This window comes from Myotis daubentonii, chromosome 1 (genome assembly GCF_963259705.1).
Source record: "Myotis daubentonii chromosome 1, mMyoDau2.1, whole genome shotgun sequence".
NCBI classification, from domain to species: Eukaryota; Metazoa; Chordata; class Mammalia; order Chiroptera; family Vespertilionidae; genus Myotis; species Myotis daubentonii.
The window spans coordinates 148,443,625-148,504,572 of NC_081840.1; the positions used below are offsets into that span (position 1 = coordinate 148,443,625).

At 38.9% G+C, this 60,948-nt stretch overlaps 1 protein-coding gene and 2 long non-coding RNA genes across 3 annotated transcripts; all 3 read right to left on the reverse strand.

Moving 5' to 3' along the window:
• Nucleotides 1-7,130: 7,130 nt before the first annotated feature.
• Nucleotides 7,131-32,072, reverse strand: LOC132214698 (collagen alpha-1(XXV) chain-like). Its single transcript, XM_059662050.1, has 11 exons — nucleotides 32,032-32,072; nucleotides 27,476-27,520; nucleotides 25,013-25,093; nucleotides 24,116-24,178; nucleotides 23,421-23,471; nucleotides 21,110-21,136; nucleotides 15,942-15,977; nucleotides 14,284-14,337; nucleotides 9,710-9,763; nucleotides 8,227-8,253; nucleotides 7,131-7,265 (listed from the first exon to the last, which is right to left on the reverse strand). Exons 3-11 carry the CDS (start codon nucleotides 25,052-25,054, stop codon nucleotides 7,179-7,181), a joined length of 441 nt encoding a protein of 146 aa, XP_059518033.1. The 5' UTR covers nucleotides 25,055-25,093; nucleotides 27,476-27,520; nucleotides 32,032-32,072; the 3' UTR covers nucleotides 7,131-7,178.
• Nucleotides 32,073-38,280: 6,208 nt separating this feature from the next.
• On the reverse strand, nucleotides 38,281-41,417 carry LOC132214710 (uncharacterized). The gene is made up of 3 exons (XR_009448336.1): nucleotides 41,391-41,417; nucleotides 39,285-39,329; nucleotides 38,281-38,358 (listed from the first exon to the last, which is right to left on the reverse strand). It is a non-coding gene; the product is annotated as an uncharacterized LOC132214710 (long non-coding RNA).
• Nucleotides 41,418-42,199: 782 nt separating this feature from the next.
• Nucleotides 42,200-60,320, reverse strand: LOC132214716 (uncharacterized). Its single transcript, XR_009448337.1, has 3 exons — nucleotides 60,274-60,320; nucleotides 46,687-46,749; nucleotides 42,200-42,269 (listed from the first exon to the last, which is right to left on the reverse strand). It is a non-coding gene; the product is annotated as an uncharacterized LOC132214716 (long non-coding RNA).
• Between the last annotated feature and the right edge of the window lie 628 nt (nucleotides 60,321-60,948).

The window sequence follows — 60,948 nt, forward strand, 5'->3', positions numbered from 1 at the left end:
ATAAACCACAAGGTTTTAGAGAAAAAAAAATCAAAATGATCAAAGCAGCATAGATGCTTCCGCCTGGCTTATTTTTACATCAGTGGAGTTCCCTCATCCTTCAGTAGCATACATGCACAGTCTTTTACAGGTTCACACCATTATTGTGTAAAGGTTTGGTACTCCCTCTGCACAGCAGGGACACAGCTTTTCCCTGCTTAAAGTCAGGCCATTGCTTCCCATCGTCTGTTTCTCGTTCTGTTACTTACTAGCTCTGTGCCTTGGAAGTTACTTAACCTCTCTGAATTTCAGCTTCCCCATCGGAACCATTGAGGATAACACCCTAGGGGGCTATTGTGACAATTAAATAAAATGATACCCCTTATGTAAAAGGGCTTGTCACATAGAAGGCTCTCTGTTAGGGTAAGTTCCTTTTCCTACACAACGGCTATAGGTAGCTATATGAAGAGGCTAGAATAAACTATTACAAAGGACACCAACTTAAATATAACCAGAGTCTCCTAAAGAACTCAAGATATCACTGCAGAAAAAAGATCATGCTTACATTTTCTGCTTTCTCAGCTTAGTGACTAATATTGACAGGGTTCTACCATGTATTTGCATGTTTACTTAAGTAGCAGTATACATAGAAAAACAATCACAGTCAAGAGTAGTTTTAAACATTAGGAGTATAAGGGGGTCACCGAGAGACAAGCAAACCATTCCGGAGATGCACGGCCTGCCCCTTTCCATCCAAAGGAAGGACTAGATAGGGGAAGCCCCCAAACTACAGCGTTTGTTAGGAACTGTTTCCACTCCTCAGTTCAGGAAGAAGTCAGCAGTAAACATAATGGAAAGATCTTCTGAAGGTGGTATCTTTTTCTTTTTAATAGCCAAACAACCTTTAGCAATGTCTCATTCAAAAGGTCTCCTCTAAATGGAAAAGGCTAGGCCAGGTGGAGAGAAAGGGAGAGTGCTTCTTTTAGAAATAATTCCATAAAGCCTACCTTTTGCCAACAGCCAGGCATGGGTAATCCATCTGGGCCCTGTTTTAAAGAGAAGAATAAGAATTCCTTAGCTCCACGAAAGTGATCATACTTCATAATTCACATGCTCAGAGATTTACAAGGTGGATTTCTACACATTAGTAGCTTTAGTCACAGGCATATTTTTCTAATTATTAACAATTAACTCCTAATATAATACCTAATGTTTAAATTCAAATGCTTCTTTTTTTTAAGGGAGCGTACACATTTTGGAAATACATAAAGTATAAAAAATATGCCTAATTTTGAAAAAGCAATTTACAAAGCATAGTGGTCTACTCAGTTCTACCTTGGGATAACAAATCTGTACTATTCATCTTAATTTCATTTACATATATTTCACAATTATCTTTAAGTAAACTGAAATAACTTCACTTCCTGGTCACAATGGTATATGGTTGAATGCATGATAATGATGAATAATCAATGATGAACCATTTCTATCTGAAGTTTATAGCTCTTCAGAGGCTATTTTTCACTTTTCTATATTGAAAGCAGATATATTGGAATATATTTAATCAACCAAATTAAAACATAGGCAGCCTATCTATATCTTTACAGTAAAATGTTATCCATCAATTTTTCTATTAAAGTTCTTCAGAAGCCGGTTAACAAATTCTGAATAAACCTGGGATTCCTAAATGCTGTAGCATTTATTTTTATTTAAAGTGTGAACACTCTTCAGATACAAATGGCATAAATAAAGCAGGGAGAGTTGGGGTGTGATGAGGCATGCTTGTGTTTCCACCCAACAAAATGATTGTAAACTATTATTTATTATCATTACCAAGCAAACAAAATAAAAGACTGGGCACTTCACATTGATATTTTCTAATTGTAATTATGAACTGAATACCATTTTTTCTATAAACACAATCTCTTAAAAGGCTTGAGAAACAAAGTTATCTTTATAGAAACATGCTTAGCATTAAAAAACAATATAAAAACATGCAGACCAAATATAACCATCAACACTACCATAAAATGTTTTCCTTTACACCTCAGAAAATATGAATATACTTTTTAAAACAATGTAAAAAAAAAACCCCACTTTGAAATAGCTTTATAAGATATTTGGGAAAAATTCGGTAATGCCAGATTGGTACAAGGAGAAGGATCACCCAGTAGAATTTTAGATTTTAGTAAAAGGAGGATTTTGGGTTCATGCCAATGGAGATAAGGGAGTTCTGTCTACTTTAGGAAAGTGAGTTTCAAAAGGAGAGGCCATTAAATCAAAAGGTTATGTGACAAAGAGGAGAGTTTGGGCTGTAGACTGTTATCTTTAGAAGCTCAAAGAAGCTTGGTTTACTTCCCTACCATCTCTTAACAGCATTCCCTAGAAATGGCTACTCCTGACTGTGGAGGCTTCACTCTGTAGGCTTGGCCTTACAGCCGGACAGAAATTTAGTGGAAGAGGCAAAAATGCCTTTATTTCCTTTAGAGGAAAAGAAAAAAAAGTTCAATTTAGGGGTAAACCCCAAAGTTATGGGCTAGCTGTGCCTTTACTAGTACATAGAAGCCTTTCGTGTAATGTTAATGTAATCTTTAACTATTTATTGAATAAATTAATATCCCCCAGAAGGCAGACCCGGCTCATGTCAGTTGTGAGAACGTTAGGAGATTAGTTTCCAGTCATTGGTAGACATGCATGCTAGCTCTCTTCACTCTGCAGAGTTGCGGAAGGAGCCGTTCATGCACATGCATGTAGTGTGTTTATCATGTAAAGCGTGGTATAGAAGCACCACTTTACACCCATAGAGATGAATATGTAATAAACAAAGGAACTGCATGCAGGGTAGTAGGAAAGAGAAATACTGTACCAATTGGCAAGGGGCATCCAGCCCATCCAGGCCAGGCTGGCCTGGCTCCCCTTTTTCCCCCTTAATGCCACGGAATCCCTGTTTGTAAAGATTAACTCATAACGTTACTAACAAGAAATCACTTATGCACAAATTCTGCTAAAGAAATAACCACAATAAGAAGAGCTGGGAGAGGAGCAACTCTGAAGTGAAAAGTAACATACGGTGAAGTTGGACAAAACTCCACATATCATGAGGGCTTGACTGGGAACCGGGACCTCTGTTGAGAATTACAGAACCACACTGGTTCCTCTTTGGATCCTCCATTCGTGTTGGATCAACACTTGAGTGTTAAGAAACCAGGCAGAGCTGGTGGCCAGACACAAGGTGTGGAACATGACGGGATTACCCAGATAGATCATTCTAGTACCTTGTCCATATTTAATGACCCCAGTCAGCACCCCAGCTTTTATGGGTCCCTCCAGCTTGCTCTTCTCCCAGCTTATCCCCTCACACATGACATCTGGAGTCAGAGTCTCATGAGTCAGACATACCAACGGGCAAGGTGCATCTAATCCAGGGGCACCCTGTTCTCCTTTCTCCCCTTTAGGCCCCTTTTTGCCTTTCTTTCCCTTTTCCCCCTGTGGATACAAGGGTTTAAATAAAAGACAGGTTTTATTGGAGGGGGGTAAATAATGGTGATTCAAAAGATGATTTAGCCAATAAAAGTCTGGAAGGGCATTTACCATTGTTTTCTGGTTTAGGTAAGGCATAATATTATAAAAATAACAGAGTGACAATGGATTCTGGGTAACGATATGTGGCATTTTATTTATGATACTCAATAATTTGATAGAAGGAGACCAAAGGCCAACTCATCACGAAGGGGGATCAGTGCTGACACAGAGCCTGGTGCAGTGGTCCTTTTGAAGGAGGTGTTTCTGCTATGATCTGGGGTATGTGTATGTTAGTGTGTGTGTGTGTGTGTGTGTGTGTGTGTGTGTGTGTGTGTGTGTGAGATACCAACTGTACTGTGAAGCCAGCCAGTGCAGGTGAGGTTCAGAGGAATAGTGGATACTTCGCACAATTTTCTATGCCTGTCAACTTGGTCCCCGCCCCCCGAATCCTGTAATAGGTGAAAGCTACATTGAGCCAGATTAAAGAATATTAACAGCGTCTACCTTTTTGAAATAGAGACAATTTTATGACATTATTTTTTGTAGCTCTCATTAAAAAATATTCAATGTATCAAAATATACTTCTATTTATTTTAACATTTGTTTTCAGGTAACTAAGAGCAAATAATTCCCTTATTAACTCAGACAAATAAAGTTAAAAAGTGCTAATACTTCTTAGCAATACCAATGGGAGAAATGGACTTATTTAAAAACCCAGGGATCTTCTTCAATTCACTCTTATTAATCTCATGCCAGGCACTCACAATGGTAAATGGGTTTCCAGCTTACTTGCAATTAAAGAAAAAATTCTGTTCAGGAGAGGAAAAGCAGTTTGGACTCAGCTGAGCTAACACTAAAAATGAGGTAGGCAGGATAATAACATAGTGGGGAGGTAGCCATGGAAATTAGTATTTAGGAATCGAGGTAAAGGTTGTGGAAATCTGCGTGGATCAGAGGGATGGAGGAATTTAGGAAAGGAGGCAAAAGGAGAAGGAAGGAATGCACCTCAGCTGTTTTACATTAACATAAATTCTGCATATTTATAGACAAGAAGTTGGTGAGTACAAAATACAATACATACTTGAATTAGCGTATTCATTCTGCAATCAGGATGGCAGTTACAATAAAATGGAATAATTTCAGAAGCAAAACAACATGAACAGTCAAAGGTAAAAAGACATACACATAACAGAAATATGAGATATGCAAATGAACGTATTCATTCTGACTGCGTGCGCGAAAGCTCCTCATTTCTGTCCTGTGAGCCAAAAAGGTTGCATCAGAAGGCTCAGAATCAAGAACACCCGGGTTGCTTTCACACTCAGAAAAGAGAAATTCTGTGTGGTTTAGTTGATCTTGATTAAAGACAAAGCCCTGAGAAGCCAGGGTGAAATGAGAGCAGGTGTGACAGGAAGTAAGCTGGGAGGCATTTTGGGGAGTAAATTGCTCACTCATGTGGATGAATCAATATACTTCCTCAGCAAATACCTTCAGTGCCGTGACATAAAATGGATGTAAACTTGTTTTTCGGTGCGTTCTCAGGAGGCAGTGGACTCTTCTTCACGTGGGTGTGACTGACACCAGGTGTGTTAGGTCTTATTAATTTAGAATTCACTTCAATGTTTGGTAAATCAACTCATATTAATAACTCAACCAAAAAGTGCTGTCATACGAATGTTGACTGAGGTTTTGGGAATAATTTCTCAGTAATATTTCTGTAAACTTCAAGCATTATGAAAAAGACACGATTTTTTTTTTTAATCCCCACCCGAGGAGATTTTTCCATTGATTTTTAGGGAGAGTGGAAGAGAGGGAAAGACAGAGAGAAATATTGATGAGAGAGAAACACACTGATTGGTTGCCTCCTGCATGTGCCCCTACCAGGGCTAGGTCGGGAGGAGCCTGCAATGAGGTATGTGCCCGGGACCCTTCAGTCTGCAGGCTGACACTCTATCTACTGAGCCAAACCAGCTAGGGCACAGACATGACTGTATAAAGAACAATGTATCAGTGTTATTATTAATCAACATAGTTTTATAACACAAAACCATCTGTCCATGTGGGTATGAGCACATTAAAAGTTCCTGCTAATATTTATCTCCCATGTCAAAGAATGCTATACATAAAGTGTTCACATTTAGAATCTAATTTTCCTATAGATAAAACTTCAATACGTGGAATCTGAAACATGAAAACATTTTGTATGGGTGACTAACATTACTCTGAGGATTAAATTTGTGGCTTAGTGTTTTCATAAGTTAAAATGCTGGTATTTTCTTCTTTGTTTAAAAGAGCATTAAAGTAAGTATCTTCATACTTTTGAGTAAGATTTTGCACTCATACTACCCACCAGGTAAATAGAAAATCAATAATCTTTAAAGCACACATACCTTGAGCTAAAATACCAGTACATTTATATTTTATAGTTAGAATTTGTAATTCAGAATAAAAGAATTATTTTTTGCCTCAGTTTCCTTACCTGTGAAATGGGAACAAAATAGCACCAACTTAGGGGGTTGTTATGAGGATCACATGTAAAGCTTTTGGGAAAACACTTAAGTGCTCAGTAAATGTAATCAGATTGATGGCGGTGGTGGTGGTGCTTTTTACATAACTGCTCACATGAACTCCCTTACCAATGGGAAGCTACTCTAAGTCATACTTAAGGCCTGTAGAATACAGAGCAGTCTCCACAGCTTTCTTTCTTTGACAACTCTCACTTGGCCTTGCTTTTCAAAAGCCATGAACTTCACTGTTAAAGAAAATTGCTAGGGTTTTGAAACAGTGTGTTGTTCAATAGATCAGGACAAGATTTAATCTTAGGAATATAACTGAACTGTGAAAGTGCAGTTTACATTTGAATTGTAAACGTGCAATTAAAATTGAACTGTGAAAGTGCAACTTTGGCCACTTTAAGATTTTCACTATTCTATTGAGGGGCTGGGGTTTTGTTTGCTTCCTTTGCTGTGTCCAGTGTAAAAAAATATTCTTCAAAGATCTACGCAAAGGGGAGAGAAAGGGAAAACATGATTTTAAAAATCCATCATCTAAATTTTACTTTCAGACAGAAAACCCTTTTGCCTGATCTTGGCTCCTATGTACTCTGGAGCTGAGGGTCCTGAGATAGAACCTAAACTCAACCTCATAAAATACACCAACATCGTCACTTAAAAATATCTACAGCACCCAAAAGCTGCCGAATGGACTCACGGGGGCTTATCAGTCACACTGCTTGTCTTCTATGTGTCCAGTTAAAGAATCAAGCTACAGAACGTATCTCCTGTCCCTTCCCCGGGAACGCTCTGAAGATAACTGAGGCTTTACTGGGTTAGGCGAGCTGGCCAGGAAATCACTACGGATTTGTGCTCTTTCAGTTTACGTTAATGTGTCATAAAAGTGTTGTTGTTGTTGTTTCACTTTCAAGAATCCCTGCACATTACATCTTTCAACACACTGGTGTCAGGTAGTTGAAAAATAGTAGCCTGGCTATGTGGGGATTATGTTTTCTTCCATACTAGACAGCGCTCTTATTTCTAGTGGCGCAGCCTTCTTCCCTCCCCTGTGAAGAGCTGAGTTCTCAGATCAGGCATCAGCGTGTTTTTGGAGCACAGGACGGAGCAGGGGTAGACGCAGGAAAGACCCGCATAGCGGAAGCAAAGCGGACAGCATGAGAGAGATCAGGCAGGCACAAGCTGAAAGGCAGAGGTCACCTTTTCTCCCTTTTCTCCTAGATCACCCTTCTCGCCTCGTGGACCAGGGAAGCCCTAGAGGACAAAAAGCAAACCAAAGAGATCTATTGATGTAACTGTGGCAAAATCAAATAGAAAAAAATACATTTAAAATTGCATGTTTCTGAAACAGATATACAGGGAAAAGGCATGCCAACAATCTCAAAACTTAGAGAAAGTAGCACTTAGGAATATCAGTTTACTAACATGTCAATGATCTACATACTATAGGTTTCTTGCCTCTTCTCCCAGGAAATGTGCAGTGGAGAGAGTATCAGGATCCTCGATTGAACCCTGGGGAGCTCACTGCTCTGTGTGGCCGTGTGCAGATCACTTGCCTCAGCATGTTAGTCCTTTGACTCTAAAATGGGGTTAATGATATCTACTACACAACTGTTGGTGTGAGCATTAAATGCGACGAAATAAAGTACCAGAATTCTGTCTGCACATACAGGCTGCTCAATAACTGAACAGTAACAAGCTGAACAGTAACTACTATTGCTTTTGCTATTGTTGTTATTCACCTAATACAGGATGAACAGTGCTCATTTAAGAGGCATTTACTTTTGAGATCCTTTATATTTATAGAATTGTAAGACAAATAGGGACTTTCAGCTAAAAAATATGGCATAAGAGCATTGAGAATAGATATACTACATCGTTACCTAAGGGTAGCATGTAAAAGATACTTGGATTTTATGCATATTTTAAAATAAGTGGTTCAAATACAAATGTTGAGAGTGTCCTTAATTTGGGAAAGTATTTTAAAGTGGCACTATCAACTATTAATTTTATATCAGATAATTACTTTTCCCCCTTTATGTTTACCTTATGCAAACACTCATGGTGTAGTTTAGGTGGCTGTTTACATGCATAGCAATTTTTGTTGTGCGCATGTCTCTGTGTACAGAAACAATAAGAAGTATTCTTGCTGTTACTGATGGAGACCATCAGCATCTATTATCGTAGGAAGATGTTCATTGCATGTATTACTTACATCAAGACCAGGCTCTCCATCTTTCCCCTGCCAAAGAACCACAGTAGCCATATTAGTGTTCCCAGGTTTCATGAATAGGTTACCGTTTTCATTAAGGCTGCCTGGACATGCAACACTGCTATTAGAACTACTTTACAGATGTGAAAAAGATCCCCTACTGATTAGTATTACACATTTTTTTTCACTAAATCAAGTAAAATGACTGTTAATGTTGCTGTTGCGAGTCATGAAAATGTTTTCTTATATATCAGGTTAAATAGTTTGCTTTTTTGCTGAAGTTGAATGCTTGGTATCCAAGTTATCAATTCAGGAGTTAAGTTGAAAGCAAAAACCATTTAGCTGATTTAAAAACACACCAGCGCTCATAAAGGAGGCAAATCAACGCTGCTTTAGTTCTCTGAGTAGTTAGCTCAGACACGAGTAAAAAATGTGGAAACTTTGTTGTTAAATATAGTTTGGATTTGGCTAGCGTGCACCTTGTCTATAAATACTGAGGGTGTGAAGGTCACACCTTAAAGCACCGTTTTTAAGTAAACTTTGTAAATGAATGATCCCCCAATATGAAAGGGGCCAGGAGGCTGTTGTGCGAGGAGGATAAACGCCCTCCCATGGCGCAGATGCCCGGGGCAGGGCCTATTGTGTCTCACAATGGATCCACCCAGAGTTCTTAAGAGGTTGCTTTGATTCTGTCAACTGAAATCTATTTTAAAAATCAGCCTTCGCTTTCAATCTATTTTAAAATCAGCCTCTCTTTCAGCATTGAAGTTATGATGGTTTTAGTTTATTATTTCAGTTCATAAAAACTGAAAGTCCAGGGTATGTGGACATGAATAGGGGTTAAAAACCTCAATGCAAGCCTACAGTTCTATTGTAGTCCTTCCCTACCCCATGGGATCATTTGTGATGATCCCAAAGATAATGTCCTACAGCAAACTCGAGGCCTCAATTTGAAGTCTGTGTCATTGAGAATTTTTATCCACATCCTATATTCCAGATCCCCTGTGATGACAGTAACAGAGGGATCAGAGACATCAAGTCATCGTAAACGTCAATTCGAGAAATGACTAATTAGCTAGAGTGGTTTTAGGAAGTAACGTATGAGAACAGATAAAATCTGCAAAAGTTGTTTTAAATAAAGCTCCTACACCCACTTCTGGTACAGTGACCTTCCAAAGAAGTGCCAATCATGGGCGTCCAGTCAGATGGTAGGGGCAAGGCGTCACTGGACAGGGGGAGTCGCACGTTAGGGTGACTCTGATCATCTCAGTCTTGTGACGTGTGAGGGCAGGTGTCTGTACGTGAGTGGGAGGATGACATGAATGTGACCTATCTCTGGAGGACATGGTGATACTGGGCTTGTAGAGAATCAGTGGACTGTTCTTGCTCCTGTAATGTGATTAGTTGGTCCCACAAGGGCAGGGTTAAGTGGCAGGTGGTCTGTGCATGCTGAAGGTGCAGACCGCACACCAGACAGAGGACTCACGGGCAGGCCGTAGGGCCCTCTGGGTCCGGGCTCTCCCACAGCTCCTTTTTCACCCTAAAATGAAAGGTAGAAAGTTCAAATCAGACACAAACACCAATATTCACACCTGTGCCCGAATGGCCTGTGTGTAAAACTCCTGTTTGAATTATCATTCTATCAAAATACCAAAGATTCAGGCTCTTCCAGAATTTCTGTCAATGATACAGTAAAAGTAATCTACAGAAGATGATTTTCTTAAATCACCTTAGAAAGAGCATAAGACTTCCACTGCCCAATTGTGCAAAAGGACCAGGGTGTCTAGGATGCTGTATTCGGGTTTCTTGGGCGTTAATGTGAAACATTTATTTGTTACTAATTATTTTAAGTTACTATTTATTTATTATTGTTAATCCTCACCCAAGGATATTTTTTCCATTGATTTTTAGAGAGGAGGGGAGAGGGAGAAAGAGAGAGAGAGAGAGAGAGAGAGAGAGAGAGAGAGAGAGAGAGAGAGAGAGAGAGAGGAGACAGATTGATTGGTTGCTTCCCACTAGGCTGGGGATTGAAACTGTAACCCAGTTACGTGCCCTTGACTGGGACTTGAACCCTTCACCCTTTGGTGTATGGGCTGGTGCTCTAACCACTGAGAAAAACCAGCCGAGAATTAAATGATAATCTTGAATGCTTATAAAGAATAAGTGTAATTGGAGGTGGTCCCATGAATAGGAAATAATTATAATGACAGAGAAAAAGATATTCTGCATTTCAAGTAAAAAACCCCTTCTGCCCCCATCTTCAAAATTAATGTGTTTGTCAGGATTTAGCATGAAAACTTCAGGAGTCACGATGATGTTTATGTGAGTGGTCAGACAGAAAATGTTACCTTCTTTTATCACACCTCTGAAGTTCAAAGGTTAGCAACTCTTTTTCATGAGTAAAGTGCCAAGTTCAGCTGCTCACTCTGAATGCAGATCCATGTATTTTGCTGTGTTAGTCTATACTCCAGATTCCCATTTGAGCAAATTTAAAGTCCCTGTTAACATTCTTCTTTAATCTAAACTTAGGGATTGGTGGAGCTAATTAGCATGGTCACCCAGAAACACATAAAGAATAGGGAGGCCACTGAAAATAAGTATGATCAATGCTTTTGAACTTTTACTCAGTATTACTGAAAGAGCTGCATTTGCTTTCAGGAAAGTGGCAGGCTTTGAAATAAAACACATTTAAATTTGAATTCCAGTCCTGTCACGAACTATCTGTATGGCCTTAGGTAACTTTTTTTTAAAAAGATCTTCACCCAAGGTTACGTTTTTCTTGATTTTAGAGAGAGAGGAAGAGAAAGAGAAACATCAATGAGAGAGAGAAATATTGATCCCGCAGGCACCCTGACCAGGGATCGAACCAAGAACTTAGGTCTGTGACCTGACCAGGAATTGAGCCTGAATCCTTTTGGTGTAGACTACACTTCAACCAACTGAGCCACCCCCCTGTCAAGGCTTAGGTAATTTTCTTAACCTTTCTGTGCCTGAGTTTCATTGGCTATTAAATAGGAATAATAATACATATCCAATAAGAATTTTTCTGATTATAAAATATGAAATTCACTATGTCCCATAAATAGTATCTATCATTATTATACAATTAGAGGTCTTATTTTTAATTAAAAAAGGCTCAGCAACTCAAATTAATTAAAAATAAATTTATTTCATTTTGAGCTGGTATGTTATTTATGATTTTTAAAATGGTGGTGGTGGTGGTGGTGGTGTGGGTATGTGTAGTGGGAGGTAGGGGTTTAAAAGGAGGGTTCACATAACCTGGAGTAGATCTAGTTTAAAAAAATTCAATAGATTAGAGTAGGTTTTGTTTGAAAAAGCTCCAAAGATTATTTTGATATACCTATTCCCTTCCTCCTCCTCTGATTGAGCACTTCCGCTTTATTTTGTTTTTAAAGTGAATATGCCATGGCTTATTTGAATTAAGCTGTCACTCAAACATTTGTGTGTGGAACTTTTTGTATAGAATAATAACTTTAAGCTAATAGCAATCCACTTCTCTCAGCAGTGACTGCTTCAGAAGTGGATAGGAGGTGTGGGGGAAGTCAGCTGGGACGCTATGGGGAGCGTTCCTCACTGCTAAGGAAAGAGGCGTGGGAGGGGAAGGTCTCTGTGTGTTCTCTGCCATGGCTCTTGGTGGGGAGAGGGGGAGGTCGGCACACGGGAACCTGCTTGCCAGTGGTCAGAAGACAAGGCCAGTAGGCGGAAAGGGCACAGAAGCAAAGCCGAGAGACCTTCTTTGAACGTTTTGTTATATAAAACAGTAAATGTCTTCACTGTATTTTGAGTTGGGGGCTGCCATTTAGAGTCAAAAGCATCCTAACGGTCTCAGTTTGAAAACTTTCAGGAGTGAAATATCAACACAGGGATTGGAATGTGCAACTTCTTCTCCTGGATTAAATAATTCAAAAAAAAAGACCAAAAAAACCCCCCAAAAAACGTGCACCTCTCCAATTTAACAACTCCTGCAGAGTTCCGAAGAAGTTACAAGGCCAGATGAAGAAATCAGCGGAAGGCAGGAACCTCGGCGAGCTTGAAGAGCGGAATACTAATGGTGCCAGTCACGCATCTGACAGCTTCTGAAAAACACTGTCAAATGTCTGGCTTCCGGTAGGCTGGTCTAATTTTATTCGGGCTCTCTCATTTGCATGTCTACACTAAGAAATTATTCTAGAATGGCCCTCTTTCCTGATTCCTCCCGCTTTAAAATTTGAAACTTCTTCACGACAGTCCAGATGGCGCCTCAATCAATTAACACTGAGCCTCACACTCCAGTTTAGCACTCTGGGTGAGGGGCACTTAGGGAGTACTGATATCGGACCCAGTTAAGATAGTTAACGTGCTGAGTAAATAAATACAAGTGTAACACTTTACACTGCACACCATTTGACTCCAACTATGCCTTCAGAAATTCTCAGAGCTTTCATTTGCTCTCCTGGTTGATCCTGCCCCAGGGCCGAGACCTGATCCTCTTGTGACACTGTGGAGCCATCGGAAGTAGCAGCTGATTTACCAAATGGCAAGCCCTCTTGAGCCCCAGGGCCTCCTGCCAAAAGACTACTTGAGATTTGCTGCTCCATTTTTAGCGCATGTACTGAATTTCTTGACACAGTGCTTGAGTGGGTCAGCAGTGGAGGCTCTTCGCTTTTAAATATTCTTAATTAAGAAGAGCTTCATAAGTCATTGGCTTGATCTTAGAAATAAGATCAAATAAAGGTAACTGCAGATTCAGATTATTTATGCCTTTAAGAGTCACTTCTTTCTAGAAGCATTCTTGGACAAAGCCAGCTTCCCTCGTCGCTGTACGGACAGCCTGGGTTTATCTGTGTTCCCTGTGGCCTCATTATCTGGTTATTTTTCTCAGGGGTCTTTTTTCCTCTGCAATTAGGCTGTAAGCTCTTCTAGATCAGGGAAAATAGCTGCTTCCTTTACAGTACTGAATAAATATATTTAGTGTATTAGTCAAAGATTATTAGATGAGGAATTCATTATAATGGCATTTAATTCATTGGAGCAAAATAGACTTTACACAAAAAGGAGTGTGTTTCCATTTCATACTGAAAGTGCACTGTGTTTTATACATTGTAACATGTGATGTTGATTGAATGAATTCAATTTATAGGACATGGAATTGGGATGTACATCAAAAAAATCACTATGTGGACAAATTATCCCAGATTGATGAAATGCTCTCTAGTTTTAAAAGACCACAAATGAATTATTCCAACGTTTTGAATCCCTCGCTATTAGGATACTTTCTTTTCATTCCATCCTGGATGGTGGGGAAACTGATGACACAATTCCACTCAGACACACAAACACTTCTAAGTGCTCCAAGGTGAGGAAAAGGAAAAGTGGGAGAAAAACAGAGAACGAGGGAGAGGAGTTCCAGACAGATGACCAGCTGCTGATGCGGCAGCACATTTTTGTGTGTCAGATATTTATCTTCCACTCTGACTTTTTTTTTTTTTTCTTCCCAAGGATATGGAAACATGGCCTAGCAATAGAGAGGTTAGTGAAAGGTTTTTGTTTTATAATGCACTGAAATTATTTCCGTATGGCTAAAGGAAGACAGTCTATTCTTTTTTGTTTGTTTTAAACAGCAGCATGTATAACTGTGTGGAAAAGAATATGTAGGTTTTGGTCATTTTCTTTAGAAAGTTATAACTTACTCTCAATGAAATAAAATAACTTTCTATGAAAGATTATCAGCCAGAATATGTAGTCGTGGAAATGTTAGCCCTATTGACTTCTATTTACGGGGTTAAGGCTAAGTAAAAATATCTTCCTTACGGGTTCTGAGCTATTCATGTCAGCTATGCAAATGTATGCATTGTTTTCTATTAGGGCAGCCATATTCCATGTTATACTCTGTTGATCTCTCTCTCAGAGTGAAGACTCTGAATAGAACTTATGATCATATCTATTTTCATTTAAGAGTAGATGGCCCTTGGTTTCTTCTGGGAAGTTCAAGTAAAATGAAAAGGCCACACTTCAGTTTCTTATTCAGGTCACAGCTTAGTAACCTCAGGAGCAACTTACTCTTTCTCCTTTGGGACCTGCAGGGCCATGCGGTCCCATAGGGCCATCTGTACCCTAAAAAGAGATAAAAAATAAGACAATATGAGACATATCCCAGGGCTATAAGAAAAGCAGTTATAATGTATCCAGGACTTTCCCGGGCGAATGACGCCCAAGAATGTCAGTAAGACAACTCATCTCCTTTCAAAGTGCTTTATACTGGATTCTTTCAGGCCAGTGGTTTTCAAGAATCTCATGCAAACGGGATGAGATATATAACTGCCTGTTCCCATGAAGGGCCCACACAAAAAGCTGTAGATCATGTTTAATTACACATTTCCTTCCTGACTGAATGGAACATCTTCACGCTGCCTCCCCCATCTTAGAAAAACCTGCGGCTGTGTTTCCTTCACACCACCTCTTGTTCACATTCGTTCTCCACCCCCACTGCCAGCCCTGCTTTCCTTGGCCACCCATGCTCCCAAGCCTTGTTTCCAGTTGCCTCAGATGCTTGAACAGTTACACAGGTGAACAAAACTAAATGAGAACAGTGTTCAAACCAAGCTTTCTTGAGCTCCATGCGGAGCAGCAGGGGGCTTTGAGGGAAGGAATTATTGTTGCAGGTCCTGCTTCAGTGGCGGAAGCCACTAGGCTTACAAGGCACAAACCAGGCAGCTGATGACTTAATGGCAAAACTGCCTTCTGGCCTCCTAGTTTAGGTTCAGGATTTCTGTGGCCCACGAGATAATAGCTGAGTGAATATGGGATCACGGAGGTCCAAGGAAAGCAATGGCTGCCTGGAGAAGGTTTTCAGAATTAAAGAGCTAACATTTCTTTTGATTCTTAAAATTGTAGCAAGGACTTCAAGTATGTTGGCTCATTTTCAGGAAGACTATGCTTAGATTTGCAAAGAATTTGTTATAAAATCTGCACATGGAACAGTTCAGCACACGTTTTTTAGTGTTTTTATTTCTCTCCTACTGTTCTTGCTTATTCTCTTACAGCGTGGTGATATGAAGTAACTCAGGGTTTTAAGTTCATTCTAATGTTGGTGAATTCTCACCATCTTAAACTGATCTTTTACTGCCTGAACTCAAAGCTCATCTTCAGAAGACTTGTGAAGACTGAGTCCCTGCGGCTGACATTTAAGAGATGGAGCTGTTAAGAGTCAAAGAAAAGAGACAACAACAGAAGACAGACAATTCATTTCAATGAACAAAGATTTGAAAGTTAGTCCAATGAAGAAGGTACATTTCTAATATGAACATAAACATAAAAGGAAAAGCAACTTAAAATAAATCCACATTATTTTAATCCCATCAGAGGGCCTCTCTCCTGGAATTACAGGAAATGTCACTGGTTATGGAGAAATCTGCCAGGATTCTGAGACAATGATGCCAATTAGACTGGCTATTCTTGTCACCTAGCAGGTAATCCAGACCTGAGCTCCCATTTCAGAAGCATGTTCTGTAGTTAAGGCTGCACGTCCCACAGAGCCGCAGCCCATGCTCTGTCCACCTTCCCCTTTTCTGCCACTGTCTTTGTCCACCTTCTTGTTTTACCCCAATCCTAGGTACCCTCCTCTCCTAATGAGAACACATGAGCCGAAAGGGTCTGTCCGAAGCACCGAATTCACAGCCACAAACGCGCTGGAGCAAGACGAGGAGGCACTGACTCACCCGGGCTCCTGGCTTTCCGTCTAAGCCAGATGCTCCCTGTGTGATTTGGTTGGTAGCAGGGTTGGTGGGTGTAACACGAATGACAAGAACAGAGATTAGTATGAGGTACCAGTGAACAAGTGTAACACTTCAAACAACATAATACTCAGTCACAGGGTTCTGGGATGAATATCACATTGCTACAAATTGTTAGTTAAAAAAACAAAAAAACAAAACACAGGACAATAAACACCCCCATAGACGATGGCATTTTTATGACATTTCCATTTGGCAAATTCTTATTTAGAAATCAAGGTAATGAGGTTCATGGAGTGGGCTTGAAAGTAGTTACAGTAACAGCCACAGGCTGCTAATATCCATATGAAATTCGTTTTCTAAAGATTGTACTATTCACAATATTTTTCTTAAATTCTGAAGAAAAAATAATGGCCGATCTCCTAAGAAAGGTCTCATGATAATAATCAAGGATAGCATTTCAGAGGAGAAGAAAAGAACTCCAGTCTTGCTTGTTAAAATAGCCTTTATGAATGACAAATGCAGAACTTGAATGTGTGGAGATGACTCTGTGGCTTTTCTGGGTTGTTCTTACTGTGTTCACATTAGTCACCACTAGAGGGACTTCTAGGAACAGGAAAAAGCCAGAAATAGCTCATGAGTCCAAACAAAAAATAACTGTCCCAAACAAAACTGTTCCTTGACTCACTTGAAGTAATCAAATAATCATTGCAGCAAAGTCTGGATGGGAAATGTTTTAAAAATCCAATCCAACGCATGCTTTTCTTCACCTTGGGCTCCAGTGAAAGATTAAAAGATGACATTTTCAATGCTTATTTCAAGAATAAGCACAATTGCTTCTTTGATATGGCATTTGTATCTCAAAACTCAAGTATTTATTTATAGTCCTTTAAAAAATTGATTAGATGAAGAAGTATTTAGGAAAGACAATGCACTAGCCCTATAAATTCTCTTGGCAAGATTGCAGAACTATTTTCCCATTTTATGCTTCAGATGTAATTAATAATACAATTTTTTATGTGTAAAATATGTGTATAAATTATTTCATATTATCAATTTTATGTCATTTTAATCATGTAATTTATAATGTTCTTTATTGACTTTTGTTGGCACTCACTGAATAGACAGCATAGTAAAAGCTTGAAACTACAACCTCATAGTCAATAACCACTTAAAAAAATATCTTTTTAGTTGTGGAAAGAAGACTGGCATGAGGTGCAGGAAAGGAAAAAATCCACTTTTTTTCTTAAAAATAAAAATCTCTAAACAATTGCAAAATACTTCTCCCGTCCTATCCACTATTGCCACAATAATCTCTTAAGAGAGCATTTCCAAAACAAACAACATACAACATTTAGACCTCGATATGACTGATTAATGTGAGGAGCCACAGCACTGACCTCCTGCCATCAACAATGGCCAATTGCACACCTGCCACCAACAGAGGGCTACAGTTTGGGTATCAAAGGAGTAAAAAAATTGAAGGAGAATTTAAAACTGCACTAAATTATAAAAAAAGTTTGGGAGAAATTAGGAGCACAGTACATTTGTAAAGAGGAGGGTGATGGGAGGAGAATTGTCAGCTTTAACAGAGGAAGGCTGGCATGTATGTAATCGAAGGACAAAACAGTGATGGCATTATGTGTATGGGGTCTTCCTCTTACAGAAGAGCAGACGTTGGGAAAAGAAATTGGGCTGGGCTCTGCACTAAGAAACGCAATGTGTTCTCCAATTACAGACATCTCAACTATTAGTAGTTGCCAAGCAAACCAGAGTAGTTGCTTAAGGTAGAAAGAAAAGTCTGAGATTTGCACTGAAATGGAAAGTTTTCTTTACTTACTGGAAGACCAAGGGGTCCTCTGTCACCCTTTTGACCTGGTTCACCCTTCAATCCTTTAACACCATTTAACCCTGGTTCACCCTAAATGCAAAAGCAAATGCCAATTTTGGTTGCTATCACGGGCGTTTCAGCTATGAGAGAAGAGAGCCAGTCTCGGAAATGGTTGCAGATTCCAGTTTTAGGTAACAGCTGAGTCAGGCTAGATTTGTCTTGTATCAGTTCAAACTTAATTTCTAAAACATGACAAAATTAATAAACTGAAACGGACAAATAATATTCTAGGAAACAAAACACCCTAGAAAGTATGCTCTTTAGAATAAAAATATATATAACTGAGTTCCTGAAATTTTCAGTTGTATATCAAGGAAATTGGTGTTGTGCCCCATTGTTCTGACCAAGCAAATCAGAGACAATCAGTGGAGGATGCTGAAGGAGATTCAGTAATAAAAAACCCACTCTGCTGCAATGGAAAACTGGAATATGCAGGACAGTGTTATACACAGACATTTTAAGCCTTTAAGCATTTTGCCCAGGGGAATGAGCTAAAAATATAGCCGCTGATGTTTGAAGTGAAGCCATTTAGTGAGTCCTCATTCACTGACATTGCCAAGTCAGGTCCCTACCTGGATTAATCAATAGAGTAGACAGCAAATAGCCAATCCCAGAAGAAAACATGAAGATCACAGAACTTACATGTACTAAGTTCATCTGCCCAATGTTTGAATGAGGAAGGTTTGAATTTAGTTTAGGGTTACATTACAAAAGTCACGGGAAGTGATAAATTTTGTTGACTTTGTGTGTTTTTTTGTTTTGTTTTGTTTTTTTTTAAATCTAAGAATACAGTACACCTATGTTCTATCAGCACACCAGGATGTTAGAAATAGAGTTTAACTGGTTCACTCTTTAACTTTTAAGCACAGATATTAACTTCATCAAGAAAATTTGAAAGCCTTGAAGATTATTTCAGTCTCAAAGCCCTATAGAGTCTTTCTGGGTGGGGGGTGAGGGAGGAGAGACTGTCTACATGGCAGGAGGGTGGTACTTTCCCCATTTGTCTGGTGATGAAATCAGTGTGGTGCTTGTTTAACATAAAGAGCCTGGGGCACCATGTAGACCTTAGTAGCGCAGGAAATGTGTATTTTTAATAAGCCTTCCAGATGATTCCTCTCATCGGGAAATGCTGGGAAACACATCACCCTTAGTACCATGTTACATATTTAAACTTTCAAAGGGGTCACAAAGGAATGAACACATTTGGGCAAAACCTAATGAAATTTTGGGATTCTAAAGATAGGATGATCACAGTGCTTCCACTATAGGGAATCCAAATGGTTGGTATGTCACAGAGCTAGAGTTCATGTGAGGTCAAGGCCAAGGCTCAATAGTCTACTTCAGTTAACTGGTCTAAACTTGAGATACCCGGCTTTGCATGTGTGTGGTCTTTCAGCAAGTGGTCTTGAGATGATGGATAAGCAGGAAAGCCTTGATAGGCTGTGAAATGCTTTGGTGAGGAATCATGTATTGATAGGACTGGTCATTAACTTAGAAGGTGAGTTTATAAACAGTCTAATTCAGTGGCAAAAATACCAAATTTCAATGATGGACCTAAATTCTTGTCTCAGGCCTGTCCTTTAATTAGTGTAATTTGGGGTAAATTACCTGGGCCTATAGTTTATCATCTATAAAATCAAGGAATTAGAATAGGTATTCTACGAGGCCTTTGAAACTTTATAAAAATTCTCTGAAGTCTATGATTTAAGTGTAATTAAAGTTTAAGTGTAGGCAAAAAGATCATTGCATTTTAGATATCAAAAGAATCTTGGGCATCTATTAATCTAATGGTGGGATATCTGAATCACTCAAGGAATTAAAAACACAGTCTTAATGGCTTTAGTCTGAGTTAATATGATTGGGCTGATCTTTAGGGGTGCCTTAACATCCAAGGAGAAGCCAAGAGTGGGAAAAGAGGCCCAGAGAAGTTAGATAACTACTAAGATTACAAAGACAGTAGATGGGCTCTCTCTTCTGACCCCCAGAACAATGCTCTTATCCCAAACTATAATCCATGATTCTGAGACACTACCACTCACTGGCCTCACCAGAAGGTAAGGTATTCTACAAAGAATAAAGAGGCATGAACTCGTCCTGTGCTTGGGTGAGTCACCTGCCTGACCTCGAAAAGGGAACTCAGGTTTCAGGAGTCAAACAGATATCTCTGCTACTGCTAGAGCTGGGTGAGCCAGAGGAGAGGGTGGGCTGCCTTTCTGACTCCTACGCCAACATTGCATTATGTGTTCTCTCACCCCTCACCATTAAAATGCACCAACTCATTACTGAGGAGCTTTCAAGGGTACTTGAACCTTCTCTAAAACAGCCTTAGGACTAGCTAAATTTTTCTGTTCAGAACAGAGCGTCAAATCAGAAGTTACCAAAAACAAATGGCACTTATGGGTGCTTATCAACAACTGCACCAGATATTTTGCTATTAAATCATCACAACCCTATGTGGTAAATTACCTAGTTGAGTACATGAAGGATCAGAGAGGGTAAATAGTCTGCCCAAGGTAACAGAGCATGTCAGGGCAGAGCTGAGATTAGAATATGGTTCCTTATCGTGCATGTCCCCTGGAAGAAGAAGATTGTCTTTCAGGGTTCATTCCAATCCTCCAAGGTGTCCTCTTGGTTTACACGAAAGCAGAGAACAGGTGGAGAGACCATCTTCACAATACATGCTGCACTGATGCTAAAAAGGAGGGGCTATTCTCCATTGTTCTCTTGTTAATTCAGAGTATATGTGTGTATCTCAATGCATATGATGTAATCTCAGCATAGCACACATACACCCCACTCCATTCTAGGCCAGTACCCTCAGGGGAGTACAAAATTAAGATGCTGGACAGTCAAAGCATTTAGATGCGGTACTGCTACATGACAAGCAAGAAGTATCAATAACATCTAAATGTACAACTAAAGATACGATAACAGGAAGGCATCTGGACTAGGCTGAGAATCCCATCAGATTTACTTCTAAATGGTTGATTTTGAGTATATTATGATTAGTGATTTCAGAAACTTACATAATAACAAGGGGAAAAAAAGGCAAAATGAGGAATAATTCATCTCCAGGTGATATCACTTAAATTTGTTCTAAGTCATTCTGTGTTGTGAGAGTTAAACATCTGGATACTTAAAGGCTTAAAGATTATCAACATTCTTGACAAGTAAATAAGACAGGACAGACATGCTTCCGTCATGCTTCTCCATGATTAACAAGGAAACAGAAATCAAATAATCAAGGGATTTGTTAGATTACCTTTGGTCCAGGAAGTCCATGGGGTCCCTGAAAATGAAAAACACAGCTTTTAATTAAGAACTGATTCACTGTTTCCCAGCAGAAGTGATTACATAACGTAACAAAAGAGATGTAAAACAAGAATCTCTTTGTTTGAGCTATAGCTCCAGGCAGGCCAGTGGATGTTAATACCTAGTGGAAGTTCCTTCCAGCTTCTGGATTGCTCTGTCATAGAAAATTTATTAATAGCATTTCTTTTCTTTTTTTTTTTTTTTTTAACAACAACAACGATAATGGTTTACTCAATCATTCCATTGTTTCATGGCCATTACAAAAGTTAATACAGAGGAAAAAATATCAATAGTAATTTCCATCACCATGAGATACATAATGATAATCCCTGTCATTTCATAGTATTCTTTCTAAAAGAAACTCTTATCATAGCCATGGCAAGTAAAGTAAATGACACACACTGTTCAAGCACGACAATAGCGATCCTTTATGCTAAATACCTGGGAGGGGGAGGGTGGAATCCGAGAGAATTATAGGAAAGAAAAAAATAGGGAAAGAAAGTATTGTGAATCCACACTGCTCCCATTTCTCAAATCCCCATTAAAAATATAGGTGGCAAATGTGAGACACATTATGAATGTATATAAAATATAGATGTCTTAAAAGACAAAAATTTACCAAAGGAAAGTCCCAGACTTTAAATACCAGTGAAGAGGGGACCCTTCCCATTACTCACTGCTCTAGACCCTGGTATTGGGGACCCTGAGGTAGAAAGGAAATGCAAAGATGACAGTCAATTCTGCAGCCCTGTTGCATAATTTGTTTAATTTAAGGCTAAGGAAAGGATCTAATGTGGTAGTGGGAAGGATTATTTACCAGCAGAATGTATTTATTTTGACAAAGATGAATTCTTCAAGGTTCTTGCAACAAATGTTTATCAATGTTAGGAAGTCATAACGCATGCATGAGTCTGGGCTTTTCCCCTGTATTTTGTGGAAAATCTAAACATAGAGACTAATTAGCCAACTTAAATTAACTAAAGATTACCGTGAATTGCTTTAAAGTTTTCAAATAATTTAAATAAACTATTGGAAAGAGAGTATTTAAGTGCCTATCAGTGAAATCATATGACAGTAGGAAAAATTTTTAACAAGCAATACATTGAAGTTTGTTACATACATGTCCATTGGAATATTTTCTCCTTAGATAAGTTGTGAATAAACATTTTCAGGAAATGTCTGATATTTTATCAAGTATTCTTATCTCATTTTAGTAATGATTTGAAATTCTTTTAAACTAATTAATTTTAGGATAGGAACAGGATATAGTGTTGTTTAATCTTCTAACTTAAAGTGGAGGGAGTATAAAAAACCCAAAATATGCCATTTGCTTAATTCTTAAAGAACTGTTTCATTTTTAAGAAAAGGTTATTTATAATTGTTTATTGGGTGAAATAGGAAAGGCAGTAAGAAACAGATGACTGGGCCTGGACTGTGCTCTGTGGCTTGCATCATTCCAATGAGGCTCTTTCTTAGATTTGTATTTAATCTGTATGATTGAAGACATGTGATTATTGAGACCCCTAGACGTGAATGTGATTTCAGAGGCTGCTGGACTTGTCCCCATCCTGCCCCGGTCGAAAGCACTGGAAGCATCTGACTTCCATGTTCTACCCTTAACACACCATCATTAGATAGACATTTGGAGAATTACACTGGTTTAATGGCTGCCTTCTTCACTGGACCTAAGTTCCACGAGGACATGGCCATTGTCACACTGATCACCGAGGGATCACTGAGGGATCCCTGCAGTAAAGACTGTATCTATCAAAGTGCCATAAAGTGCAAAGGAAAGGGTTCAACAATGTCTGTACCTGTGGAAGCGAGCTTCGATTTTTATCGTATGATTTTATAAATGTTCTCACTGAACATTTCATTAAAGGATCTTAATCTTCGAAGTTGGTTAAAAACATGTCTTAATGGCTATAATTATTCATCTTATTCTGCTACCAATGGCCCAGAACAGTGTTTAAAATGATTTTCTGATGCTCATGTGGTAAGGCTGGAGTAAAGCTTGCCAAATCTGTCTGTCTTCAACTTTCCTATCACAAAACTGCTCTATCTCTTTCCTACAGACGTGTTTGGGGGAGTGAAAGACAACACTGTAAAGTCAGTACATCTCAAAGCACCTCGTATTTTCTGTCCACTCCGCAGAGAGCAGTAGGAAATACAAGCTGGCTGCTTTGAGGAATGCGCTCATGTTTTCTCTAGTAGCATGCTCATAAATAAATGACTACATTTTGGAGAGAAGAGAGACTTACCATGGGGCCTGGTGGACCATGGGGACCTGGTGGGCCTGGTGGGCCTATGATCTGTATGTCAAAAAAATAAACATGGATTTGGTTACTTCATTTAGATAAGGCGGTTTGGCTTGAATCTTTTGCTGGGATTCTGTTAAGGCCATTAATAGTTGCAGAGAAAGAAGGATACTGGAAGAAATGATGTGTTTGATTCTCTAGGTTTGGAAATTCCTTTATGAGAACAAAAAAAAAAATCTTTAAAAAAATACAGTTCTTTTATAAAAGCCAGAATAAATCAAACATACATTAAACGAAAAGGAAGCAACTGATTTCCAAGAAATGCTATAATGCCACAACCACTATTAAACTCTCCAATATTTCACTAGGCAACAATAGGGCTCTGGAGAGAAAAAAAAAGCACGTATGTTCTATATCCACAAAGCTCTACCACAAGAGTCATGGGAAAACCATTGATCCCCCCTCCCCCGCCCCAGGATTAGACAGGCCTCTGAAAAATTGCTTCTAACTGAGACCTCTGAGGCATTTCGTCTCTCATTGTCCAAGGCCAACAGTATTTATTCTACTGCTTGACAAACCAAGGGGTTCATGGTTTTTCCACTGTTGATAAGCCATCTGGCAGAGGTTGAACTAGATGAATAATAGGCCCATTTTGGAGTTTTTCAGGAACCATGGGAGGTCAGCCACCATGGACTTACAGAAGGGCCCTGAGGACCTGGCAATCCGGAGTCTCCTTTCTCTCCTTTCACTCCATTGGCACCCTACAAATGACCAGTAAGAGAGGAGAGCTGGTCAAGTTATTTTCACAGTGTAAGGAACAACTGAATTTTCTCCCCAAACCCATCATCCCCTTGAAATTTGCATATTATACACATGATATGTGAAAGAACGATTTATCCTCGTACATTCTAGTTTCCCCAAACGCCTAGACTGTGGGTGATATGTGAAATAAAATGCAAAGTAAATGTAAACCAAGTTAGGCTTGATTGGTTCAACTTACACATTGCTGAACATATATTATGAGTGTTATATTTTTATGGCGGTGCTCACTTTAAAAGGCAAAGTTCAGTCTTTTAACTATGTCATTAACATTTATTTATACACTTCCTTGTTTCAAAAAAAATTGAGGGCAATGAGGTTTTCTGAATTTTTTCCCCTACGCGTGTCTACAATTTCCCTTCCCAATTCTAGTAAAAATTATGGGGGAGAAACACCTTCCCATAGTATCATACATGGAAAGAGGAGAATTTCCAGAGTAATTTATTTTTAATTGTTTTACATTTTTGGTATATTTTTAAATTATGATTTATTTTAAAATGATCAGTTATCACTATCTTATGCATACTAAATTAAAGTGACCAACTTTATTTATTTTAGTGCCTTCTAGCAAAATGAATTCAGGGAAACATGAAGGTTTATTTCATAATTCATTTGTTTGGACGCTTTAAAATTTGTTGTAGAGCCCCACGTGCAGTAATTAAACAATACCTCAAATACTTAACAATTAGAAGATCACACGAACGATCAGATGAGACTGCAGCTAATAATATAATTCTTTTCTGGTTATTTATCAGAATAGGAGCACAGAAACATACCGGCAATCCAGGAAGTCCGATTCCTCCTTTTTCACCTGGCATCCCTGGGTCCCCCCCGTCTCCCTTTGAGCCTTTGAGTCCCTACAAATGAGATGGGTTGCATGTGAGAATCATACTATCCCTTGATAGTGACATCCTAGGGAACACAGAATTCCAGATCAATTTTGTCAGTAGGTGGGTCCTATGTAAAGATGATTCCGATTTTCATTTTTAGGTAGAGTTATTTCTAGTAGCAACCTTCTACATTCAATCAACATTATTTCCCTGTGTAATAGAAGGCATTGAATTCTATCATTCAGGCCATGTAAGTATGAAAAATATGAACTTAGGTGTTGACATCACTTCTCCTGATCTCATATTTTTTACCTGGCAGCTAATTCTATATCACTGGTCCTGAAAACAATGTAATGGCTTAATTCTCAACAGCAAAGTACACATCTGAACCAGAACCTAGTGTTATAATAGCAAAGGTCCAAATAAATGTATCCTATCTCCCCCTATATCCTTACTGTCCCCTTGAAATTCAGGCAGAAGTTCCAATCACCACCAGTTTCCAAGGGTCTAATCTAGACAGGAAAATCATTCACTGCACACTGATGTTCAGTCAATGCTCAGGAATACTGCAACTTTTCCACAGTGTTCTTATTTTGTTCTCAGGACATCTCTGTGAGGTGACCCAGGATCTCATTTTTATTCTCCTTTTACTATGAGGAAATATATACTAGTAAATGTGTATTCTGAAAGCCAACAACTCTGAATTAATGATACCAGTACTGAAATTATGTTGTTAAGCATTTCATTGAAGGAAATGCATAATTCCCTCATTCCTCAAAACTGCATTCCTCAGTGCAATGTGACCAGATGGCCCGTCTTCCACAGACACAATCATAGTTATTACAATAAGGGAAGCTGAGACTGCATAGCCTGTTCATCTTTCCTATACTGAAAACTACTTGTAGACAGAAATGTGTCTTTTCTTGTTATTTATACTATTTTATAGCACCTACTTCAGATCATCCTTTAGGTGGGTGGATGGGAAGGTGCCTGAATGACTAAATAAATCTTACTGGTTAATCAGACCCTGGTTGGTTTTAGGGTGATTGCAGCAGAATAGCCAACCTGCTGGACATAGTAGCAGAAGAAAACCTTGTAAAGTCTATAGAAACCCCCCCAGCTATTGTACATGTACGGATCATGAAGCATGCCGCTATGCGTGCCAACTTATTTATAATGGCTAATAGTGTGAAAGGAAATATACAACCAGATTAAAAAATTCTAATGTGATCTCTGACTGATATAATGAATCATTTAAAGTCTCTTTAAATTACCACGTTTATTTAATGTTACATCATGTAATTTCAAGATAAAACTCTGATATTAAAATATCCAAACTTGATTTACCTATCTAATACTATCACCTGAGGAGTATATTTTAATAACTGTATAAAGAATCACCTTGATTTCTTATGAACTACTTGATTTTAGTCATTTCTTGGGTAAATAATGGAAGCCCAGAAAACATCAAATAGCTTGAAACTAACCCTGTGATTTGATTCTGGAATTGAAATACTGGCAGATGCTTTTTGACTTATGGGCCAAATCCAGCCCAGGACTTGTTTTGTATAGGCTGAATGTTATAAAAAAAAGTTTACGGGGTGTTAAAAAAAGATACACAACAGAAACTGCAAAGCCTAAAACACTTACTATCTGGTCCTTTATAGATAAAGTTTGCCAACCTCTGTTTTAGGGGACACCTTGGAGAAACTGCCATATTCTGCAAAGCTACAACAGCCCTGCCTGTTCCTGTCTTTTCTAATACTCTCAACAATTAGGCGTAATCTATATCTGCAAAAAGAAAACATATATAAGCAATATCTATGTCGTTGATTTTAATCTTGAATCATTTACATCCACTGATAAAAGTAGGATATTTTTACTAAATAGGTAATAATTTTACAAGTCTATTAAAAATTCACATAGGACTCACTGGTAGATTGATAAGGAATATTAAGATAAAACTAAAGCATCATACAACTTGTATGTTTCTGCAAAGAAAACTAACTTAAAACCAACTGCCTTTTAAAATAGCAATAGACTCAGTTAGAGAAAGCAGGCAGACAGTTCTGTTGGGGGTTAGAGAGACTGAGCAAAAAAGGGGGAAAAAAAGAGAACTCATGGCCAGGGACAACAGAGCCATGACTGGGTGGGGGAGGGAGAACGGTGGAGGGTAAGATGGCATAGAGGGGATAAATGGTGATGGGAAGAGAAAATAAAATAAAGTAAAAATAAATAAATAAGAGCAATTGCTTTTTAGAGTTAACATAATCTCCAGAACAGATGGTTTTTTTGGGGGGGAGAGGATATCACATATCAACACGCATGTTTTTCTTGGCTTCAGACCTATAATAAAAGTAGTGATCGATAACAATGCTTTAAATGACAGTACGTATCTTTGAAAATTACCTGCTCTCCGTCAACTCCTGGGATTCCTGGAGATCCTGGCTCTCCCTGTTAAGATAAAAACTAATGGCTTCCTTCCATTTATCATTAGTAGCATGCTACGCTATATAAAAATGTTGCTAGTTGGTAACGGTACAATTTGACTTTCAGCAAATGTATCATAACCCAAGAATACTCCATTACATCATACCACATATCTAAACTAAATAAAATAGCATTTTCTTGAATATTATGTATGACAATACTCATATGTAGCTAAGATCCAGTGTTTTTATTTTTCCCTCATGTGAGATGCAGGCTAAACAAAAATTGATGAAAGGAAACTGATAAAAATCATTTGATGCCTGACCATGTCTTATACTATGAATCTATAGCAATAACCTATATGCCTCAGTTAATTTTTTTTCTCCTAAAAAAATCTGTAGGATTTCTCTTATTTTCCAATTTGAGAAATAAGTAAAAACATGACCGTTATCTTAAAAGACAATAAAATGCAAAGCCCCATAAGTTCACAATAGTTTAACTGACACTGGTTGAACCATAAACAAAAATTCATAATGATTGTGAATGTGCTACTTCCAGATAAGTCTCACTGAAAAAGGTAATAAATCAGATAATAACTTAATCCACATTAAATTACTTTTGGATCAATTCGATTTCCCATACTATGCTAGGAATGCACTACATTTACTATTTATATTATGATTTATTAGGAACCTTGACAAACCCAAAATATATAGATTTATTTTTTCTTAACTAAAGATGTTCCATTAAAAACAAATTTAAACAATGTGCTAGAGATTTATTCAAACAACAAATGTCCAATCACCTTTCAACTGGAAAGGTACTGAACAAAGGCAAGATATTATTTTATATCAATGAATCATGTATTTGAATCCCATTATAAATATCCCTTGTTTCCACATTGTGGAAACTTTAAAAACAGTTCTTTTGAGGGTTGAATGGCCTGCCTCAGAGACAGAATTCCAAGGGAGCGGACTTGAGGCTGTATTTTTCTAGAAAGGCTTGTTTGCTGATGTTATAAACCACAGTACTGAAATGGCTAGAGCTCTTTTCCCCGGTAAAAACTTTAACAGCTATTGGCCACAGAATGAAATTTGAGCTTTCCAATGTTTTAGAAGGCACAGCAAACAAATGAAAAAAGAAAAAGACAGAAAAAGGGCTTTTCTTTCCAGATTTCCTGTTCTTTGTGGTAGCAGCAAAGTTTATTTTGCCACAAAGCCTGCTGAGGTTGGATGCAACTGGCTAAGCCCTAGTTTCATTCAGTCTGAATACTTGTCAGCACTCTGGGTCCAATAATGATTGCTTTGCTAAACTTTTACCTTCAAAATGTGACCCATGAGTGCTTAAAAGTAAAACATAATTCATAAGTTACTCATTTATCCTTCACCGATCAAAAGTGGTTTGTAAAGAGTTATATGATGTGTAAGAAGTCCAACAATCCGTGTTTGAAAAAGGAAGGAGTAATGCTAATTGAAAGAGTTCTCATTCAGTCTGCGGCTGTGAGTCCTGAGTGAGAGTGGGTTTAAGTTTGACTCAGGCTGTATTTGCTGAGTCTTGGTCATAGGCACATCTCACCCCAATTATCTCAACCTTCTCAAGGAGAGATCATGGAACACACAAAGGACTATATCAACTAACCCAAGACCTCAATTACAAGATCCTTGTGAGGTGAGAGGGGTGGGGCAGAGTGAGCACAGTGGGAAGAATGGCTGGGTAAGAAGGAGTATGACTAACTGCCTCGCCCCTTCCCTTGTCTAGACATTCATTTGGTCAATTTTCCTGTTTCTCAGTTTCAGCTCGAAGTAATCTTGACTCCCAAGGCTGAGACAACCTTCTTAATTTGCATCTTGATCAAAGCACTCACTCTTATTTATAAACTAGTGGCCCAGTGCATGGATTCGTGCACATTGAAAGGAAATTAATTAGAAGGTGGCTGGCAGGGCAGGACTGGGTGAGATGGGCTGGACATGCTCTGGAGCCAACTTCCCGTGGTCCCTCCCTGGCTGGCCACACCTGGGGTGGCGCAGCGGCTCAAAGGGCGTCTGTGGATTGAAGGGGGTCCCTCTGGCAGGTGGGGTCCCTTGGCCTGGTCTGCGGGGATTGGGCCAAAACTGGCAGTCCAACATCTCCCGAGGGGGTCCCAGATTGTGAGAGGGTGCAGGCTGAGGGACCCTACTGGTGCACAAATCTGTGCACTGGGCCTCTAGTTAAATTAATAAATGAATAGCAATTGGGTTATAAAACCAGGATATGCAAGTTTTAATGATATCGCCCTCTCAGTTAGGTGGTCCTTTTTGCCTCTGTGGGCCCAGGGATGGGCACCCTTTGGGCTTTTGCAGGCATTTGGGCTGTAAAGAAAAATGAAGTCCTAGAAGCTGTGGAGGATTGTAGGGAATGAGGTGCAGAGTTAGCACCGGGGGCAATTTTGTTTCTGGAGACTCAGTCAAGTGAGGAGATGAAACAAGGAACTCAGACCTTGGTTGACTCTATATAGAGGAAAACAGATCTGCATATTTCTTTCTAAGTTGTCTAGTCCAGCTCACAAACATATTAAAGAATATGAATCCAGGCCAACTTGTTCACCAGGAACAAAGGCTATGTATGGCTGTGTTACATCTTTTAGGGACCAGAATGTGGTGGAGAAATAGTTTAAAAATCCTAAACTGTACACTGTTATACAGGAAATCTGTTTGAAATTAAGATCTATGTTCGAATATATTTCCCATAGCCAAGGAGCTCAGTAATATTTTACTTTATATTTCTTTTTATAATAGAAAAATATGCTAGTGTTCTGTGCTCAAGTTTCTTGAAAGAGAAAAGTACAAAAGCTGATGTGTGTGTATGTATGTGGACATGTCTGTGTGTGTATGATAGACTTAGCAAATAAACTGCCTTAAGAGGCATAAACAAAAGATGGATTACTAAACTACCTGAATTGCCCACAAAAATCCAATGATGAAAGTCATATTTCAACACGCATAGTTTAGATCTGAAAAGCCAGAGTAACTGGCCATGTGTTAACTGATTGAAAATGAAACTTTAGTTTGGAGGGAGAAAGCTAATGCAAGCAACAAATTTTAGATATAACCAAGTATGTTTCATTAGATAAGATTTAGATGGCAGAATGTCTGAATATATACAATAACAGGATGCTATAAAAATGACTCAAATGATTTCTAAAATTGTCATTGTGAATGTATCCCTTATTCTTTTTATTATAAAACTAGAGGCCCAGTGCATGAAATTCATGCATGGGGGGGTCCCCTCAGCCCAGCCTGCCCCTTCCCCAATCCTGGACCCCTTGGGGAATGTCCGACTGCCAGTTTAGGCCTGGGATCGGGCCTAAACTGGCAGTCAGACATCCCTCTCACAATCCTGGACCACTGGCTCCTAATCACTCACCTGCTTGCCTTCCTGTTCATCCCTAACTGCCCCCCCCATCCCCCATTAGCCTGATCACCCCCAACTGGCCCCTCCCTGATGGCCTGGTCGTTCCTAACTGTCCCCCGTTGCCAGCCTGGTCACCCCTACCTGCCCCCTCCCCCCCACTGGCCTGGTTTCCCCCAACTGCCCCCCCTACACTGGCCTAGTCACCCCTCACTGCCCCCCTGCCAGCCTAATTGCCCCCAATTGCCCCCCACTGCCAGCCTGGTTGCCCCCAACTGCATCCCCCCATGCCAGCCTGGTCACCCATAACCGCCCCCCCTGCCAGCCTGGTTGCCCCAACTGCCCCCCCCCACTGTCCTAGTCACTCCTTGCTGCCCCCTCTGCCAGCCTAATTGCTCCCAACTGCCCCCACTGCCGGCCTGGTTGCTCCCAACTGCAACCCCCCCCCACGCCAGCCTGGTCACCCATAATTGCCCCCCCCAATGGCCTGGTTGCCTCTTACCATCCCCCCTGCCAGCCTGGTCACCCCCAACTGTCCCCCTCTGCTGGCCTGGTCACCCCTAACTGCCCCCGCCTGCTGGCCTGGTTGCCCCCAACTGCCCCCTCCGCCGGCCTGGTCGCCCCATGCAGCCTGCTGTTCAGTCGTTTGGTCGTCCCTCACTACCCCCCCTGCCGGCCTGGTCATAGGCAGCCATCTTGTGAGGGTGTGAGGGTCAATTTGCATATTACATCTTTATTATATAGGATAATTGGAGGGAAGGATCTTTTTTAGTGTCCGAGTACATTTTCCTTCATTTCTCCTCTAATTAAATACTTTCCTTTCTTCATGCATCACATTTAGTGTTTCTTTACATTTATAATTTATATAAAACTTGTTTTTCCCTTATTTAATATTCTCTTTTCCTCAATGTCCTCCTCCTAAATTGAATGCCATTCCTATTTATTTCCCTTCTTTCCTGATTTCCCTTTTTTTCTGATCCCTTTTCCTTCAACCTAAACCTCAATTTCTATTCTTACCTCCTTTAAGCAATATTGCTGATCTCAGCTCTCCAGCATTTTGTAAGATTGATTTTCAAAGATATAAATATTTAATATAGGATTCTCTGCACCATATGTGGTAAATGGAAATAAGTAAAATAAAGAGTAACCTTTGGCCCTTGTAGTCCTTGAGGTCCAGGTGGTCCAGGGGGACCCTAAATCCAGAAAAGACAAAGTTATAAAAGGGAGCCAAGTCTATGTATTAAATTTTATACTTTAATAAGTATACTACACACTTTCTTAATTTCTATCACAATCAAATATTTCCTAATATTGATTTGCAAGGAGGAAAATTTCACCAGTTGCAGACCTACTTATATGCAAAAGCATCAACAAACACGTAGGCCATAATAATACTGAAGATGCTTTTGAGTTGAACTGCAAGATAATGTAAAATTGCTATTGTCTCACATTCATCTTCTTGGGTTGAATTAGCTTATTAATATTCTCTGTGCCTCTAGACACATTCCTCCCCCCCCCCCCGCCCCGCCAAAAAAGGCATTGCTTGCCCAAACGCTAAAAAACAAACTATATAATTAAGATAAGGCCAAAGACTTTTAAGAAAAATGACTCTTTTTTTCCTGACTTTTCCACTAAACAGACAAAGTGGTTAAACTGGGGAAAATGTGAAAAGGTTATTTATATAAGAAAAAATAAATCTCATATAAAAACAATTGCTACATTAGTACCATTATGAGCAGCATGCATCAACATCAAATACAAAGCCACACACCACAGAAATCATGCAATAAGAGTTACCGTGACAGTTAAGGTGGTAATCCTCTGTTGGGAAAATGTATCGATAAAGACAGAGTTACCTATTTTGTGTGCCAAAGTACAGAAATACATTTCTGAAATAATCAATGTTTTGAATATGTTTTGGCAAGACTGATAACTCATAAGGAATTGACAAGAATCTGAGAGCATATAATCCTATCTTCAAATGAATAAAATACTAGTATATTATAAAGATTCCTTTAAACATTATTTTTAGAATTTCATTTAAAAGAATCTGGATAAAGGAAAAAATATCAAAATTTTAATTCACCTGATTTTATCATTTTACTTATTTTTTTAAAAAATTATTGATTTTATAGAGAAAGAGGAATAGGGAGAGAGAAAGAGAGAGAGAGAGAGAGAGAGAGAGAAAAGATCCATTTGTTGTTTCACTTATTTATGTACTCATTGGTTGCCTCCTACATGTGCCCTGAATGGAGATTGAACCCACAACTTAATCCACTGAGCTACCCTGCCAGGGCTAATTCACCTGATTTTAAAAAATGATGTAGTAAAATACTACACACTAGAGGTTTGTCAGTTTACTGTGACCTGAGAAACTTCATCATTCATATGATCTCTAGATCTTCTAGAGCACTTCAACTAGAGAAAACTTGAACAATCTAATTGTGTAAGTGGTATTTTTTTTCTCTTTTAGTTTGTGCCATGTCTACCCGTAAAGAAAGAAGCTGACATGGGATTCATCTAGTTTCTTAATGTAAAGTGCTAGAGTTCTGTAACAAAATGTATTCTCTGAAAGTATAAATCTCTGAAACACTTGACCCCTAATCTAGGATCATTTTTGTGTTAATCTTTTCTAATTTATGTTTTGTGCTAAATGTTGCATAGGACCTATAACCAATTTATGCAACCACAGAGGGGCAAACATTCTCCACCGGGTACTCCAATCCCAATAGAGAAACATTATTTATTGCACGTAAACTTGTGAATACCAGTTTAGCCCCATCCCTTTGTTTTCCACTAATATTCCATTCCAATTTCTGATGTAGGTTGTTGTTGCTGTTTTTTATTGTTGTTGTTGTGAAAAAATAATCTTAACGTTATCTATCATACCTCAATCACTCGTGGCTTTAGTGACATGATGTCATTATTCCTTAGAAAACAATGTATTTATGCATGTGTATACATATTCCATTTTGCACTCTATGATAAAATCGGTTATGGTCATTACAGCTTCAGAGAAAACATAGTAGGAGAAAATCAACCAATACTTTTTTTTTTAAATCCTCACCCAAGTATATTTTTCCATTGATCTTTAGAGAGAGTGGAAGAGAGAGGGAAAGACAGAGAGAAATACTGATGTGAGAGAAACACATTGACTGGTTGCCTCCTGCACGTGCCCCAACCAGGCCTGGACTGGGGAGGAGCCTGCAGTCAAAGTATGTGCCCTAGACCGGAATCCAAAAACAGATACCGGGTACTTTATTCATATGGAATTCATCTAAAGCAAGAGTCAAACTTAGGATTATGGAAAGCTACTTCTTCGTTTCTATAGGTAAATTAGTCATTTAAAAAAATCTGCTAGAAAATTATAGAGTAAAAATACTTTCTTATCATTGCCTTCCAATTACACATTGCAATTTTAACTAGAAAACAGAGTGATAAGGACTTAGAAAAAGAAATGAACTTAAAAATTGAACCCTCGAAGGTTTTCCAACAGGTGCCACATATAATTCATTTTTTATCTAAACACAAAACTAGTTCTATAAATTTAAAGATAACAGCATGTTTTATAATGAGGTGCATAATAACAGAGCATTATTAATGGTAACTGAACTATCTAACAGATGGGGTTTAAATGATCTTGTTAAATAACTGTATTTGTGAGACCTAAAAGTTATATAGGAAAGGGCAGGTTCCACTCAGTTCATAGAAGAACAAATGACAAAACACTAAGCTAAGTTCTCAAAACCAGAGTTTTTACTGCCATCCTGAAGTACCAGTGTGCAGACACAAAGAAACATCCTAAAGATGTTTGCTCATGTTGGACTTCTTGTATCTGGCTCTTCTAAGTTAAGGGTACACATGCTCAGCAGGATTCTCGCTTGAAGTTCAGTTATCACTTGAAAGCCAGAATGCTGTTTGTAGGAAAGAAGAAAGGCATGCCATTCGTGAGGCATGATGGGAAACGGGAAGCATGAGCTAGAATGACTAAATTGGTTGAAGGTTGGCAGGCTGCTTAGTGATTTATTCCCTGAGATACTTATGCAAATCACTTTAGAATTAGAGGTTATTTCCTTTCCTTTCTGACAAAGATACACACTTAACATCACCCATGATTTACACCAGAGAACAGGTTTAGTTTGAATGCTATTGAGGACTTTTAAAAGCTTGAGTAGGAAATGGGGAAATTTTACTGCAAATTGTGGAAATGCAACCACCTTAAATAAAAGTAAATGGCTTATGGCAAATGTTCACATAAATAACAAATTTCAATTGAGGCAACAGTAAAATATTTATAATGTGATATTTTTACAACTGCAAAATACTCATATTTATCTAATTACCCTAGACTTTTTTTGCAGAATTTTTGAAACAAAACTGTGAAAATCCAACACTGGGTAGAGAATTAGAAGAATAAATGTCTACTATTTCCTTTCAGTCTAATGGCTATTTAGTTTAGTTCATTTTTTTTAAGGGACTCTTATTCACTGGAGTATATAATTAGAAAAACAAATAAATAGTTTTGAAGTGAAAAACAATGGCACTATAAACTACTTATAAGCACAACATATAGTTGCCCTAACAAGCCCATAAGAATAATAAAACTTTAGATGTTGAGATATAAATATGAACCAGTTGATTATGATGAATATTGACTTGTTTATAGTCATATAGAACTCATGCTGAGAAGAAGAAACAGCACAGATATTCTTTCATATCAAGATGCAGGTGTCACAATTTTAGTAAAATACCGTGTGTTCAGGCACACCAGCAGAAAGGGTTCAGGAGCTCAGAAGATAATCCTAGGTATAATGTCAGAATCTAAAGACCCTTAGAAGAAAATCTATTTAATCAAATCCTCATTTTCCAGATGCAATCAATGAAGTAGAGATACATTGATTTCTCTAAAATGACTTAGCTAATTAGTAGTAGAGGGGAGATCAAAACAGAGATTTTAGTTTGAGGTTAAATAATTCTCTTTCTTAACTAATCAGTTTCTGTTAATGGTACCATACATCTTTGAATTTCTTGAGATAGGAATTGCTCCATTCCAGGCCCTGTTCATGCACAAGATGCTTTAAAAGTCCTCTTTTACAATTTTTTTTTTAGAAAAATGGCCAACAATATTGGAGCAGTTCTTGGAAGGTAAGACAATGGATATCTCTTAAAGATTGCAGTAAGAATTATGGTGTTATGGGAAGCAGTATAAGGGAAATTTACAACATTGTTAATAAATTAAGTTTAAGAAGTGGCCCTATATTTTATAAGTAAGAACTTTGAAAACATAGTAAGTGTACCTAACTAACCTTCTTGTTCTATTTCTCTTTTTTTTTTACACATATCAATGAAAAGACCAGAAAAATTAGGCTGAGCTGAACATAGAATAGATTCTGTAAAAATGGTAGTTGTAGTGAAAGACTCATAGGAATGAAGGCCTACAATAATTAGAGAATGTTAGTGAAGTCATGAGGATAGGAAACAAACCCCAAACAAATAGAAAATAGCAAATATTTAAGACAACTGTTGAGTCTTTCAAGCAAATAAATGGATTGTACATATGAGGTAAGTATACTCACTCATTCACCCAATGACTTTAATATTTATGCCCAGACCTGTGTCAGGCATGTTGGGGGATACAGAGTAAGTACAAGACAGATTTCCCATCACCAAGTAACTTCCAGTCAGGTAAGCAGCAAGATTAAATAACTTATGTGATTTAAAGAATAATTAAATGTTAAACTACTGGGCTCTGACCGCTAATGTTTAAAAGAGGAGGATCTCATCTGGGTGGCAGCAGTGCATTGTTGGAGAGGACTTAGATGGATAAAAGAAAGAAAAGAAGAATGGGATGAACCAGGCAAAAAGTGGAGGATTTTTATAAATAGGATCAATAGGACCACTTCAGGGGAAAATGTGTTCTGGAAAAAATAGAAAATTCTGTATAGGAAACAGATGAATATAGAACCTTTAAAGTCAGGTAGAGAAATTTGAGCTTGATAGAGTAGGCAAGGGGGTCCATTTAGGTTTCTGAGAAGATTGAAACCACCAAAATAGTAAAAATTATGAAAATTAACCTTGAAGTGATGTACAGGATGGATTAGAAGAGTAAGGAGGCACTAGGGCAGAGGAGTTAGCTGAGGGCTTGTTGCAGTGTTAGACCTGAAATAAATAGGATGTGGACTTGGTTGGGAATGGGTAGAATGGGGCAACCTCACAGATAGTTTGAAAGAAACAGTAGCATCTGGTGAGATATAATGGGTGAAGGGCTAAGGATAGTTAAAAAATAACTCTAAAGTTTCTATCAAGAAATTCAAAGACTTGTGGTATCATTAACAGAAACTGGTAAGTTAAGAAAGGGAATCACTTGGTAGGTGGTTTCCCTTTCAGTAACCAGTTTAACTTTGTGTCTTGGAAGTTGATAATCAATTGTGCATCCATGGAGGAAATATTCCCAGGCAGCTGGAAGTATATGCAGATCAGACACGGTGTGAAAGATTTGGAAGCAGCCATAACACAGAAGAACATGGAGTGATGTGCCAAGAAAAGTTCAGAGACTTGAGGATAGCAAAAATTAGGGAATGGACAGAGAAACTGGAAATACAAAAATAGAGTGGATCCATCAAAGACAAAAACTAGAAGAAATGAGAGTAGAGGATCAGAGAAACCAGGAAGAAAAAGTTTCAGAAAAGGAAGGTGGTTTAGTATAAATATCACAGAAAAGTCCAGGGTGACAAGTACAATGTGCTTGACCTAGAGGTTATTAGTGACCTTTATAGGAGAAGTTACAACAGACTGGTGGTAGAGGCTAGAATGCAGGAGTCTAAGCATGAAAAGGATGAACAGGATGCAAAGTGATGGAGACATGCCACACAGTCTATGGCTTTCACTTAATGGAAGAAAAAGAATTGAATGGTAGCAGTAATAAGAAACACCCATAGAGGACTTATTCAATGCCAGGCATTTAGCCACTTGCAGTTCACAACAACCCTATCAGGTAGATACTACAACTGTCCTCATTTGAGAGAAAACTGAGGCCTAGGTCATGCATTTAGTAAACAAAAGGGCTGAGATTTGAACCCAGGCATCTTCAACTCCAGAACCACAGGGCTTTTCATTGCTTTGCTTGGCTTGCTTTTCAAGCAAGGAGGCAAAGATTGGTGGAACAAACACAAGGTTTAAACCAGGTAAGACTTACACATCTCTGAAGCTACAAAGGAAAGGGAAGATTGAAAATGCTAGGAAATAAAGAGGTTAAACTGGGCAAGCAAAAGGGGATGGGTTCAGAACAGGAAGAGGGTGTGGTTTGAGCAGTGGAGCCCTCTGGAATCCCTGGGGGGTATGGAGCTGATATTTATGCTCATCAGTGTCACTGTCTGTGGCAGGGAGCAGTCACTTGCCTGCAAGGCTTCATGGAGGTTGCCATTATAGTCTATGATCTCTGTGGCTCCTTGATCCCCCTTTTGACCAGGTGGACCCTATGAAAAAAACCAACCAACAGGAAATCATGTGGGTTAGGCTAGGATATAGAAGGGGCTTTGGCAAAAACAGAATTAGTAACTCTTTGACCATCAATTCCCGGCTAAGGCACAACTGCACTTTAGAATACACAGTCATGTCTGAATTTTGTCCTTATTTCATAGGAGGTGAACCATTTCTAACTTCCTTGTCTGTGCATGTTAAAGATAGGAAATATGAATAAAAAATAGGTCTGAGTCAATCTCTGAAACTGTTTTCTGAAAATTTTAAAATGTAGGCTACTCTGATTCAACTTGTAAACATTCATTGGCTTTATCCATATTTATTAAAGCAACCCTAACCCTTTCTGGTCATTTACAACGCAAAGATTGCTTCCTCATTCTTTAAGAAGATAGAGCACTGTTCTTAGGAAGCTCCTGGTTTTCCCAACAGGAGTAGAGTTCTATTGAAATAAAACCAAAGAGGGAATGCAAAGAAGACAAATATCTTTAAAATTTCTATCCTGCTCGTTGGCTCTGGCACTGAATTTCCATTAGTTATGTCCTAATTCCTTGCCCGTGTTTTAACAAAAGGCTCTGAAAATAGGAGTGGTTGGTTTTCTTGAGAAAAATGGAACATTCTACTAGCTGGGTGACTATGGGCTTGCTGCTGCTGGTCTAGCAGAGGGAAGTAGATCAAGAGTTCTTTAGACCTTTTTCTCTTGAGCTCATTGTATGTGTGAGAATCTATACACTCATTGCTACTTGTAAGGGAAATTGAAAATAATATGAAAGGGGGTATCAATAACAATTACACTAGTCTACCTCCGGTGCTATTACTGGGCATTAGCAGTCGAGGTGCCTTGTGAAGAGCCACATAGATCCACACTTTAATTCTGGGCTTGTGGGGCGTGTGGGACCAAAGCTGGGAGGAGAGACACACTCACCCTTGGTCCCAGGGTTCCAGAGTCTCCTTTGTCTCCACGGTCACCCTTACACCAGTGAAAAGAGAAGAAAAACTTAATTAATAGGAGGACCAACAGTCTAGAAATATCCCAGATCTGAGGATGTATTTAATACCATACAGCAGCACCCTTATTACAAACTTCAGAAGTACAAAATGACGACTACAATAACCACTTACGTGGCAAATGCTTCTTTAAGATACATCTTGCAGTGAATTAAAATCCCCCTTTCAGGTAAGAGACTATCTTGGAACAACAATGTATATGTTAGCTCTTTCACCAGGGATCTTCAAAAGCAAAGCAAGTGGTTTCCATGACACCCAGTGTACAATGTTACCCCTCAGGCTGAGCTCTGTTTTTGCCTTTATATGAAAACTGGGGCAAAGGAAAAAAGAGCCAACCGCTTTGGTTGTCTTTCCTCTGAGAGGTAATGTGTAAATAATCGAGACAGGGGAGGAGCGGAGAGCTCATTCCGGGAGAATCAGAAGGGAAAGGTCACCAGCTAGGCCTTCCTCTGATGATGGAGGCTTGAGGAAGCGTTTTCCTGTGGGTACAGGCATTTTAACACAGAAGGTGCTGAAGTGGACAGCAGCTTGCTGGGACTGGTGGGCAGGGCTGAAGGTCAGGGGCAGGGCAAACCCAGCTCCCTCGTCTTTTTAAATGCTAAATGAAAAACCTCTGAAGTTCCACTTATGGTGTTATTACCCCACCTGCAGAGACACAAGGAATAGTCCACATCTCAAACTGCATCCACATCACTCTGAGAACACTCAAAATTCTCAGAAGTCTCAACAGAAACGGAGAAGAGATTTGAAGGTTCTTTAAAACAACCTTAAATTTATAGAGACCTTTGTCTAAATGGAATTCAAAGCATTTTGATATATCTTTCTATATATTCCTATAAACTGGGTAAGGACCAATGAGGAGAAACAAGAAAAGGGATTATGATTTTTATCCATCCACATTGACCCATGATAATTACATTGAGAGAATAGAGAATAATTTCTGCTCTGTTTTCTTTATTTCTGCACCAATTTCCCATATTATTAGCTAATAGCATTTTTAAATAACATGATTCTGCTAACAATGTATAGATAACGGCAAATATTATAAAGAACATGGTACAGAAAAGAATTTCAATTGGTGGTGAAATTTTAATGCAATGAAAGGAGTCAACTAACTTAAAAGCACAGTAGCCCTGGCCAGGTGGCTAAACTGTTTGGGGTGTCATCCTCTACATCAAAAAATTGTGGGTTCGATTCCCCATCAGGGCACACCCCTAGGCTGCAGGTTCAATCCCTGGTTGGGGTGCATATAGGAGGCAACTGATTTATGTTTCCCTCTCCTCTCCTCTCCTCTCCTCTCCTCTCCTCTCCTCTCCTCTCCTCTCCTCTCCTCTCCTCTCCTCTCCTCTCCTCCCCTCCCCTCCCCTCCCCTCCCCTCCCCTCCCCTCCCCTCCCCTCCCCTCCCCTCCCCTCCCCTCCCCTCCCCTCCTCTTTCTCTAAACATACCCTATGATGAGGACTTTTTTAAAAAGCAAAGTATAATTGGAATATTTATCACAAAGATAGCCAGGAAATGAAAATTAAGATTATACCATATATAAGTTAAATTAGGTACAGTACTTAATATTTTCCAAAGAAACTATTCTATGAAAAAGGAAATAAAACTTTCCTTAAAGCAGTGGTTCTCAACCTTCTGGCCCTTTAAATACAGTTCCTCATGTTGTGACCCAACCATAAAATTATTTTCGTTGCGACTTCATAACTGTAATGTTGCTACTGTTATGAAACATAATGTGAGTATCTGATATGCAGGATGGTCTTAGGCGACCCCTGTGAAAGGGTCGTTCGACTGCCAAAGGGGTCGCGATCCACAGGTTGAAAACCGCTGCCTTAAAAGAATAGCCATACACACAGGAACACACAAAAACAAACAAGATGGGACAAACCAATTGTTCTGAAATATCATCATAGGGATGAAATTATTGGAAGAGTTTAATTTAAAACATGCTTCTCTGTGGAAGAGGCCAAAAGCACAGCTCCTGAAGGCCTCGTGTAACATTAAAATGATTGTCTGGTTACTGACCTTTGACCCCTTTGGGCCTCTAGCTCCTGATTCACCTTGTTTCCCCTATTACAGGAGAATGTGAAGATGAAAAAGAGAAAAGAGACAGAGTGCATAAGAACAGAGAAAAGAAATGACCAGCGACATAAAAATGGAAACACTTCATTTTAACGGCCGTAATATATGGCTCTATGTAATGTTGGCTATTACAACACTAAACGTAAATATCATCACAGTATCACTGGCTCATTCTCTGGTCTCCCTGTCAACCTGCATTCCACTGTAACTGAAGACTGCCCTCCCACCAGTGGCTGGGGAGAGCTCTGTGAATGATTCTCATTAGTCTCAATAGTGTTTGCATAAATTTCCTTTTCATCAAAGAGTAAATCATTTCCTGTGTATCTAGGATGGGCTATTAAAATAAAGTGTTACCATATTAGTCTGCAGGAAGTTTAGAGGAATAAAGATTGAACAGGCAAATAAATTTCAAGGTGTTATCATCAAGTTACTATCAAAACTAAATACAACACCTATCAACAGGTCCTCATATGTTTCAATACCTATTGAGTGATAATGTGTTAATGACAGTAATTCCCCCTTTACATTTGGATGTGTTATTATGTTTGTTCATCGAAAAGAGAGAAAATTAGGAAAGTTAAATTGTAAAATTCATTTTTTAAAAGAACCAATTGATGTGTATTTCAATAACTTTGTGCATTTCAATAAATTAATATTTGTTGAGGAATTTTAAATTTTAGTTTTATGTTATAAATCAAGAGGCACACATTTCCAAACCAAAGAATGTTATTTTCCAATGTAAGAATAACTGACCTTCGGTCCAGGAGTTCCAGGCTCCCCTCGCTCACCTCTTCCAGGAGGCCCTGCCTCCCCTCGCTCACCCTGTCACAAAATGCAAAACCGTAAATGGCAACCCTCCTCTCTCTCCCCCTATCCCCCGCTTGTACCTGTAGATTAATAAGTAAGTTGAATAAAATTAAAGAAAGCATATAATTGCCATGTATTTATCATGTATCCAGCACTGTATTAATCGCAACATGAATTATCTAATTTAATCAAACGACTGCTCAATCCATTGCATTATCACTTCCACTTGATAGATAAAGACATGAATTGGTAAATGCCTGTCAAACACCTACGTAAGTAAATGGAAGACCCTTAAAGGGACCTGATAAGGGCCATCATGATACCTCAAGTCAGGAATAGATAGAGTTTTCATTCTGCGGCCACTTTCTCAGTACTACCGGGATGCAGCATGGCAAAGTGGTTAAGGCTTTGTAATGGCCATAACTTATCACTTGTAGTGGCCAGGCTTCTTGTAATCCCACATCCCGGGCCTGTTATTTATCAGTTCTGGGTTTCGAGGCAAGTTAGTTAAGTCCCCAAAGCCCCCGTTTCCTCTGTAAAATACAGAAAATTATAGTACTGATCTCATCTACACTAATAAAAGAGAAAAATGGTAATTGGCGTACGAGCTACCCTTTTCATTGGCTAATCAGGGCTATATGCAAATTAACTGCCAACTAAGATTGGCAGTTAACTGCCAACTAAGATCGGCAGTTAACTGCCAACAAGATGGCGGTTAATTTGCATATGTAGGCACAATGCAGGGAGGCGAAAGGGAAAGCAGGAAGAAGCCCCCTGCCACTGACAGTGATTGGAAACCCAGGGGGGAGCTAAGAGCTGGGGGGCAGGGCAAAGGCGGCCCTGGGGCCGCCTTTGCCCTGCCCCCCAGCCATGATCAGAGAATCAGGTGCCTTTGCCGCCCTGGCCAGTGATAGCAGGAAGTAGGGGGGAGCCAGTGATGGGAGCTGGGCATGGTTGAAGCTGGCAATCCCAGGAGCTAGGGGTCCCTTGCCTGGGCCTAAAGCGAAGCCCACGATCGTGGGGCCGCTGCCACTGCAGGTCCCCGCTGCCCGGGCCGGACGCCTAGGCCAGAGGCGTCAGGCCTAGGCAAAGGGCCAATCCTGCTATTGGAGGGTGATGGGGGTCAACGCCTGAGGGCTCCCAGTATGTGAGAGGGGGCAGGCTGGGCTGAGGGACACTCCCCCCCCCCCACACCCAGTGCACGAATTTCGTGCACCGGGCCCCTAGTAACTTATAAATGCAGTACACGACACACAGGTATTACCGCTTTACTTTCTCCACAGCTCTGTGAAGTATGAATATGGCCACTGCCCCCAAGGAGCTAGTGACCTACTTAGACAAGGTCCACATATCAAAACAGTTAAGAAGTCAGGAGTAGCATAAGGCCATATATGAGAGAAGAAGAAACCCCTGGGGTTTTTAATGGTCCAAACTGGCCCCCTGAGAGTGAGACTCGAGTCATGTTTTGAAGGATGAGTAGGTTGTATTTTATAAGTATTGCTGCTTATGACTATGCCCTTAATGAGTGCAGGAACTGCACAAGACACTTCACATGCTTTATCCTACGTAATCCACAGGGCAGATGAGAAAGGTGTTAGTATTCACAGTCTTACAGACGAGGCAACTGAAGCTCAGAGAGGTAAGTAACTTTCTCAAAGTCACAAAGCTTTTAAAAGGAAGAGCAATAATTTAAAACTGTGCTCCACCTTCAACTTCTGTAGAAATATTTTTGTATGTGATCCTTTGAACATCTCTGGCCATTTTCCAAGGAAAAATGTGTAGTTGTGGAATTGCTGTGTCAGAAAGTATGAACATATTAGAAGTTTGCCAAGTCACCCTCCAGGAAGACGCCGCCGTTTTATATTCCCTGAGCACAGTAGGCTGTCTGGCTTCCCGCACGATGGGCAGCATTCAGTACTCAAACAGGTTGTGAATTCAGTCTGCTGTTAGCTGGGTGATACAGGGCTTTAAATTCCAAGACCTTGATCTGTATCAGTCCCTCTCTGGGAAGCTGTTATGGTTTTGCAGGTGAGGTGGGACAGAGGAGAAGGTGGGAGGAAGGCAGGCGCTTGAGGAATGCAGCAGGCGGAAAAGATGCTCTGAGAGCTTCCCCAGGGATTAGAGACTGAAGCCCTTCTGTTGACATATGGAATTTTTATCTTTAAAAAGTACCATATTTGGCATTTCTCTTAATATTTTACAGCAGAATTCTAAAATAGTAACTATAAGCTTGTTTCAGGGCAAAACAGAAAGCTTAGAAAATCATTTATCTGTTATATACCAGAGGAGTGGAGTGGCTATATCTTCACCTAGAATCACTTTAAAAAATTACAGTGCCCCTAATTGGTTACTTGTCACTTTCTGGATTTACGTAATTTGTTTGTTCACTTCTTTCTCTCCTCCCACCCTTCCCACACACACTGGGAGGTAAGCTTCAGGAGAATAGAGACCATTTTTGCTGCATTTAGTTTTCATTCTCAGGTACTAAAAAAAAGTCTGGCAAAAAAAATTGTTGGAGTAACGAATAAACAGTATCACGCAAAGTATTCTAAATTAATGAGAATAACACTACATTTCTTTAGACTGCTGTAGGTCTCTCCCAGGACTGATGTAGATGCTGAGGACAAGGCAATGCATAGACAGATTTTTAAATGACATCACACACCTTCCTTCATTATGATTTCTCTTCACTGTGTTGGGGGGTAAAACACAGATTTATATTTTTAATCTGAATTGAGTGGGACAAAACCAGATTACCTAAACAACTGGGAAAAAATCTAGTGTTTGGCTGGAGGAAATGTTTAAATAATCATGACTTTTCCGTTATGATACCAAATTCATGTATGATAGGCAATTTAGCTGAAAAATAAAATTCACAATATTGCTAATAAAATGAATATCCTATCTACATCCCTTCTTGAAGAAATACAAAACAGGTACAGAACATTCCTCATTTTTATTGGGAGTTCAGAGTAGTATCTGTGATAAGAGGACCTGGTCTGTAAAATCAGGCTGGGCTCCTCATGAGCAGTAATTAATGGTGAGTTTATGGCCCCGCATCTGGATCTTTTTTGAAACTGTGGAATAGCTTAATGTCGGTGAACTATAGAAGAGATATTTAGGGCTGACCTCCCCTCTCTACGGCCGGCCCGTGTTTCTTCTATATTTCCTTGCTTAGCAAACCCAATGCCACCACCATTTAGAGATGAGTTAGCTCCAGCCTGGTTCTCTGAAGCATCGACCAGACAGAGCTTCAAGCCTATAACCAGGCTGCCTTCCTTCTCTGAGGCTGAAGCCTGAGTAAGTACGCTGGCTCTTATACGAACACAGAATGCTCCCTCTCTCTCCACCCACCACCTCCCCTCTCTTCCAGAAAGTGTGTTTCTGTGTGAGTCTGTTCAGGCTAGCAGGCATTCCTCATATTTTGTTAATAAGCCTGACAGCTCATTATGTGAAAATGAAATTGCTTGAAAAAACAGCAATTTTGCATACATTCGACCCAGTGCCCCGTGGGCCACGCATAGTTTCCATTTACTGGGATTAGGGTTACTTTCTCTGGAGCAGTGGGAATGAGGACGCCTCTGTCAGAACAGACCACGAACACATTTCTCTGGCTCCCGGAAATCAGCCTGGTTTATTTCTGGCGAATGCAATACACATGGAGGCAAAGGCGGATATGGGTTAAAAAAAAAAAATGTAGTTTGATTTAATTTTGCCCCTCCTTTGATTCATGACTCTGTCATGAGTGAAGTTCCTCAGAGCTGTACATTTTAATGTCTTAGTGGGTAGATAAAAAGAGAACGATAGGCCTGACTGTATCCGCAGCAGCATAATTTTTTATTTGGCGGCATATAGACTGTGCTTTTAGAGCCCTCTCTAGGGTTGCCAAATGGAAGATCATGAGATGGTTTTCATTACAGGATCTTTCTGCAAACGTTATTCGGGATGGATCCTTTTGGGATGAGGCACTTAGGAATCTCTATGACATCAGTACTCCTTGAAATCTAGGGAGTGATGTGGGAATAATAATAATGTTTGATTTACAAGTTTGTCCTAAAATCAGCGATAAGGAGGAGGAGTTGATGAGTTCTATCTCCCCTCCTCAGAATTCCCCCACTTTTCCATATGGCCAGGAAGCTAATAGCACCACATCAATTTAGGAGCAATTTGGGGGACAACTGGAACAACTAATATATCCCACCTTCCTGTTGTCTTGCCCAAGGCTTTCTAACATTAACTTCCTGTTACTCTATTTAATACGGGGCCTCCATTAGAAGTGTTAGAATGGGTGACAGGCTGCTTTTATTCTTTATGAGGCAAACAGGTATGGTCACCTAAATAGTAAAGTTACCCCCTATTTCTTTCAACACAATGGACAAACATTTTATGACAGAAAAATTCAGAAAGAAAGGAAGGGAAAGATTCCACTCACCTTTGTTCCCGGTAAGCCTGGCAAACCTGGCTCCCCTTGAGGGCCAATGAAACCGGGTTCACCCTTTAAAGAGATGGGCATGTGAGACTGTTACCAATTGACAGTAAGTAAGTAAGTAAGTAAAGTTAAACTGATTTCCTTCTATTGGGATCTCACATCTTTGATTGCATACAGCTTTCTTGCTGAGATCCAGCCACTGCCAATAAAATTAAATAGGTTTTGAGCAATGAGAATACTTTGAGCAAAGCTTTGGAGAAGCTTTAGAAAGTAAAAGTGGCAAACCACCCAGATCAATGTCTTTATAGTTTCCTTTCTCATCTGTTGTCCTGTGGTTCTTAGCATTTACCAGGTCCAGTTAATTATGTTTGGGCGAGTTTGGTAGGTAGCCTTTAAGATAGGTGTAAATGATCCCACCTCTTGGTATTCATGCCTTTGTGCAATGCCCTGTGCTTGAGTGCAGACTGGAGTTAATGACATGTCTAATTAACAGAATTTGGTAGAAGTAATGGGATATCACTTCTGAGACTAAGTCATAAAAAGACTGTGGCTTCCATCTCCAGGGGGTCTTTCTTGTTCTCTCTCACTTGGATCACTTTCTTTGGGGAAAGCAAGCTGCCATACTGTGAAGAGCCCTTGGGAGAGGTCCGAGTGGTGAGGTCAGAGGTCAGCCAACAACCTCATGTGTGAGCTTGGGAGGGGACGCTCCACTCAGGTGAGACCGGAGCCCTGCTAACAGCTTGACTGACCCCTCATGGGAGACACTGATCCAGAGGCACTCCGCTGAGCTAGGCACAGATTCCTGTTTCTCCAAAATGGTGAGATAATTGTTTGTTGTTTATAGCCAGTTTGGGGGGTAATAATGATATGCAGCAATAGATACCTGAATGTTAGATGTGGCTAGGGAAGAGATTCAGGAATGTTCAGCATGACAGAGAAAATCTCTGCCCTTGCCCTACCTCCGTAACCTCTTCTCCACTTAGAGGAAACCCAGTTGTGGTATACTAAAACGTATTTGGTCTTGTTCCTGGTCCCTTGCACAGAGCTCCTACAACCCTTTGAATTTCCTGAATGATAAGAGTAATAGGAGCATCTTTTGTTATTCTTGACAATCCCCTTTCAAACATACCTGAGTTTATGCTAATAAGGTGACTCTTGGTAGGCTCCTAGATAGCTTCAGGATGGAGCTGTGATAGGAGGAAACTTTCAGCCCTTTGCCTCCTCTCACCATCTCCAAAGAGGGGAGAAAGGCTGGAGACTGAGTTCAATCACCAATGGCCAGTAATTTAAGCCATTGTGCCTACAATGGAACCTCCATAAAAACCCCTAACAAAGGGGACTGGAGAACTTCTAAACTAGCGACCACATCCATGTGCTGGCTGGATGATGCACCCCAACTCCATGGGAACAGAGGCTCCTGTGCTCCAGACCCTTCTGACCTTACCCCATGTACCTCTTTGTTTGGCTGTTCATTTTTATCTTTTATAGTAAACTGTAATATTAAGAATGGCATTTTATTGAGTTCTCTGAGTTGTTCTAGCAAATTATCAAACTAGAGTCAGAGTAGGTTGTGAGTACCCTTGAATCTGTAGTTAAGTCAGACAGAAGTCATGTAACCAGGGGCCCCGTTCCGGTGATCCACGTCTGAAGTGAGGGCAGTCTTGTGGGACTGAGCCCTTCAACCTGAAGAGTCTGATGATGACTCTGAGTAGTTAGTGTCACAATAGGATTGAGTTGTAAGACACAGTTGGTGTCAGAGAATCAGAGTTGGATAATCGGTGTTGGAAAAGACACTATGTATTTGGTGTCAGGAGATATTCATATTTCCAGTGTTCATATTTTCTTGACTAGCCATAAAGTTTTATTTTCTTTTTAAAAATGTGCTCAAATGTAAGGTAATCTAACTTCCTAAAATCGATAAAGTTTTAAAGTAAAAAATGTAATGGCTCTGTTCCCATAAATTCTCTCCTCTCCCCCTCAATGAATTATTTCTGGAACAGTTCCTAATGTTGATACATTTGTTTTTTTCCTGAGGTTGGGATATTTCAACATTTTTTTTGATACTTGGAGTTGCATTGTTAAAATACACTATATAAAATCTTGGGTCTTGGGCGAACAAAAAACTGCTATCACCACCACAAATGTATCAGACTGGCATATAACTCAAATGGATTTATCTCTGGCTCTGATGTGCCTGGTACTAGTTTAAGAAGAAAACAAGGTGGAGGGGAACCAATGCTTTACTATAAGTTTATTTTTTGTGAAATGTCTATAACTCTATTCTACCTGTCCCCATATCCTTACACACATTGGAAAGAAGAATCTAAACAAAAAATTTGGGGTGGATCTCTTAATGGTCTAAAATGAAAATCAACTATATTCAGAGAAATCATGATGACTATTCTACTTCTTGTTAAAGAGTTTAACTTGTTACTTTAAACAAAAAAGTCATATGGAATACATTTATTTACAAGTAAAATATTTCTCCCAATAAACTTATATATATAAATATATAAATATTCCCTCTCCACCCTCAAGAAATAAAGTTGCATTAAAGTCAATGTGAATCATTAGGAATGACTTACTGGCATGGAAACATAATACAAGTTAATAGGTTGAAAGTTTACATGTAGACAAGACTCTTGCAATATCTTCAAGTAGAAATAAAATGATCTCACTGTTTAGCAAAGCAATAGAAGCACCATTAAAGCATACTAATAAAAGAGAAGAAAAAAAGCAAATGCTGCAAAAATGTATTTCTTATTCATGTTAGTGCTTAGTTTATAAAAAGAAGAAGCATGCAGTTTCATAGTTCACAAATAAACAAATAAGGATTTGTGATCTCAGTGACCAGACTAAAGTGGCCCTTTCTTCAGTTTTAGAAAATAGAACATATTTTATCCCAAGTAAATATATAACAAGTTCCTTTAAACAGAATGGTCAGAGGAAAAATTTAAGAAAGCACCCACCATACCCATGTACTTATTTATTTCAATGTATTCAAGGGGAAGATAGCATATTTAACTTTAGGGCCACAGACATATTTATTTAATTCCAGAGCTCTCAGTGACTTCAGAGACAGCTCCATCCTCTCTATGGGGAGGAAATAATCATTGGTCTCTTCTTTGTCTCAGGTTTGAAGGACATTATTGAAGTAATTAAGGCATAAATATGTCTACTCATGATTCAGCTCGTTGCACTATTTTTTACCTTTCAAAACTTATAACACTTACCCTTATTAGTGTACATTGATACACTTCAGATTCCACATGTCACCTAAACTTTAAGAAACTACCACTTGTAGAGTTTGAATTAGTATCAAAGAACAATACTCTTAATTTTATGAAAAGTCTTTATTAAAATTATCTTCCCTGATCCAATTTACCTATCTGCATGTGGCTGGTTCTCCTGTATATACTTCAACCAAAACAACAAATTGCAACAGATAGAATGCAGAAGCAGATATGAGAATCTAGCTATTTTCTATTAAGCCAGACATTAAAAAGATTTGCAAAAAATAAAAAAGTCACTTCTCTTCCTTTTTTTTTTTTTTTGAAGATTCAGTTATCTTTCATAAAACACATGACCAGTTTTAATTAGCACATAATCAGTTTTTTAAATTTCTGGGTTTTAATTTCTAGTACAGAAATACCAATAAGATAGAACCTACATAAACAAAAACTCTTTTAATCCTGATTTGTAAGTGTGTAAAGGGATTTAGAGACCAAAATGTTTGAGGACTATTGGTACAAAGTCAAAGAACTGAATTAAAGCCTGATTTTACAAGCTGGAATCTTAACTTGCCATATAACGGAAGATTCTGGCATCATTAATGGTGGCTTAGTTAAGACTTACTATAAAGATAATGTAAGTAACGCCCTTAGCACTGTCTCTATAATGAGGCAAGTGAACAATAAATGTTTGTTATTATTGTTGCCCTTATTATTGGCTCAAAAATTTTGGCTATCATTATTATTAGTAGTAATAGTAATGTAAGTATTATAGCTTCCCAACTAATTGGTGATAGACAAGGTGAGCGCTTGTTTCTCTATAACCTGGATGGGGCTGTACTCAATACCTCTTCAACTTCTTTCAAGAAGTAACCCTAAATTTTCTTGTGTGAACATATCATTTTATGACAGAATATCCACCTTTTAGAGCACTTAGGATTGCAAAACCCAAAGTGGGTAAGGTAGAGAAGTGACAGATTTACTATGAATGAGTTTTCATCTTCTTTCAAAGAGAAAGAAGAAAATGGTCATACCTATTGAATTTTCCTAAATAAATGTAATCCTTTTAAAAAAAGTTTTGCCTCTTTGACTGATGTAGAGATTAAAGGTTCTAGAATCTCCTAAAAAGCCTAATAGAGAGGCTATGCCAACCTACAGGTCTATGAATACTTTAGTGTGATAGAAAAGCAAATGATTATTCTACTGTAGTCACAATGCCAGTTAACCAGCATAGAGGAAGGAACCTGGATCAGGGGAAGGCAGGGAAAGCAGATGAAATGTGATTCAAACACAAAACAGTTTGGGAAATCACCTTTGGAGTAAAGCAGACTGCACAAAAATCATGTTACATAAGTTTTCAGGGCAATAAACAGGGGAAGTAACTATTATATTGGACTATAAAGTGATTCTCAGACTTGTGTTTGCATATCTAATCTCATTTAGTCAGTGGGAAATAGGAGACTGCTAAGTTGGAAATTATTCACACGTATTTGTCTAAGTAGACAGGTGGGAGTGAGGTGCAATAGAGGAAATTGGCGCTATAATGAAATTAAGCTCTTAGATTAACTTTAATGAAGAAACAACTAAATCTAGAGGGCATTTTTCTTTTTCCTTTTTTTTTTTTTTTACAAGTCAATTACCTGAATTAGAAAATCCCAATTATAATTTCAATGAGTCATTTTAGGAATAACATGGGAAACATGAGGCTGAGGTCCTTTGAAAAGGGCAGATGCTGGCTCCCATAATCAGGAAAACATAGACTTAAGCAGGTAAACAGAAAGTAAAATAGCTTTACAATTAAAGTGAAAACAATAAAATATGGCATTTTCTTAAACAACATTAATCTTTTCAGTTTATGATATGTTAGTGCTTTTCTTATGACAACAAAAATGTCTAAAGAAAATGGAGGAAAGCCAAAGGCTTCAAACCAATGAAAAGCAGAGGAATAACTTAAGAAGAGTACTAATTACCTCTGAGCACTTTAATCTGTTTTTCTCTCAAGTGTCATATACATTTTTTTCTCTCCTTTCAGCTATTCAAAATTTTCCTGCCTCTTTATTCACTCACCATCTCAAGTGAAGTAGCATTTTAGGTTTTTACTTTTGTTATTGTTGAGAACAATGTCAATTGGGATTCTGTTCATATTGGTGCCACTGACTGTGTGAGGAAGGGAATTAAAAAGTGAAGGCAGCCAACTGAAAGATCTTAAAATGTAATTGCTTGCAGTGTACCTAATCAGGGAAAGAGAAAAGTAAAAAAGAAGGAAGAGAGGAAGAGGAGAAGAGGAATAAGGAAGGAATGGAGGGAGGGGGCAGGAGTAAGATGGAGGAAGACAAGAGGGGTGAGGAAGAATGGAGAGGAACAAGCATCTCAAAATGTTATATTCCTCTATCATGGCCATAACAATTAAATCCAGGTTTAATCTGTTGTTGGTTTTTTTGGTTTGTTTTCACTGGTTCCAACTAGATCTATCCTTGGGACAAACAAAAAAATAAATAATATCATATTTAAATCTTAAAATAAATACAGAGTTATGACTTAACCACAGCCTGGAGATAAAATATATGCAACACTATCAGAATCCTAATACAATCCAAAATGTTAATCACTAAAACACAATTAATAGTTGGCATCATATTTTGCTACCCAAGCCACATGCTAACCAGTGATTAAATGGTTGCCAGAGAAATAGAAATCTCAGCTCTGTTAGTGGTATTATGCCGGGAGCCGGTCCATCCTTGCTGTTTCAAGGGACCTGGCATATATGGCATACGGTTCTTAATATGTTTGCTCACCTTCTTGGCGCTGTGTTTTAACCAAGGTCACCTCTCCGAGAAAGGTTGAATCCCCAGGTAGGGATTTTCCCCTGAAGTTAAGGAGGGAATAAAACCCCTCAACTAAGTGCCAGGCGGGTAATTAATCCCTTTAACTACGAACAATCATGCTTAGACTACATAATCTTTTCTCCCTGGAATGGAGATAAGAAACGCCCTAACCTTTGTAATAGAAATTGATAGGATTGAATCAACTGGTATAAATACAGTTGTAACAAGACAGAAACACTCAGAACTCAGAACACAGAACTCATGAGACAGAACACAGAACTCAGAACAAGACAGCAAGAGACAGAACTCAGACAGGGCTTGGAAGACAGGACCAAGAGAGACAGAGCCTAGGCACAGAACCTACACAGAACGTTCTCTAGAGACAGAAGAACTTCGCTGGAGAGAGCATGCCGGAGGATCCTGGAGAGGGACTGGCCTCGGAGCCTAGAGACAGAGCCTAGCGGGAGAACATGGCAAGGGATCCTGGACTGAACCTGACTACAGAAATTGGCAAGAGAACCTGACTAGAACCTGGTGACTGAACCTGACTGGAGTACCTGGACAGAACCTCTCTGGAGAGCCTAAGCAGAACCTCTCTGGAGATCGAGACCAGAACTTGGCTGGAGATCCTGGCTAGAGATCCTGGCTAGGCTGCTGATCAACTGAACGCTGTCTCCGTGCCCTTCCTTCTTCACCGACTCCGTCCACACCTTTGGGGACCCCTGGACCCGCTGGGGCTGGACCCCGGCAGTATTATTATATGGCATTAATACAGCATCGAATTCCAAAAGGAAGGAACCTTTGGTTTAATTTTCTGGCCTTGTCCTGGATATTGCATCTGATTTCTTCCTGAGTTGTTTCATGAGTTTTGTGCTTTATTTATTCTTAACGTTAATTAATCAGCTCACCACCAATGAATTAAATAACCCAGGTTTCAATCCCAAGACTGAACACATTTCCTTGTGTTGAGCTGGTGGGAGAGAGGTGGTTTTGGCAACTACACTGAGACCCAGGTTGGCAGCAGAAATGTTATGAATTCATGATGAAGCCCAATAGAGGCCCGGTAGTAAACTGCTGGAAGTGGCAGCAGCTGAAAAATCTCACACATGTTGCCCATTTAAACAGCCAGGGCACACAAAGATGCAAAACCAAGTCTATGGGTTTCAGCTATAGCTGGGATGAAAGGTGGATCTTCACATGACCAATTTTGAAGGGCCTGATAGTTTCACATTGATCTTTCCAACTACAGCTAACTGTTTCAGCAACCACAACTTTGATCTTGTAATGTGAAGCTCAATGAATATGTCACAGTAACTAATATGTACTATGTTTGAAAACTTATTTTTTTCACCAAACAATAGTTCCTTTATTGATGAGAGTGTCAGTATTATTGAGCACACACACTCTCTCTCTACTTTCTTTCATAAATTGGGAGTACGTACAGAGAAATGAAGTGAGCTACCAGGAGATTTAACTATAGGAAGGTGGGATCTATTCACTCTATAAGGTAAAGCGAAGATACCACAAAAATAAGATTTTGACTGAAGTCACTTTTGCTCAACTCATTTGCTATTTTTTAAAAAATTTAAACAGCCCATTGAGATCGCTTAAATTCTGTGTATTCTGGCCAGTAAATAAATAACCCCAAGACAAAATTTAAAACCTTAAAATAATGCAAACAACTACCATCTTTACAAACCAAGAAGGCACCAAAACCTGGCCTTCTGTAGTACAAAAAGGCCAGTGAAGTCTAGGAAATGCCTAAGAACTTGACCTTTCTGAACTCTAACAAAGACCATTGAAAATCTGTACCAATTTTTCTCCAAACCCACATGTGATACATAGCAAGGAAGTATTTCAGATAACCTTACTTTAACTTTTAAATGACTATTGGGACAATTCACCTAACACCAGTTTGTCAAATTTACATAAAGGATGTCCTTCCTATAGATGAGAAGAGTCAGCAAATATGGGAATGGGATTATTACTCAAGGTAAAAAAGGAAGAGACAGACAGCTTCATTCACACAGAAATGGCTCACCAGGTGTTTCCCTATAAACTTCCAGAACTCAACATCTGTTATATAGAAGGGTGGACAGAAAGTCCTAACTGATTAGCTCTTGCCCACAGAAAAATCTCTGGTTTTTCATTTATTACCATTTGTTTTATTTTTATAAGTCATTATCAATTAAAGGAGCAAAAGATATCATTTTTTAACCTGTCTAAAAAGACTCCTCTAATACCTGCTTAAACCAAGCCATGTTTTCTATGATATTTATTACCCTCAAGCAGATTCAATCTTCATTGCCCCCCAAAACAGTACAACAGGGCTCAAAAATATGTGATTTGCGTGGGTGCTAAAAGCATCACCAATAATTTTGATTAATGTGTCTTGACACTGAATGCATTAGCCATACAATATTCTTCTTGCTTAAAGGCTAATTAGAATTCAAGTCAGCATGATACCTGCTTTTGAGGATTACAGCAAGGACATTTGTTGTAATAAGAACCTCCAGGCAGCCAGTTTTGGTAATGATTGATTTGTAAAATTATTGAGGGGGAAAAAATGAGAAAGTAGAGCTTATCCCAAAAACATTTATTTCCCTTTAGGATCAAATTTGAGTAGTATAAATTAAAACATCTTGGTGGTTACGATGAAAATGAACTACTATAGCAGGTTTATTTAAACCCCAGAAAACATATCTTTCTGATTTTTTTTTTCTTAACAGAATTACATCATGAAAGCACATTTGGTGAATTTATTGGAAGTTTTATTCTGGCTGCTAAAAATCTCTGATTTCTGGTTGTATGAGTTTCCTAATTGGACTCTTAAATTATTCAACTGCTCAGACACACTTGGTGCAAGCAGGAAATAATTATAAGTAACAATAACAATGTTATCCTTTTAACCGGTATTTCTTCCTTTTTTTTTTTCTTTTAGGAATTCATTTCATATCCTATGTTACTTCCAAAAAGTTTCCTCTGCTATTTTTAAAATGTGATTTGATGTGTCTGAGGAAGAAACCTCCTCTCCAGTGGATTTAAAAGTTAGGTTTCTATTAGATTATTTAATCCTAAGAATGCCAAAATAAATGTTCCCATCACCTGTAAAAGTTAGTCTTTATATGATTTAGTGTCAAAGATGATTTCATATAATGAGGTACAAAGTGTTAGTTACTGTCTCATAGCCTCCCGATCCTCAAGTTCTTGTTCTAAATGTCAAATTTTCACTAATGGAGAAGCCAGAGCAAAAATATCAAGTTATGAGAGAAAAGACTATATAAATTTATTTGCCATCTAAATGATTTGATGTAATTTTTACTGTTTTATGTCTCCCTACTGTATTAATTTCACTGTACTATGTACATTTTTTCAATTTCTTTTCTGAATATGAGATAAACTGGTGGTCCATATTGAAAGGAGAAAAGCAAGCACTGAAAAATCAAAATATGTAAAAAATGTCTTGGGCCTTACCCAGTTTGGCTCAGTGGACAGAGCGTCTGACCTCAGAATGAAGGCCCCCGAGTTTGATTTCGGTCAAGGGTATGTACCTCAGTTGCAGGTTCGATCCCTGGCCCTGGTTAGGGCGGGTGTGGGAGGCAACCAATGGATGTGTCTTTCTCACACTGATTTTCTCTCTCTCTGTCTCTCCCCGCTTCCACTCTCTCTAAAAATCAATGAAAAATATCCTCAAAGTAAATAAATAAATAAACAAACAAATAAGTAAATAAATGTACTGTTTCTCATTTCTTAATGTCACCTTCATTGAGACATAAAATCTTAGGGCGATGTTTTATTTAAAAAATGTCTTGGGCTAGGCAACACCATGACTGAGGCCTAGAGAATTTCTTAATTCATTTGTCAAGTTTCCTTTTGCTTTTGTGTGAACAGTGTCAGGAAGAAGAACTTTGACAGCACCATGTCTCACACCCAGAACACTGTATCCCCTCATCCTTTGTTCCTGGGACAAACTTGGGTGATAGGAAGAGAGGAATAGTATGAAGCCATGTTTCAAGAAAAAGTAGGTTATCTCACTGCTCTTAAAGGTAACATTCACCCATCACTGCAAAGAAAATTTCAGAATTTACATCTATTAACCTATAGAGTATAAATGGCTTTATGTTCCTTAGGTTATTGATTTTTAGAGGGAGAGGAAGGGACAGGTATAGATAGAGAGAAAAACATCAATGATGAGAACCATCCATCTGCTGCCTCCTGCATGCCCTCTACTGGAGGTCAAGCCCGCAACACCAGCATGTGCCCTGACTGGGAATCCAACCTGTGACCTCTTGGTTCATGGGTCTACCCTCAACTGCTGAGCCACATCAGCCGGGCGATTATTTTCATTTTATAAGGAAATGTGATGATATAGATTCATGAACTGGTGAGGGGCAGGACCAGATCTGCACCGTGGTGATCTGGCTCTGCAGTCAGGAGTCTTGACCACTGCTCTATACTCCTTAATTACTAGGGTCACATAATCATAAAAGGGCTAAGTAATGTATTTACATTTTTTTCAAAATAACTGTGGAGAGAAAAAGGCTTTAAAAATAGGAACTTTGAATCTTACGTTTTTATGGGATATCAGAAAAGCTAGTTACAAATTTTGCCCATGAAAAATATATTTGCTAGCTTGTTTTAAAAAATAATTTTAGGAGTTCAAATCTTATTCCAGAAGATCAATGTCTGCATGGTACATTGTGCATAATTTAATTTTCCCAGTTGAACATCTTGACACTCTATGAACCATGAATGCATGAAATAGGAATTCCAAATGTCTTCCACATGGTGAGAGGACTTTCCAGTACTTGTGCAGGAAGCTGAAGAGCAATTTGAAATTAAGCTATGCCTGTTCTTAGTGACTTTTATTATGTATGCCTAAGGTAGTAGCACTTTCTCTGAGTGGGACCCTGAGGTGACAGATGAGTCTGCTGTCTGTATTTAGGCACTTTGCTCATTTCCTGAGAGCTGTGTGGAAGGCATTTGGATGCTCATTAAATTTCCAACCATTGCCCGAGTGCAACAGGTGGCAAATCAAAGCTTCCCTGGTATGTCATGGCTGGTTTCCTCAATGTCTTGGAAATAACGGATGGCATTTGCATGCTCTCCATAGCACCAGCAGATAAGAAGGAGATGAATAGCAACAGGAAGTATTTCCAAAGCATAAACAAACACACAAGTTTAGGGAGGTTATGACTAATGTTCTTGCTACCGCACTTTCTAAATACATACACAGTGTTTTCATCTTTTAAATATTGTTATCTTTCAAACTATGAAATCATGAACTCTCCTGTGGCTAGCTACCTAATAAAAACAGGTATATTCAAGGAATAATAACATCACAATTTAATGGAGCTATATCATAAAGTTACAAACTTATAACTCTACATATATGACTGTTCAATGAGTACTAATGACTATGATATGTTCTTAAATTGTCTCCTTTACAAAATTACTTATTTATACCGAGAACCTACTACATTATAAGGAAAGCATGTCAGTCACATCCTGAACCAGAGTGAGAAGACAGGCTTATTCATCCAAAAATGGAATCTGTGATTTAAGTAAACTTTTAGATAGTTACCCAACAGTCCGTGGTAATTATACAGAAAAGGTTTTTGTCACTATAATCACTAGTCAATGTTGGAAAAGGAAAGACAATTGTCAACTATATGATCTTGACAGAATTTGACTGGCAGTTGCCTATGACTCTAGGAATAAAAGCATTTACTGGGGGTGGCAAATCACCAATATTTTTCCCGATTTGAAAGAGTTTGAAACATTCAGATTAGTCCACAGATGACTAGAAAAATGACCTGGGGTATTTTAGGACATAAAATAACTAAAAGGTAATGATAATAAGCAGTAGTAACTGAAATTGTTTGTTTTAAAGAAAAAAGACTCAATACCGTCACCCTATATATGCTCTCTCTCAACAAGAAAGTGCCTCATGCTCAGGGGAAGAAACAACTGTATTTCAAGGCAGCATGGAGGTCCCTGCTGCGGACCTGGTGCTGGCAGCCCTTCACCCTGCAGGCAAGTGCTGCAGGAGACGCAGCCCAGGTCCTTCCAAAACGCTCCTTTTAAATGCCTTCCTCTTATTTATAATGCTACAAGGTTCTTTATAATTAATGCCGACTATGACTTTCTTCAGTTTGTTTTAAAAAATCTATGACCTTCCAATCATTTTTAAAAAGCTCCCTTTTTAAATGTGTGAGAACTACTAAGGAACTGCCATAAATTAACTCTATAATATGAAATCACATGTTCATTTATTAAGTTATTTTGGCTAAATATCAAATGATAAGGAAATAATTTGGCTTTTTAGTAAACTATTGTCATAGAGTATACTTTTTCCATGGAAGAAACCAAGGAATAATAATACATTAAAAACACACATCTGAACTTCAATAAACTAATCTGAAACCTTCGAACAAAAAGCAGAACCAAAGTTTCTGAGTGCCAACCTAGAAGACACAGCTTTCATATCTGTTAATTCCACTAAATACACCCATAAAATATTATGTATGATACCAGATGATGTCTGGGAGCTCAATAATTTAACTTATTTATTCTAAAATCTTATAATTTCATCTAACACATTTCAGATACAACCTTCATAAAACAGTATACACAACCCTCACAGTGAAACTAGGAACATTAATTTTAGAATGGCCTAATACATACTGGAGATTAATTTAAAACTCTACAAGGTGATAACAATAAAATATATTTTAAAAAAACCCCACCTCTATAAAGTGAGAAAAATGTAAGGAAAAATCTACTTGCATTGTGTTTCCCTATCAAACAGCTCTGGAATTTAAAAAAGAACTTCAAAATAAGAGCTGATTTTAAGGGGGTACCTACAACTAAACAGGACTTTTAAGCCTTCTCCGTTGCCATGTTGAAAACTTCTGAACAATTAAAAAATATTTCTTAACACTTTTAGATGGTTTAAAAATATGTAAATGATGTTTTAAACTAAGTTTTACGCAATTATTTCAAAAGATACATAAAAAATTTATGGGAAAGTATGAGTCAAAGTAGTTTAGTAAAATGATTTGTACTTTTCAGTCAGAATTATTGACAGGAAGTGGAAGCACAAAACATTTTAGAGGGATTGTTATAATGAGCGAGTCATAAAAACAGCTGCCCAAGTGTTAGATTTATGGGGACGTGAACACTATAATTCTGGTAAAATATCTGTTACGATCTTAAGGATAAAGCTAAATGTGAAGGTAGGCATTCTAGACTTTAAAGAATTCCTGATTTCAAACGAAGTGGCTTTTACATTTATTTAAGTGAGGGGCATATTAGGTTACCTAACAGAAAATATAGTCCAGAGAGTGATGGAAAACTTTAAAAATACCTATGCTTAATTTTTAATTAAAAAATGTAAGTGGCTGAGAGGTGAGTATTTAGAGAACAACACCGCGTTTCCAGTGTTCATTCCCCCCTGTCTTCGGGCTGTCTCTGTGACACTCGCACCTGCAGCTCTGTGGACCACGGCTGCCGGCCGGCAGGTCGGTATTTACCTTTATCCCCGGGAGTCCAGGAAGGCCAGGAAGCCCCGGTTCACCCTACACGGAAAACCACACAGCGTTACAGAGCAACAGTCGCCCAGGCACGGTCTCCGGAGAAACGCGCGGCAAGTGTCCCCGCCGGGTGCTTGCCGTCTGCATAGGCACGGCCTCCTTTCAGGAACTGGGTGAGATTATACAGCTCAGTCAACTCTTGATTCAGAATTGGTTGACCCTTTTGCAGATTTTCCTGCCAGTTCACTGCTCACTGGCATCTCTGCCAGAAGGCAAGAAAGAGAAGTAAAAGGAGAACGAGCTCCCACGTTTTATTAATTCCTGGCCAACGGTTTGCTGGGGAGGCCGAAGCTCTGCTGGAGTGAGGATCATGCGTGCCTCTGAATAACGCCTCCGAGCCCAGTGCTCGCTTACATCAGATGATCAAGAGTTGGCTGTGTGGACAGATGGTTACATCAACACAACATACATTAAAAGTCGTGCTCACTTTTAATAAGTATAGTAAGATTTCTTTTCCATTCCTGAATGATGAGAAGATAAATGCATGGTTAATATTATACTTAACTCCAGCCCATATTTCTGACAATTGTTGAGTCTGGGTAACCCTGCCTAGCAATTTAGGGCTAATGGTACCATGCAGCTGTTCCTGAGTACAGGTCTCAGATTAAGTGGCAG

Coding starts and splice junctions, on each gene's coding strand:
- LOC132214698 (XM_059662050.1), bottom strand. CDS start 25,054: ATGCCAGGTGAAAAAGGAGGAATCGGACTTCCTGGATTGCCG. Junction 14,338..15,941: donor ACGGAAAGCCAGGAGCCCGG/GTGAGTCAGTGC, acceptor ATCTCTTTTTAG/GGTACAGATGGCCCTATGGG. Junction 8,254..9,709: donor GAGGGCCCTACGGCCTGCCC/GTGAGTCCTCTG, acceptor GTTCTTTGGCAG/GGGAAAGATGGAGAGCCTGG.